This window comes from Echinops telfairi, unplaced genomic scaffold (genome assembly GCF_000313985.2).
Source record: "Echinops telfairi isolate 266 unplaced genomic scaffold, ASM31398v2 ScPeMD7_7468;HRSCAF=8506_0, whole genome shotgun sequence".
NCBI classification, from domain to species: domain Eukaryota; kingdom Metazoa; phylum Chordata; class Mammalia; order Afrosoricida; family Tenrecidae; genus Echinops; species Echinops telfairi.
In genome coordinates, this window is record NW_022111369.1 from 53,666,738 (window position 1) to 53,738,826 (window position 72,089).

A 72,089-nucleotide genomic window follows, 5' to 3' on the forward strand; every position below is an offset into this window, starting at 1 on the left:
GAGACCATCGGAAATATGAGTTTTCCGATGGTCTTAGGCGACCCCTGTGAAAGGGTCATTTGACCTCCAAAGGGGTCTTGACCCACAGGTTGAAAACCGCTGGTCTAGAGAATCCTTACACTTCTGATTGACCTTGACTGAGCTCAGATACATGAGTACTTTCATAAGTTGTGCGAAGACGAATGGCAACATTTTCTAGTTCAGTAAAGAAACCCAAATCCAAAGTGATGTAGCTGTAGACCAGGGCTGAATGCCTAGCTTGTTTCATTTGTCATCAACACGAACGCCCTCTTTCAAAAGGTGATATGTGGTGCATAAGCATCTATTTTAAAGTACAGTTTGCTTTGGTGAGATGATACACCAACTACATACGTTGGAGTATATAGTCTGGGTTGTGATCAAACAGAGTTGGGGAAACCAGGAGCCTAAAGTGCTTTGTTGGATTAAAACTGCCTTTGAGGCCTTCAAGCAAGCAACACCCACCCACTGCCATCCAGACGATTCTGACCCTTGGTGGCAGGTAGTTGATGACCACTTATTGATTGTACGTTGGTGTTGTGGAGGTTTTCAGAGACATCTAGAGATATCTCCACTTGGAAGGGCTGATTATCTAACAACCATGGGAAGAAGCCAATTTGGTAAGGCGTGCATGGGTGGCTTTGACGTGAGAGCTATCGGCGTTCTGGGAAGGGTGCCTTGGGGTGAATTAGAGCAGCCAGGAGGGCTTGCGTCTGGACGCACATGCGGTTCGAGTTAGCTGGAGAAGGAGGTGAGTGCCGACCGGGAGGGTGTGCCGGCAAAGGCAGAAGACAAGGCTGATGACAGGTAACTTGAAAGGCCACGCCCCTCGGAAGGACTGGTCTGAGAGGAGAGGGAATTTTGTTTTATTCCATGTCTGACAGTACGATTTGGGAAGCCAGTGTGTGGACAGTGACCTTGAGAGGCTGTCCCGTCAGTGGCTGCCCAGTCTTCTTAGACCATGAGACTCCTTTTCAGCTTTCACAGAATTCCATTTGAGGGGGAGTCTGGAGATCTTTGCACGTTCATCCTGGGGGCGCCTTGATGCATCTCCACATCGTGAGGTCGGTCCTTCACTAGCCCTCTTCCATTTCCTCTTACTTGTTGCCCTAGGGTTGCCCCAACTGTGTATGTCCCAGTAGAACTGACTCCAGAGGGCTTGCAGTGGCTGATTTTTTTTCTTCAGAAGTTAACTTCTAGCTCTTTGTTCCAAGATGCCTCTGGGTGAATGCAACCCCCCAATCTTTCATGTTAACCGTCTGCATTGGCCGGGTACCTCTGTCTTCCCCTAGCACATCCTTTATGCCGAGGACAGTTTGGATGACTTGGGATACTGGTCAAAGCTCTGTGGTGATGCACTACATTTTCAGGAGGCTTTTCAGTCACCTGGTAATTAAAGTAGCCTTCTTTTTCACCAGATGAATCGGTTGACAGTTGTCAAGCCAAGTCTCGATTTCTCAAAAACCAATTCAAAGGTTCCATGTAATATTTATTACTTCCTTCCTATGTTGGAAGGAGAGATTTTGAACATGCTGCTGATGCTTTTTCTCTGGTCTTTCCTCTAGGGCAGTGGTGCTCAACCTTCCTAATGCCATGAGCCTTTCATACAGCTCCTCAGGTTGTGGTGACCCCCGCAACCATAACATTATGCTACTTCATAACTATGATTTTGCTACTGTTATGAATCAGGCGACCCCTGGGAAAGGGTCGTTTGACCCCCAAAGGGGTTGTGACCCATAGATTGAGAACTGCTCCTCTAGGGAGTCTTTATTATAATTAATACGCTCTAGGAGTATTATTACAATACTAACCCTTTTCTGAACTATGAAATACCAGCACACATATACTGTCAACCGAGAAATATGGCAGATAGGAACCTGGATTGAGTCATAGTGCCTTGTGATGAATCCTGGTTTTATTGCTTCTGAACTGTGGGAATCTTGGACAAAGTTCCTTAACTTCTCACATCTTAGATAAAAAAAAGAAATCTAGAAAATAACTAATAATAACAGCAGTCATAATAACTGAAAAAAAACCAACCTCCGAGGTTAGGGATAAAATGAGAACTAAAAATAACTCAACGCTTTAGTCTAAAGGGCTGGAATAAAATTCACTCTTACGAGATGTAATATTTTTGATTCTTTAAAGAATTCGGCTGTAGACCTGAAAATGAAGGTGGCATCCTTCCTTCCTTGGGGACGTGTTATCTGGAAATGGACCTTTTTGTGGTCGTCTTCTTTTCACAGTGGGCTGACAGGTGGAGGCTGACCGTTAACATTTTTTTGAGCCCAGATTATGGGCTGGGCGCGGGAGCTGGCTGCTTCATAGTGATAATGCTTTGAAAAAGGGGAAACAAGATTAGAAACTGAGCTTTCAAGCCTTTTCATACCAGTTTCTCATGCTTATGAGAGAATGCTGAGTGGCTGCACCTGTGCTTGCTGATGCTCTCGGAATGCCTTGCTGGGAATAAAGAGGTGCTTGGAATTTAGGGGCAGAGAGACCGCTCTTCCTTCTTAGCGATGATTGAACTATCCCTCCTCCCCCTAACCCTACACCCTGTACTCCCACCCCAGTGCAGGACGGCTCATCTAAAAATCCATTTCCATTCAGGAATCATGACTCATTTCAACAGCAGGGACCTCAAATGTTTATTTGGGTGCTGGGTGCTTGGGCCAGGCGAAAGCCAAGACTGAAAGGCACCCTACTTCTCCATTCTACTCTGGATGAAAGCTTTTTTGGGATTAGGAAATCACCATTCGAAAAAAATGCAAATACTGCTGGCATGTTAATTACGCCAGGGCTTCTAATCATGCGTACAGATGAGTCCAATAGTACAATGGTTGCCCTTGCCTTCAAGTTGAGTCTGACTCACAGCAACCCATGGCTTCCAGAGAGGACTGTGCTCCAAAGGGTTTGCTTGGCTGTGACCTTTCGGGAAAAGACCATCAGGGTTTTTGTTTTGTGTTGTTTTTGAGGTGCCGCTGATTGGCTGTATTCCTCGAACCTTTTGGCAACAGAGCAGAAATGGGGTGTGTGTATCACCTGGGGACCTGTCCTTGTCGAGCCCCTCTGATATCATAAGGAAGGGACATCTGGGGCTTTGGGAATGGAAACTAGTTCAGGATGGGGACCAAAGGGGAAGCTCCCAGGGAGCGTGGCATTGCCGGGACAGAGAAGCAGTGCGAGCAAGGAGAGGGTGTTGTCACCTATGGAAGGAGGCCAGCAGGAGGTAGATGGATGTCCACACACATGGCCCTGCTTGTCTGTGTCACCTTGACTCTAGCAGCTGCTTAAATGCCCTGAGCAACTTCTTGGTGCCTGGCACGTGGCGGACGCTGCCATAAGGATCTCTGGAGCATGGCCGATAGGTCAGAGAAGGGTTTGATCATCTGCTTCTGGCCTGGAATGCTACTGTGAGATGCCATTGTGGGGGCCCAACTCAGAGCGAGTCCACGCACACCAGGGCCAAGCACGTCCTCACAATTGCTGTTACGTTTCAGCCCCGAGGCAGCCACCACGTCAACTCATCTCACCTACAGTCTCTCCCTCCCGCCCCTGCCCTTCTCCTTTACCAAGCACGCTGTCCTTCCCCAGGGATGGGTCTCTCCTGAGAACATGTTCACAAGAGGTGAGAAAACGCCTCCCCGCCCTTGCTTCTGAGGCACCTTCTGCTTAGACTTCTTCGAAGGTAGATTTGCTTGCTCTCTGGCAGTCCACGGCACTTCTAATGTTCTTCACCAGCACCGTAATTCACATGCCTCCAATTTTCTGGAACAGTGGTTCCTCACCCAGCTGGACATTGAAACCACTTGGGGAGCTTTTTAAAAATATGAATTCTCCTGTAGCCCTGGGGAGCAAGAGCGCACTCCTCCATTCCTCTTCCTCCTCCCCACCTCGCACCCCTCCCCACGGATTTGGAGACAGCAGGTCTACAGGTGATCCTTCATGGCGCATTCAGCTGGGACTCTCCTACTGGAATGCCAAGTTGAGGAAGTGCCACACTGAGACAAATCGGTCCTCTTTCTCATTCTGATTTATGCACTGAAACGGAAACTATTGTCTTTCTTTTCAATGTATCCCTTAGGATGAGTTCCGAGGCGTGTGAGTAGGCACATGGCTTTGCTAGCCAGCCGTCTTTACTTTTGGACAGGCAAAGGGAGGACTCTGGTCCTGCTGTCGCCAGGCGCCTTCCAGTTGGTTCCTCGCAATTGTTCCTTTGCTTGAGCTCTTGACTGCAGCCACTGTGCCAATCCATGTTGCCGAGGGCCTTCCTCTTTGTCGCTGCCCCTCCACTTGACCACGCGTGATGTCCTTCTCCTGACAACATGTCCAGAGCACGTGACTGCTCTCTCCTGAGAGCATCTCCAAAGGACAGGAGATGAAGGCTTGCCATCCTTGCCTCTAAGGAGCACGATGGCTGCCCGTCTTATAGGACAGAGAGATTTGTTTCTTACACAAGATAAACCCGGGGGAAGGGATGCGCATTCAAAGGAGAACATGCAGAATCACTTTCCTATTAAAAGAGGATGTCAGTGCTGCACTTTGGGAGGGTTCCAAACCTTTCTGAATGCTCACTGAATTCATAGAAGGTAAGTTAGACTCTATCTCCTAACTTCGTTTCATGGAAAACTGAAGTCAGCAATGGCCTCTTCCCCATTTCATAGAAAAGGAGACCCAGGCAGACAGTGGTGAAGTAATAGGCAGGTCTCATCAGTCATTTGCCTTGGGAACAATTTGTCGTCACCCATTCATGGTGGCGCTTGAATAAGTGAATGACTTAGTCCTTTGTGTATGTGACCTCACGGAAACTCGCTAGCAGAATGACTGCCTAAGGAGAATCTTGTCCAAATTGGGGCTGAGCAGGCAGAATTAATGGACCCAAATAGGAGCTAGATTTCCTACCCTCCCCTTCTTGCCCCTTACTATGTTCTACTCAAGGAGCTTTAAGATGCTAACTGAAAATCCAGCAGTTTGAACACAGCAATCACGCTGCAGGAGAACTATGAGCCTTTCTGCTCTCGTAAAGATCAAGAGCCTGGGAAACCCAAAGGGATGAGAGTTCTGCTCTGTCCTGTAAGATTGCTCTGAGTTGGAATTGTTCTAATCTGCTGGCCTAAAACATGGCGCTGCTCATGGCACCAAGGAGAGTCACTAAGTCTTCATTGGCTTCTATGAGAAAAGTAAGAGGTGCTATTGCGAAATATCAAGCGAGAGATGGGCCCTGGTATGCTGGACCCAGCCTGGATTTTTTTGCAAGAGCTGATTGTAGTCATTTCAGAAATGCTGCAAGTACATTGTTATATACAGCCTCTATTAAAAATTAAATGAGATCAACCTAAGTAAATTGCATTAAAATCAAAAGTAACAGCTATTTAAAACTCATCGCTTGCCAATGATTTACTGCATTTTACTATTTTCGATGATCTTAAAGTTATTTGCTTCTATGATTCTGAATGATGGAAATAGCATGTGTGCTGCTGAATATCTTTTTTCCAGTTCTGGGCTCAGTGATGTCACGATACTAGCTTGAAGGTGACCTTGGTGGGAGTATTTATACCATAGGAATTGGTAAACATTATAAACCAGGCCCTCTCCCTCTTTATTAAATTCAACATCAATCAGCACACCACTGTAGAACTGTGTGAAATGCAAATATGACAACTCAACAGTGTGCATTTAGAAAATAAAATTCTCAAAAGAACTCGAGTAGTGTGGTGGATTACAAGTTAGGCCACTAACCCCAAGGTGAGCAGTTTGGAGCCATCAGCTGCGCCTTGGGAGAAAGATGAGGCTCTCTGCTCCTGTAAAGATTCACAGTCTTGGAAATCCACAGGGATTGTTGTGCCCTGTTCTGTAGGGCTGCTGTGAGCCCCAGTAGACTGGCAGTGAATTTGTTTGTTTTTAAAAATGCTCGTGTACTCTGATCCATTCTTTCTATCTCTGGAAAATAATCGTAAATAAACAAGTCAAAGAAGAAAAAAAAGTGTATGAAAACTTTTATTGTGTTATCAACATCTATAACAGCCAAATCTGAAAATAACCTAAATAAAAAATAATAGGGGTTAGTGGCAGCATTAAGTACACGGAATGTTGTGTAACCACTAGTAGCATAATTATGACAGTCATGACACTAGTTGATATGAGAAGAAGTTAGAAAAGCAGGATTCAAAATTTCATTTGCATTCTGATTTTATGATGAATGAGGGTCAATTGTGAGCATAAGAAGTAGAATCACTCTGTTTGTTAAAACCAGAAAACCCAAACTATTGCCATAGGGTCAATGCAGACTGGCAGGGCATCTAGACTGGGTTTCTGAGACTGTCAATCTCTGTGGAGCGACCAGCCGCATCTTTCTCCCTCGGAGTGGGTGGTGGGCTTGAACTACTGACCTAACGCTTAACCCCAATAGTAGATCTTTGTGTTATTGCTGTGTGTATCATCAAAAGATCCAGAGACCATCTGTGAGTGATCTTGAGTAACGACAATGTTTAAAGGCAGAGTGATGAAGAGTGAGCGAGATGAATGTGAAAATAGTTCCACTTTGGTCCGAAAAACAGGAGGGCTGAAAAACAGAGGGGGAAATCATTCATCTAAAGCATGGGCTCTCAACGTTCAGTGTGTGTAAGACCACCTGGATGAATGGGGGATGTGTTAACAAATACAACATCCTGGCTTTCACCTCTGTGGATTCTGGTCCTCTTGGTCCAGAGGTTGGCAGGGATATGCATTTTGAAGAAGTCTTCCAACCCTGTAAAGATTCAGCTAAAAATAGTCTGCAGATCATTCTTTGAGGAACACTTATGATTAGAGTTACCAGTTGCAGCATGCCTGTGCATGGTGTACCCATTGGGTGGGAGGCTGTGTTGTTAGTGAAAGGCTCAGAAACTACGAGCTTATCATAGAAAAGAGGTCTGACCACAAAGACAGCCCCAGACACACTATTGGGTTGAAAGCGAGCTCGAAAGGCTGTACTTGAGATATTTCTTCACGGAAAACAACTGATCACACAAAATCCTTTTCCAGAGTTCAGTGATGTTTCTCAGACATTTGAACCAACTGAAAGTAGCTATAAATAAGGCAGTAGCCCAGAGAGAAGAGATCTTAGAGCTTAAGGAGAGGCTATACAGGTAGTCTTTCACATCTTGGTTGTCCATTGCCGTTGAGTTGTCTCCATTGAACAGCGGGAAGCATCGCCTAGTTCTGGCTCCATCTTCACCATCGCTGTTCAAGTGCTTTTCCACCCAGGGGCCTCATCTTCCAGACATAGAAGACTACTTGTCAGCTGGTGTTCTCTTGTGACCCATAGATCTTTCATTGGCTAGCCAGACTTGTTTTCATAGTCTGTCTTGTTGTGGAAGCTCAGCAGAAAGCTGTCCATCGTGAGTGACCCTGCTGGTATTTTACATAGATACCACTGGTATAGCTTCCAGCATGACAGCAACAGGCAGACAGACCGCCGCAGTGTGACACACTGGTGGCGTCAGGTCACTGGAGGAAGAATCAGCCTACACTGGAATGCAGGGTCATATGTTCGGAAAACATCTGGGACCTTAGGATAGACCAACACTCCATTAAAAGGAAATAATAGAATTTTATAAAAATACGAAATGTAGTACTTTATATTTGGCACTTTAGCTACTGAAATGACAGTTACAATTAGACATATACTACAAGCTCAGGCCCACGGCTGTCCCATTAATTTCAACTCATAGCGACCCTATAGGGCAGATCAGGGTTTCCGGGGCTATTGATCTTTATGGAAGCAGATGCCTCATCTTTCTGGTGAGAAGCAGCGGGCAGGCTCACCCACTGCCCTTCCAGTTACAGCTCAGTGCTTAAGCCGCGCCCGTGACTTCTTGACGTCTACCCCAACAACAATACATCACAAAATAAGCATATCGAAAGTGCACATGGCCGTGGCAGCAGCTGAGAATGATCGACTTCCCCTGACTTTCATCTAACCTTCACCGTTGTAATTAGCTCTGAAATGGCCTGTGATATTTGGGGGGCTTCTCTAACTGTACATGGAGCCCTTGGGAGCATAGTGATTGGTTACCGCATTGGGCTGCGACCCACCAGGTCGGCAGTTCAAAATCAGCAGATGCTCCTAGGGAGAAAGATGGAGCTTTCTCCTCCGGCAACGAGCGGCAGTCTTTGCTATCCCCCGGAGCGTTCTAGCCTGCCCTCTCGGGTCACCGCAGTCGGCAACGACTCCATGGAAGTGAGTTTGGTTTGGTTTGGGTTTTAGCTTCACAGGAGGAGTGTTGGCGGTGTCGTGGTCACCTGCTGGGCCGCTAACTGCAAAACCCAAAGTTCGAAACCCCTAGCTGCGCCACCGAGGGGGCTCTCTGTCCCCACACGGAGTTACAGTCTCAGAAACAATACGAGCAGTTCTCCCGTCCTGTGGGGTTGCGATGAGTCGGCATCGACTCAATGGCAGGGAGGGAGTGGTAGTAATTTTACATTGAAGGCGATTCTTTCGCTTTAATGATTTTTTCCACCGGGCCCCGTCTCGTGGTGCCTGGTCGATCAAGGTCTTACTCAACGGTTCTCAATGGTGAAGGCACAAGCAGTGCTTCCTGAGCGTACAAGAGGTGGACGCCTAACGGGTCAGTCTCCGGCAGGCACCCCTGCTGACTGCCCTCTCCCCGACTGAACAGGGTTTTCCAACCACTGGCTTGCTTACCCATGACTGCTTACTTTTCTGAGTCTTTTTTTTTTTTTTTTTTAAATCACAAACTCCTTTGAGAACTCGAGGAGGAGGAGACGCTCCCTCCTTGGGAAAAAGCCCGTGTGCAGGCCTGTGCTCATTTGCCGAAGAGCAGCCGGGGATTTGCGTTGTTGGTTTCCACTGAGTGAGTCGGCTCTCCACGGTTGTGATCTGCGGGGCTTTTATGAGCGGAATTTTCAGAAGCAGTTTGCCAGGCCTTTCTTCTTAGTCTCTCCATCAGTAAATTCAGCTGCACCGCAGCACACAAGCCTCCAGGGACCGGTGGAGGCTGAGCGCACAGGACGTGCGCCGGCTAGGAGTAGATCTGGGCATCTCCCGTGGACCCTCTAAAGCCCTCGCCTGGACCCCCAGAAGTTGAGAGGCCTTGTGTTACACACTCCTACCTCAGAGGCCGTCAGTCCATCAGAGGAGGCGCTTGCTGGTTATTGCTGTTGTCCGGTTTAGGACAGACATGCTGACCCTCCTGGTGCTGGCAGAAACGAAGGCGAGAGAAGATGAGCCTACCGGCCTGAGACCTGTCTTTTGCATTCTAATGCCTGTAGCCAGGATCAGTTCCCTTTTTGGAAAAGGCCCCTTTCCAGAGTTTACTTCCTGCTAAATCTACTGGTGTTTGATACCTTGGGCACCACAAGAAAGGCGCCCAGTTGTGCACACAGATTTTCCACTCTTGGGGTAGTGAAGGGGGAGTGGGACCCAACCCCCTTGGTGAGTATCCGAGACCCAGCCGCGCTGTGGTTAGCTGCTTGCAGCGCCCTGGCTTTTGAGCGCCGATGTTTGCTCTCTGAAGCTGCGCATCTGGGGGGCCCTGCTGACATTAGACATAGTTAGTTCTCTTCCGGAGTAGCCTTCTGACTGCTGAAATCCAGTTGACCCTCTGCCACTGTCTTGCAATTCAGGGAACTGGGTGTTTTCCTATGAAAGACCGTGCCTTTGTTAACCTCCTGCCCACTGGGCCCGTGGAAGGGTTAAGGAGAACCTACCCCAAGCCCATCTGCTGGGGTTAAACTACCCACCTCTGCTGAATGTGATAAGATGAGATCGTGTGATCATGTCGTGGTCATGAGAGAGCTGGGGGACCGCAGGATGGGGAGGGGAAACCCACCACATCGGTCACCCTCCAGCAAAAAATGGACGTGTGGTGTGCGGATGTGTGATTGGCTGATTAAATGGTGAGATGGTAGCCAGGGTTCTATCGGGCGGACAGTGTCCAAAGGCTACTTCTTGATTCTGAGGGCTGTGAAGAGGACTTTCTACAAACTGGGTGGTGACGCGAAACAACGGGACCATCTCTTTTAGACGTCTTCGGGAGCTCTAAGCCGGAACGAAAAATGTTAGCAGCTAGGGGCTGAGGGAGAATCGGTTCCACCTCTCTCTCCCAGCCTCTGCTCCTGCCACCACCAAGGCAGTCTGCTCTGTCTGTCCCTGTCTCGTCATCTACCTTTTGTTTCGCTTGCAATTCGGACGTAGGGTCCAGCCGAGTCCAGTGAGACCACATCTTAAAGCAATTACATCCGCTGAGGCCCTGCTTCCAAATAAGATCACATCCACGGGGTCTTAGGGAGGCTCCCTAGTGCTGCAGAGCTTCAGAGCTGAAGGTCGGCAGTTTGAACCCACCAGCCGCTTTGCCAGAGAAGGAGGTGGCAGTCTGCTCCAATAAAGATTTTTTTCAGCCTGGGAAACTCTGGGACAGTGCTGTGTCCCCTTACGGTCACTGTGAGTCAGAGTGGACTTGACAGCAATGAGTTGGGCATGGGGGTTAGGATGTGAACATGTACTTGTTCACGTTCAACACGCAAGACTGTCTTTGGGGTATGAAATGAAAATCTGTAACAATTTAGACAGGCGCCTCAACCTTTAGCACCATTCTCATCCATGACTAGGTCTCCCGCCAAAGTCACTACGTATTTTAGCACTCCGACAGCATCACATGACCCTCAGCTACCCGGCTCAAAGCAAGACTATGGACTCAACAGGCCAGCAGCAAATTCTCGAACTCTCTGGCCTTCCGGATCTCTCTCCCTGGTGTCGTCACACCACCAGTAAGTAACCCAGGAGGGGACGGACGCAAGGAAGTGACCAGAACTTGTCTCTGGTTGCTCTTCCTTTCTGGGGTTCCTGCCCTGGGCAAGAACCTTACTTTTCCTTTGTCTTTCTCCACTCCTGGTCCGCGATGGCTTCTCCAGCGTGGCTGACTACACGCCTGTCACCGTGTAGCTTTGCCTTCCTGCCTTGCTTGTTTTCCTCCATTGGGACAAGAACTGGTCTTTGCTCCACCTGAGAGCTGACAGCTACTCCGACCGTGGTAGATTCCTGTAAGAATCCCCGTAGCTCCTCTTTCTCACAAGGAAAGGGGAGCGGCCTGTGTTTGAATTCAAATTTTACATAATGTCCGTCCACACCAATCAACGACCAAATCCTTAGAGTTGACAAAAATTCCCTTGGATATACTTCCTTTTGATAACATCTGATTTCCCTCAAGTCTCTGGGTGAGAATTTACTGACCTGCCTATTGAGTCCCGCCTCTTCTCTCTCTAGTGGTGCTGGAAGGCCTGAAGGGGGTGTCTGGATTACATACAGGAAATAGGAGGGGAGAAGGCAGGAACAACTTTACATACTAACTGTACCACAGTTTCCTCCACCTGTCAAAATACTATTGTGTTTCTTGATTCCTATTTGTACAATATCTAGAACGATCAGAGAAAGATTTGTAGTAACGTTGGCTTTGAAAAATATAGGTGCAAAACAGTCTCCTTGTTGCATATGTGCCCTATGCCTTTCAACTTAAATATTTTTGTATGCATAAGTGAAATGACTGGCAATCATCTAATTAAGGTTTATGCAAGAAAGCACCATCATTTCCATGTCTTCCCTCCTATAGAAGAAGCTTGAAGTAGACATGACTTCCTACTGTGATAGGAATCTAGGGACAATGCTCAGGATTTAAAAAAAACTAACAAGGAGCAAATATGCCTATCTTTTCTGAGGCTTGGTGCTGTCTTTTCTTTTCCGTGATCCTCTACATCTTTAGGCAAACGGCTAAGACATAGATGGTAACATGGTTGTTGTGAGCTTCTAGAGCTACGAAGATCCATGGACCGCATTCAGACGGTAGAAGTGGGAGGGCTCTGTGCAAACCTTGGATCAAAAGTTCAAAACCCAAACCCCTCCTTTTAAGATTTCCCCCAGGGATTCCCGTGTGACTTGTCATCCAGGAAAGACCAATTGCGACGTATCTATGGAGGGGACACATGTGCTTCTCTTCCAACCGAGGCTAGACTTGTGGTTTTCAGTTTAAGAACTCGATTATGCAATTTTGTTCTCATGAGAGAAATCACCAGGGTATTCAGCTATGTTCACATTCACTTTTTTTTTACTTGTCACCAACCCATCTACAGAAGTTCCCTTAACTTACAGCTTCCTCTGACTTACTGCATGGTCGACGTGAGTTTCCCTCTATCCATTCGTACGCTTTGGAGTCTCAACCTTATGCTCCTTCTTTCACACATTTGGGCATGACTTATTACTTCTCAACAGGTATGTAGCTCATCATTTTATCAATTATATCAGAAATCTATTGACACGCATATGTATACGTATATGTACACGTACACGTACACGTATATGTATACATACATGTACACGTACGTGTGTATGTACATGTACATGTATATGCATATGTGCACATAAATGTATATGTATATGTACACGTATATGTATATGTATGTGCATATGTTTATGTACATGTACACGTATGTGTGTATTTTAAAGGAGCCTAGTGGCACAGTGGGCTTAGTGAGCTGCTAACCACAAAGCCAGCTGTTTGACCTGAGCAGCTGCTCTGAGGGGAAACGATGAGGCTGTCTACTCCCACAACGATTTAAAGTCCCAGAAACTCTAGTTCTGTTCTGTCCCCTAGGTGTCAAAGTCAGTGCCGCGGCAGCAGGACGTTGGTTTGGTTTAGCTTTTATACATTTCAAAATATACGTTTTCTTTGTCAATTTTGAAGGTGCATTACAACTCTTTTATGCTATTCATTAACAAACCAGTGTGTTCTACAACGTGAGATAAAGAACCAAATTCAGTTGCCTTTACACAGTCTTTTAAGGAGTCCTGGTGGTAGCGGTTTACGAGTTGGGCTGTGATCCTCATGGCCGGCAGTTCGAAACCACCAGCAGCTCCTCTGGAGAATGACTGGGCTTTCTATTCCAGTAAACAGTGACAGTCCCGGAAACCCACAGGGGGTCACTATGAGCAGTGTCAACTCAGTGGCAGTGAGATGCACCGTCTGCTAGGGTTTGAGTAGAAACTTTCATATTATTATCAAGAGTTTTCTTTTTCCATAAACGATAAGCCAAAGAAAAATTTACAAACCATATCACAAACCAGTGAGGGAGAAGAGTCCCACAGTTCCTTTCCCCTCTCCATTTAATATGCTTCATTCTAGATTGTTATTTTGAATTGCTTTATGTGGCTTTAAAAGGCTTCTTTATAGAATTCTAAACATTGCAAGCAGTTGGGTTGTATGACTGAATAACCTTAGATATTCATAGCTTTTGATTACTTTTAGGAATTATTCCTGAGAAAAATGTTAAGTAGTTTTATTATAAAAGCAAGGCTATTCAACCTATTTTTTTCTTCTTTTTAATTTGCAAGAGAAACCTAAACCACCTCAAATGCTTAATGAAAGCAATTGTTACAAAAATTATCATTCAGCTTATGAAATATTCATGAAAATATTGCTTTTGAAGAATGTGTACTGATAACTAAAAAGACATCAGAGTATAAAGCTATACAAGTTTGGCTTGAAAAGGCCTATGTATATATTCTTACATATGAATTCAAAATATAGAAGTAAATAAATCAGTATGTTAAACTTTATCCTCAAGTACATGGTGAGATTACATGGTGGTTGCACGGGAGCTCTAGTGGTCAGAACTCAATCCCAGATGCCCTTCACAGGAAGGGAGACTTCTCCCATGGAACCATCATGGTGCTCAGTTCTCTGAGCAGGTGTACCCAATGTCGTCACTTGCTACTTGTCTGATCAAGTGTCCGCAACAGCCTAAATTTTAGAGTGAGTAAGAGATTGCTCACAGTTGTTATATGCACTATGGGGCATCCAGGAAGCAGTGCATGCAAGATGACTAAATAACTAGTACATTTGACCATTAGATAAAATAAGAGGCAAGAAGTTATCGGAAATGCTGTTTCATTTGCAATGCTCATGCCCAAGGTTTTAGGGGCCCTGGTGGCACCCTGGGGTATGAGTTGGGCTGCTAGCTCAAGGTCAGCAGGTCAGAATGTGCTTTCTGCGCCTATACAAATGTACAGTCTTGGAAGCCCACAGTGGCCCTTTCACGTTTCACGATAGGGTTGCTCTGAGTTGGAATCCACTGGATGGTAGTTACTTTGTTGTTTTTTTTGCCTTTGAGTGCCCACTGTTTTGTTTTTCTTTTTCCTATGTGTTTTTCACGTTACTTTTTTTTTTACAATAATTTAATTTAATTTTTTAATTAGTTGGGATTTAATGCATCTATCATTCCATAGTTCCATCACAACAAGGAGAAGTGTGCAATCGCCACCACAATCAGTTTCCAACCATTCTTTTTGACATGGACTCTTTGACCTCGTCTCTCTTTACCAACCCCCTCACTGGACTTCCCCCCACCCCCAACACTTTATTCTACTGGCTGTCCCTCCAGGTTCATTAATGTTCTAACAGGGCTTTGCCCAGTGTTCTGAGGACCTGTCATAGGAACTAAAAAACCGCTCACTAGTGTCATCCTGCCTTTGGGGTCACTGATCCTCAGTGCTGGCGGGGATTGGAGGCACTCACTGAAGGGTGATGTAAAGTCCTGGGGTTAGCCTGTTATGCATAGCTGTGAACCAGGGCCCCAGTCCCAAAGGTGGGGATAATATTACCCACCATGTGGCATTGTCTCCAGGACAAAACCAGATCACAGGTGACAGCCTCTAGCACCTTGCAGACACTCAGTGAAAGGTGGCCTGACTTATCAACTTCCTCTGCTGGGGGAGGGCGGGGGATTCTTTCATCTTGCAGAGTTTGCCTCACACACTCTTTGGACGAGATGACGTCCCTTAGGTATATTTGTTTGCAGGGCACTCCTATCCTGGGTATTGGAATAAGAGGGATACCTGCATCTTATCGCATGTTGAGGTCACACGAAACCCTCTTATTTTAAGGATGGTGAAACCAAGGCCTAGAGAGGTTGGGAAACTCGCCCTTGAGGGATGGGATGATCACTACTTTTGCCATTTCCCTTTGGGTAAGTCATCTCTTGATTACCCCAGACCACAGGGAGGGCTGCGGGGATCTTATCAGTCCCCCGGTCCTGTTCAAAGTTGAGTTCTATGCAAGAGTAGCAGCAATGAGTCAAGCCTGTGAGGACACTGGACTTCAGCAAGGAGGAGACCATTGAAGGGGGAAATAAGTAGCAGACGTTCTTATGACAGAGAAAGAGAAGCCCTTTGCATTATTCTGAGCAGAAGGGTGCCAAAAGGAGAAGACTGCTTAACCCTCAGATACTTGGTTTTCTTTTTAGCTTTGTTTTTAAAAATCATTTTATTGGGGGCTCGTACAACTCTTATCACAATCCATCCATCCATCCATCCATCCATCCATCCATCCATCCATCCATCCATTGTGTCAAGCATATTTGCAGATAGTTGGTTTTAAGGAAGACCCCCAGACTCTGTTCCAGAAAAGTAGCAAGTGTAAGCTTCACACTTGTAGTTCTTGATGGTATTTCTCTATCTCCAACTCATTTTCTATCTAGGAGCCCTGGTGGCACTCTTGGGTAAGTGTTGGACTGCTAACCTCAAAGTTGGTGGTTCAAACCCACCAAGCCCTCCATAGGAGAAAGATGGGGTTATCAGCTCCCGTGAAGATTGACCGCTTTGGAAATCCCATACAGCCTCCCTATGGGTCAGAATCAACACAATGGTGGTGGGTTTGGTTTGGGTTTGATCTATTTATCTGTTGTCTTAGTCAGGTTAGTAAAAATTCATGGGAAATGGAATACTGAAGAGGTTAGTAAGAGGTTATCAAATTTAATCTACTTAGCTAATATTTATTAATACAAAACCCCCAACATAATCTACAATTCATAAGCTTGTGTTGATTTGCAAGTGACAGAACCTATAATAACAACAGATGTGAGGGTTTGGTTGCCAAAGAGTCATTCTGGTGTGAGAGAAGTGGTGGCAGACCTTCCATTTGGGACCCTAGACAATGGCACCTTGCCTTCCTTGTCTAGTTCAAAGGTGGCCCAGCTTATTTGGCCTACTGCCCATTCTTCAGGGGAAAAAAATCAGTGTCTATCTAGCAAAATCAAAAGCTTTTGTACTAAAGCCCATAATCCAAGGTAAAGGGTAAGTATCTGCTTTTGCAGTGCTCCCCACCCACCCCTGATCATTCCAGTTCCCCAAAGGGGTGATATCACCCACTCTGGGAAAGACTGCTGGAGTCCCTAGGCTGAGAGCTTATGTACACAGAGCGTGGGGTACTGTAAGGATTTCCGTGTGGTAATGCAAGTTCTTCAGTCTGTACAATCTCTTCTGGAGGGTTGGCCAGGGCCCGTGGTATGGGCAGCACGTTTAGGATGGTAAAGGGGAAGGAAGCTTTCTGATGGATGTCTGCATGGTCTGCGTGCATGTGCACACATAAGATACACAGTGTACAGTGTGTAGGTGATTAGAGGTGGGCGGAATGGGGTTGGGGATGATTTTTGAGTCCATTTCAGTTCCGTTTGAGATTATAGAATAAGAGGTTGTTGGTTAATGCTGGTGGCAAGGGTAGTCACTTTTGGAGTTTTACACTCACCTATGAGAGTAATTTTCGGCAGCCTTGAACTACTAAGACCAGACTAGGGAAGCCTAACCATGATGATGACTAGACAGCCATTTCCTGAGAGTCCGATTTAACTTGAGAATTCAGCTCTGAGTCAGCATGTACTGAATCTAAGTAGTTACTGTTCAGAGTTGGAATCGCCCCCTAAATGGGAGTTTAGACTGATTTGAAGGAACTAATAGATAAGTATGTGTGTGTGTATTATTGTATAATGTAACATATTATTGTATAATTTATAATGTTGTGTGTGTATTATTGTGTAATGTAACATATTATTGTATAATTTATAATGTTATCAACATATTGTTATAATATAATTACATAGAGAGAGTCATCAGTTTGGGAGAAAATGAGGCTTTCTGCTTCTGCAAATATTTCTAGTCTCAGAAACCCCAAGAGAGAGTTCTACTCTGCCCTTTAGGGTCCCCATCAGTCAGAACTGACTCAGTAAGGGGGTTATATGTGTCTCTCTATACATTTATATAATGAAGAGTTAGTCAGACATGGGGAGGTTCATTTCCCATAGAAAGCTAGACAGTCAGAGTCTGAGGCTCATTCTTTGGCAAGTCTCATCCATGCATTGTCAATGAAGAAGCATCTTGGCTAACTTTTCGGTGTTTTGGTCACCCGACAAGACCAACCTTGTACAGAAGAAGTATGTTTTAGGCTGAAGCCTATCTTAGTTATTCAACTAAATCCTGTCACTCCAATTAGATGACCTTTCCTATTTCCATCCACTTCCGATTTCCATTCCGGGAACCAACAACAAAGGGAAATTTCCCATGAATTCGAAACATGAGATCCAGGACTGTTATCTAGAAATCTTGTCATCTTCTTAGCATGCTGAGCAGGATGGTCTTGTCTTTACCCCAATCACTAGAATATTTCAAGATTAAAAGAAAAATTTCCCCCTCGTTGAATAGTATCTGAAAGTGCCCAAACAGGAGGGATTGCAGACCGAGAAGGAGAAGGGCCTTACAGACCCTGTGAGTCCATCTACTCATTTGATGGATGAGGTGACTCTGGTGGGGAGAGGGGTCTGGAGCTTATTCAAGGTCATGTCATTAGATCAGAGTTCCTAGGCCTGGGCCTCCAGGGCCACACTGCTTGGAAGTAACTCTCCAGGAACACTAACAGATGACACTCTTGTCCAGGAAGGAACTTTAGGGTATATTTATATTTTCTTTTACAGAAGGATCTTGAGATTTTGTTTTTATAACTCTACCTTGGTTATAAAAGTAACATATGTTATGAAGGACATTTGGGAAAGATGAATAAACATACAAAAATAAAAGATAAAAAAAGCAACTTATAGCCCTATTAGTAAGAATATTGTTTTTGTTTTTTGGGTCAGAGGCAGTTTATTTTAAATGTGATTTCATTTACATTTATAGGCAGCTTTTCTTGACCGGAATTTTGATCCACTAAGTTGCCTTCAGTTCTAAAACAATCCTGTCACATGTCAAGACATGACAATATAATCTAAAGCATAGTTCTCACAGACACAGTACAAACACTATACATGGTATAACACAATGTTCCCATCCTTAGTGGTGTAATACTGTCACAATGAATATGTAAATAGAAACTGGAATTTGTTTTATACTTGAAAGAAAGTTACCATGCATGATGACTTTTATGACTGTGTAGCTGTGGGACAATTGATCAGCCTGTAGTTTCTTGAACTAGGAGCCACGCTAAGTGATTATTGGCCTAAACATTTTGTTGTCTGTCAATTGTAGGTGGGTCTGAACTAGCCAAGCAGGGCCTCCTTTTGCACCAACTAGTTGCTTCTCACGTCTGACTTGAAGCACACAGGATAACATCATAATCAGAAGCGAGACCGCTCTCCAGAAAGAAAGCTGAGGGACCGTTTTAGAGGGCAGTGTCTGTAGAGCCTTCGAGCCTTTGTATCCCTCACGGTGAGAGTCATACAAGTTAGGAAGGTAGAAGCGTTCCCATCTGGCTAACAGAATGTTACAAAATGTCGACAGAATGGAGGTGGGACACCTTCCCAGCTGTGAGGCGTGAGTATGGAGGAAAGCTCTTTTACAAGTGATTCAGGGTTGCCTTTTCCCAGTTTGAGGGACAGCAGTTTACTGCCTCAAAGCCGTTTTTATCGCATAATCAGGCAATTGGTAAACTCTTATGTTTAAGGAATAGCACTTGGGAGAAAAGAACACTCAAGGCATGATGGTCCCGTCGGTGAGGAAAACTCAGGAAGGGTCCAGATGGTGACTGCACTAATGGGTCACACCAGTCGTTCTTTCTCTGACCACGTGCTGCAAGAAGCACTTTATGTCAATAAGGCTTGATTTCTTAGTTCAGCAAAGAATATTGTTAACATCATAGTGTAGTTCCTTTTATCCTCTCTCCCACTCTCCATGTTTTATTAAAAAATAAGGACCATATTGCTTACACTGCTTTGAGTTTGACTTTTAATGCACCGTGTTTTCATACACCATTCTCCATATTATTAAGTATTTTTTGTAATGGTAAGGAGTTGAATGACCACAGTGGTCATCCCCACCCCCACCCCCCCCTGCTCCATTTGAAAAGTTATCCTTTGGGGCAAGTTGTTGTATATCTTAAACATGGATATAAATGAGGCAAGAATGAAAAATCAATTCCATGGCCAGAGTGTATGTTTTCTGAAAGATTCCGCTGATAGAAACAGATTTAAGATCATGTCTTCTGATTTTATACATATTAATATTAGCTGCATGGAAACATGAGCCTTGGCAAACTAACTAGTTGCTGGGAATAATCCAACAGAGGGGCAGATTGTTACTAAGCACCCCTTCAGGGTAGGGGCTGGACTAGTTGCTCCTCACGTGAGAAGGGGCAACAGTTTTTGTTTGTCTTAAGGTGATGGAACACTTGGCCCAGAACTTGACTCTTTGGTATGGTTTTTAGAGGCAAATGTTGATGTGGCCAATGGTAGCCTTTTTGTCCAAGATTGTTATCAAGATGGCTTAGAGAATGAAGGAATTTCACGGAGCCCAAATAATGGTCCCTTTTGAGTCTCTCAGTCACTTTGAATGTCTACTGCTCTCTTGTTGAGGATCTGCAAATGGATAGTGATTTATCCAGAACCTTTAAGATCTCTCTAAGGTACTCTTTGTTTGTTTTTATTTGCAAGTTGCTTTTTGTCATAAATCAGACCAGCGAACTCTAAATTACATTGCAATATGTTCTCAGGAAAAGGTGTCCAAGCCCTATTCCTGTCTTTTCTAAATCAAAGATGGTTATTTCTGGATACAGAGTTGAATTTGGACCCTTGTTCTCAGCTCGGCCAATTTTCCCATGATGAAGGGTTGTTGGTTAAAGTTGGGCATGAAGAAGAAAGAACAGAACAGAGAAGGCAGGCAAGACACAAGAAGATGCCGGGGAGCCCAGAGGCCATGCATAGTTCCTTCACCCTCTTCTCTGTTAAAATCTGCTTTCAAGACAACACATGCTCTCCCTACTTTCATGCTGCTTTTGTTGTTCATTGCTGTTGAGTTGACCTTCAACACCTGGTGCTCCATGCCCAGTGGAACTACGTGCCGAGGCCCTGTTACATCCCCAGACCGGACTACTTGATTAATAGAATTTTCATTGGCTAATTTTCAGAAGCAGATCACTAGGCCTCTCTTCCTGGTCTATCTTTTCTGGAAGTTCAGCCTGAACCCTCTTCAGCATCATAGCAACACACAAGCTTCTACTGCAGACAAGTGATGGTTACCCATGAGGTGCATTGACCGGGCTTGTATTGAACCTGGGCTTCCTGTATGGATGGCAAGAATTCCACTCCTGAGCCATCACTGCTTCAATAGAAACCTGAACGATCAACAATGAAGGAACCCGTAGGGCCCATCTAGTTCAATCCCAAATTTTATGGATGAGAACACTGAAGTTCAGAGAAGTTTGGTGACCTTAGCAAAGGCTCACAGTGACAGAGCCAGGTTTTGAGCCTGCCTCTCTGTCTACTGCCAGTTGCCTCAAGACAATACAGAGTGAGAAGAAGAAAATAATCTACATCACTGCACTTGCTCTCTCAGCGATATTTACATTTTAAGATTTATCCATCACTGAGGGCGGGGGGTGGCTTAGTCCTCTGTTAGAAGAATTTAGAAACTATTAGGGAGTTAAAAGGGATAAGGCTCTCTGATGTACTGTTAACCCTTTCATTGACAAATTATTTTCTGCTTTGCATTTTTTGTTGATAGCCTGTGTTTTAAGTAATTAAAGGCATGATGAAATCAAAGGGCAATTTTCTTTTGAGGTGATATGGATTTTAATTAACCCTGGAGAAGGACATCATGGGTGGCAAAGTAGCGGGGCAGAGAAAAAGCGGAAGGCTTCTGACAAGATGGGTTGACACGGTGGCTGCAACAACGGGCTTAAGGATAGGGATAATTGTGGGGATGATGCAGGACCGGGCAGTGTCTCACTCTGTTGTGCTGTGGGTTGGAACCGACTCGACGGCACCAAGCAACAACAAAACCCTTCTGCTGGTGTAGTGGTTATGTGTTGAACTGCTAGCCTCAAGGTCAGTGGTTTGAAACCCCCAGCCACTCTGTGGGAGAAAGATAGGCCTTTCTACTCCCATAAAGAGGTACAGTCTCAGAAACTCGCAGGGGCAGTTCTACTGTGCTCTATAGGGTCACTATAAGTCAATATGTACCCAATGACAGTGAACTTCATTGATTGATTGATGTGGACCACTTATGTCCCAAGTGGAGTTGGATGGTAGGATTGGTGAGGTGAGGCCCATTTCTTCAGATTCTTGGACTGAGAGAGGTCTCCACCAGGTGGTACTACAACTGGGATACCAGTTTCCCAAGAAACCTGAGAAGCTGAACTGTTGCTGGGTCACCTAAGTCCCATCTGGTTCCCAAAAGGGTTAAGTGGAAAAAAGGAGTCTAGGGTGGCATGGGGCCATTTGTGCATAAACAAAGGGAGTGTGCATGTGCATGAATGACAATTACCCACATTTTTGCATGTTCATGCAAGTGTTCGTAATACACATGTCATCATGCAGGAGCCTTGGAAAAACACATGACAGCTTAGTACAGGCATGACTTTGGTTGACGTGCTCTTCAGCCTCAGAGGGCAGCCATGGAAGGAGGCATACTCTCACTTTTTTCCTCCTTAAATTTTAGTACAACGTGTAACTTTTACTATTTAAAAGAACTGAACGTGAAGACTCTTGAAGGTGACTTGTGAACTCAAAAAAAGGGAGAAAATAATACTTACGGAGAGTTTCTGGAGGAGGGGACATTTGCGCTGAGCTCCGGAACAGGCAGAGCTTTACCAGGGGGCGGGCGAGCAGCGGGCGCATGATGTCCTCACCGTTGGGTGCTTGCAGGCGAGGAGAGCGTGGAGTCAGGTCATGGGGCAGGGCGGGCAAGGAGCATCTGGAGAGCCAGCCACAGTTAGGCAAAGCAAGGACAAAGGACAAAGGGAAGGAAGACAGGACTACCCCGGGGGATGCAAATGGTTACCCTGCTCAGCTGCTAACCAAAGGGCTGGAGGTCTGAGTCCGCCTCGACATCGCTGGCAGAAGGGCCTGGCGACCTAATTCCAGAAAAACGGCCATTGAAAACCCCATGGAACACAGTTTGATAGCACGTGGAGTTGCTATGACTCCTTGACTCAATGACAGTTGGGTTTTTGTTGTTGTTTTTAATGAGAATGAAGGCCGGGGGTGGGGGTGGGGGTGGGGTGGGGGGGTACATTTGCCATACAACACCCATTTCCAATCGGCTCCAGTGCCCGTTTCCAAGGTCTTCTCAAGTCTACTCTTCTTCTGAGCCAGACCATTCCCACAGGCCCTGCTGTATCCGCCTATGGAAAGCCAACCCACTGCCATGGAGGGGTTCCGATTCAGAGGACCCTATCCAGGGTTTCCCAGGCTGTGGAGCTTTACCGAAGCAGATGCAGCCTCATTAGTCTCCTATGGAGAAGCTGATGAATGTGAACCCCGGACCTGTAGTCAGCAGTTCTATGCTTAATGCTGCCCCCCAGATCCAGGTTCTTTTCCTCCACCAAGATCCAGTTCAAATGTCACCTCTTTCCACCCCCCATCTCCATATCCCCCCCACAGCAGATTTCAGCCCTCTAGCCTCAGTTTTCTGGGCGGGTCACATCTGCGTTCGTGAGCGCATTTGCCCAGGTACAATGAAATCTTTTGTGGGATGACCCTGGGAGTGAGGTCATCTGTATGCACGATGTTGTTTTTCTTCTCATTGAAAAAGTTGTACTCTAAGATCCCCCCTGGGAGATGAGGCCTCACTCTGGCGCAGGGCAGCCACAGTGGGCTGTCTGTACAGGGCCCTGCCACTGCCTCTCCTCACGACATCATTTCCCCTCCAGAGGAAGGAAACAATGGGAGGCTCAGAGACATCATTGACTAAATTAGAAAAGGGCAAGAGCTAAGCCTCATGGCAGAGCCTAAACTAACTCAACATTGTCTTTGTTCTCTTCTGTCTCCATTGGGCTCTTTAAAGGGGATCTAGAGAAAAGCACAGATCCTGCCTTTTCTTCAGACCGCTGTGAAATTAATGTTCATGGAATGGTATCTATGCATAAGCCACGAATTAGGCAATTTAGACCGAGTTTTGCTCTGGAGACTCTTGGTGCTTTCGCGGTCATTTTGACTGTGTTTCTCCCGGTTTCTTGAAGTCCTTGATCAGAAGCCAGGTGTGTAGAGAAATGGTGCACCCAATTGCTGTGTGATATGTCTCCACAGTTTATTGTGTACATCTGTAAAGCACACGTGCCTGATCGCTTCCACAGAGCTTCTCCTCGAGGGGATGCAGACGTTTTGGTAATGGTGGCAATGGTTGTCTAGCAATCTGAATGTATGCATACCATTGAGCTATACATTTTAAACTGGTTAAAATGGCACATGTGAAACCATATTTTACCATAATTAAAAAGGGGGAAGACCCCACTAAATGACAAAAAAGAGACATACATTAATATTCCAATAGGGACTGTTCTAAATGTCTAAGAAAATATATTCAAATTTACTAGAGAGTTCTTAGATTACTCTAAGATGCTTAGGTTATTCTTAGATAATCCCCCTTTGTTCCACCTGTCCTTTAGACCACTTAGGAATTGGCTGCTGTCTTTCCGGTACTGTTTTATTTCTAGAAGGACATGGGCAAGGTGGGCTGAGAAGTCCCAGTAAGCCTAGCTTTTCCCACCATCACACAGAGACACCTTGTCTTCTGCCTGGGCTGCAGAGCCAGGGGAGACAGTTTCCACCCAGGGTGGTAGGATGAATACATTTATTTCTGTATCAGTGGGTGCCACCTTCAGCTACTCGTATAGCATTTGACATCCTTCTCGTCTGTTGTTCACTGCTGTTGAGTGGCCCCACTCATGACACCCCCATGCTTAACATGCACAATAGAACCAAATCCCGCCCAGCCCTGTGCTGTCTCCAGGATCTTTGTGATTTGGGGGGATGGTTGCCAGTCTTTGTGATTTGGGGAGATGGTTGCTAGTCTGTCTCAGACAGGACACTTCCCTGGAAATAAATGCTCAGCATTCTAGCTGCACACACACATGCCTCCATGGGCTTCAGGGGTGATGGCTGAACAGCCAGTGGGGTGGCTGGGAATTCCACAGGGAAGATGGGAGTTCTGCCACGGAACCTTCTGCCCTCACTGTTAGAAACGAGGCTGATAGTATGAAAGCACCCACCCTCACAAGAGCATTTCACCCCTACCCCTACCCCCGTACCCCCCTACCCCACTTTCCTCACCTTCTTCCTTCCTTTCAGGACTGCTTGCTTTCCTCGAGGGTAGGCAGTCTTTCCCCGTGCCAGGCAGGCTTTGCATGTGGAGCCCAATGAGAAGGCTCTGAGGCCAGACTGTCAGGCTTCAACCTCCAGCCCCGTCTCCTCGCCAGCTTGTCCTGCTTTATTTCTCTGTGCCTCAGTTTCTCCAGGTGTAAAATGGGGTAAAAATAACATCAAGCACATGGTATTGTTGAAATGATTAAATGCGTTAATTTAAAAAAAATTAAAAACTTGTCTGACTAATGGTAAGCACCGTGTATTTACTGCTACCACTAGCTACTAAGGGTTAGGCACTCCACTAGGCACAAAAAGAAAAAAACAAGTCCCACTGCCCTGAGTGGATGCGGCCCTATAGAACAGAGGAAAACTGCTCCATAGGGTTTCTGAGACTGCCGACAGCCTCATCTTTCTCTTGAGCAATAGCTAGTGGGTTTGAACTGCTGATTGTGTGGTTAGCAGCCCAATGCCTCACTCATTAGGGGCTCTCGGCATGAGAGGTGGAGATGCATTAATTGCTTTCACAGTGCTATCAATTGTGCATTGTTATCTACATTTTGCAGTTCTGGTTACGTGGCTGGTCTAGGTTCTGTTGCTTACCCATGGTGGAACGGCAGACTCTACAAACAGTCAGCAATCTTACACACAGAACCTCAAGTTCAGTCACCGCACTTCATCCATTCTCCGTACACTGCATTCCTCTCCTTCCCTAAAATAGGAACAGGTGGGGCCAAATACCCAGAGCGAAATACCTTCACTTCTGCTATTGTTTAAGCCATTTCCAAACTAAGGATTGATTTTCAAATCTTTTTTTAAGATCAATTTATTGGGGACGCTTATAGCTCACCACAATCCATACATCAGTTGTATCAAGCATATCTGTCCATGTGTTGCCATCACTGTTTTCTAAACATTTATTTTCTATTTGAGCCCTTGGTATCAGCTCCTCTTTATATCCTCCCTCCCTCCCTCCCTCCCAGCTGCTCACCCTCATGACCCCTTGATAAATTATAAATTATTATTATTATTTTTTATGTCTTACACAACCACTGTCTCCCCCATGGTAGGTGTCGATCATTGCAATTGGTAACCCCTTCCTCCCCTTCTCTCCCTAGTTGTTCCCCTGTCTATGGCGTTGTTTGCTCGCTGCTCCCTTCCCCTTCCTCCACCCCACTCCCCCAAGTCTCTCCGGAACCGTCAGTCCTGCTGCTATCTCCTCGAGCCTGCTTCCCATGCCTGTCTTATACAGGTAGGCAAACCAACAATGACAGGATCCTCAAGTCTTGAGGATGTTTGAAAGGTTAATGGTTGTCCCTTAAAGAGAAAATTTCTCTCCAAGGGAGCTAATGAGAATGGAAAAATATGTTTGGAAAAGGGTATTTTAAAATTAAAATTGGATGCACACGTTGGAATAAAAAGCCACCCATATACCAAAAGATATGGGACCAGATGGCGGAGTGGTTCTGCGCTGGGCTGCTTACTGGAAGGTCCGGAGTTTGAAACCAATAGCCGCTCCTCGCGAAAAGACTTGGCTTTCTACTCCCAGAGAGTGGCAGTCCAGGAAGTGCCCAGGGGCAGCGCAGTTCCCTCTGTCCTATAGGGTCGTTCTGAGTCAGGGTCAACTCAATGGCAGTGAGTTTTCATGCCATCAAAACTTTCTGGGAGTGGAAAAAAAAAAAAGGAAAACTGATTGCTATAGTATGGATGATGTGAACATCTGTTTCACTACGTGGACTTTGCACCTAAAATATGAAGGGAATGAAAGATGAGTTATAAAATGTCAACATAATATGTCTTTGAAAAAAGTCCTCTGTAGATTGAAAACGACTGCTGATTCAGCTTAGAAAGTTTCCAGTTTGAGCCGGCCCCCACTCCTTTGGCCCCACGCCTCCACCCTTTACGTAAACCACTTTTCCGTAGTCATTGGTTTCCTCTTGGGAGAAATGAGTGAGCGTAACTACGTGACCTTTCAGGCATCTAGTAGTGTTAAGGGTCGCAACCATCCCCCCACTCCCTCGACACACAGACATTTTACTTTGCATTCTGTCTAGGGGTGACTCACTGATGGGGGTGGTGCACATAGTCACAGAATATGTTTTTGAAGTGGGAATTTAGCCAAGAAAGGATTCATATCCTTAATTGCTTATGATCTTTTACAAATCTGAGCCAAAAGTACAGCGAGTACCCCTACATTCCCTCTCCCCTGTCCCACACCACCTCCTGTTGTGAAGTTTTTTGCTTTGCCTGCCTCCAAAGATACAGGGAAACCCTACACAGGGGTTGCTGGGAGTCGAATCAAGTGGCCGGCAGCGGGTGTTTTCTGTGCAGTGGTGCGGTACTTTCATCGTAATTGCTAAGTCAGTATGAACACATTCTTAGGAACGACAGCCCCTGGTTCATGTTAGCGTTCACTCGTGTTGTACAGCTCTGTGGGTTCTGATAAAGGCATGATATCATGTGTGCACTGTGATCAGATCACAGTCATTTCACCGCCTTAGACCTCTGTGCTTCCCCTCCTTGTCTCCCTCCGAACTGGTCGGCCTCTGATCTGTAAAATCCAGAAATATTTCTACATGTCCATCAGCAAGGAGAAGAAAACGAGACTCGCCTACCATCCCAGGGCCCAGACACAGTCCACTAAGCTGGTTGAGAGATGTTTTCCTTGTGAGTTGTCCCTGTCGATGGCGGAGAGGCTGGAAGACTGCTGAAGAGCCGACCAAGCTGTCCCAGGAAAAGTACAGCCAGAGTGGTCCTTGGAGGTGAGAACATCGGACATGTTCCAGGAGAGTCCAGTCCCCGGGAAAGGGGGAGTGGAGGTCAGCAGAACGGAGGGAGAGCCTCAAGGGGATGGCTTGGTACAGAGGCTGCAGCGATGGGCCCAAGCAGCGACTGGGAGGCTGGCACGGGCCTGGGTGGTTTTCCTTCTGTGGTACCCAGGGTCGCTATGTGTGGAACCGGCTCCGTGGCACCTAAGAACAACGACAACGCCAAAATAGAGTTGCCGTATACACTCGAGGATAAGCCGAGGTTTCCAGCACATTTTTAATGCAGTTTTTGTGGAAAAGTTAGGTGCCTCGGCTGATATTCGGGTCGGCTTATACTCGACTATACACAGGATACTGTGTACATATTATGTAGAAACCTACCCCCGTCCACCTAATTGAGTTTGCCTTTGTCCAGGGCAGTTAATATAGCTGTACAGTTATTTTACAGATGATCAATCATAGAGACACCAAAAACCAAACCCGCTGCCATTGAGCAGTTCTGACTCACAGAGACTCAGTGTGGGCTTTCTGAGACTGTGCATCTTTATTAGCAGCCTCATCTCTTTGCTGGGGAACCGTCGGTGGGTTTGAACTGCCAATCTTACACTATACTTAATGGAACATTTAATTATATACTGCATTTGCTGTCACCTTTTATTCCGTTTCTGTCCCTGTTTATCTCTTATGATGTGGCCTTTGGCCACCCTGAAATCTCTCTGGCTGCTCAGCACACCCTCCAGGCGGAAATGCCAAAATCTTCACCTCATCCCATAGACTTCTCTCTCCTCTGGTACTTCCTGTGTCCCCCAGTGGCTTCCCGGCAGACCCCACATCCTCTCATGTCTGAAGGACTATGCGTGAGCTCTCTCTCGCAGTGTCTGCTCGAAATTCCAGAGCTAGAATGGCGTCAACAGTCATTAACTTGGAATGGTGTAAACCAGGAATTCCAAATTCACTGAGAAGCCGTGGGTCATGTGAAAAGCAGTGATGGGCTGGGTCTGCCCACTTTTGCTTAGGAGCAGCCTCGTGTCCCTCACAATTAGATACACGCATGCCTGTTTCTGTTTCTCCCTTTCCTTGAACTACTTGGCTCAGGCTCCAAACATGTATGTATACCTGTCTCAGACAAATAAGGGGCACTCAGTAAATGAAACTCATATTCCTTAGAGAGACTTTAGGGCCAAGGTGGTTTCTGTCACGTGTCCCTTGAGGTTTGTTTGCATCCCAAGGCCAAGTGGCTTTCAGAGTGTTTCTTCCAACCACTTTTAGAGGAGTTGTGGCCAATACATTCTTCTAATGCCTGGGGATGGGAGAAAAATGGGTTTCCCCCTCCTGTCAACAGTTGCAGGCTCGGACACTTAAAGGGGCAGTTTCACCCTGACCTGCAGGGTCACAATGAGTCGGCATGACATGCTGACAGCGAGTTGGGGTAGCAGTCTCAGGGATGCTGCAAATGGTTCGTGTGCTTGGCTGTTGACCCAAAAGGTGGAGGCTGAGTCTACTCAGAGGTGCCTCAGAAGACAGACCTGGTGATCTACTTCTGAAAAAAAGAATCAGCCAATGGAAACCGTATGGAGCAGAGGTCCATTCTGACACACATGGAATTGCTGAAATGGACTCTCCGACAGCTGGTAAAAAGGTGGAGATGAGGTTCTACCCTCCCACCCACTGCCACCCAATTCTGATTTATAGCGACACTGTAGGATGGGGTCGCACTGTCCCTTTGGGTTTCTGAGACTGCAACGAGTTACAGAAGCAGAAAGCCTCATCTTTCTCCCACAGAGAGGCTGGTGGGTTCAAACGTCTGACTTTGTGGTTAACAGCCCAATGCATGACCCACTACACCACCAGGGCTCCTTTGGTTAGCAGCCAAGTGCTGATTGAGAGGCTACGCTCTGAATACATGAACTATGAATGAGAGACAGTTCCGACTGTATGGCACCGGGGAAAACATGCTGAGATGAGGCGCTCATGCCCCTGAAAGACTAGTGTTATTGGCAGTTGCCTGGCTTGTTTGCTTGGTGACGCTACTGAACTTGGACCAGAAAACAACGTGATTCTTGGACTCCTGTGTGTTGAGGAAGCAGTCTGGGGGGCTGGTTAGACTAGAAGAGAGGACATGAGCCTGCTTCCTGCTTAGCCTAGGACATCTAAGGGGCAGGGCTCTTGGCTCAGGGTGACTTGGAGACTTCAGACGGTAAGGCCTCAGGCCTTTAGAGGCTCCATGTTACTTCAACTAAATAAGCGTTAAGTTTAGGAAGGTAAATCTGCTTAGAACCTTGACTCTGGGGGATGTGTATTAACATTTGCAAACCAACAACTTGCCAACAAACTGACAGAACAAAATCAGCTTAGAAAGCAGAATATTAATTTGGCGTGGCACACATGCCGAATGTAATCGAAATCACTGAACTGTACATATGAAAGATATTGACTCAGCATTTTATTTATATATAATGCCGAGTCAATATGCCTATATGTACTGTGTTTTATATATACTTGTAATATATGTTTACTATATTATATATGTATCATTGCATTATAGACTGTATATTACATAGTGAAATAAATCATATTTAAAACATATAAATAAATATTTATTAAATATATGTTTACAACAAGGCTGCATTATATACTTATATAAAGAAAAATAAGTTGGAGTAATAAAATCCAGGGATGGCTAGATTTGTTTTTTCTATTAAGTCGCTTAAGATAGCTTGAACTGCTGCCCTTTCCCTCAAGGGAAAAAAGAAAGCCCCACTCCCCAAGCTCTTGCCAGTGGGGCCATCTCCCAGGTTTACCAGAGGGGAGATCTCCCAGGTTCACCTGAGAGCCAGGCCTGCCTTGCTGTGGTTGCTGCTGGCCTGTAGAGGCACCCTTTCTGGAAGGCACCACCTGAAAGAAGGTGCTAAGGAATGGGACAATTTCTTAATCACATGGATGGCCTAGAACAGCAGTTCTCAACCTGTGGGTCGAGACACCTTTGGAGGTCGAATGACCCTTTGACTGTGGTCGCCTAACACCACCATCGGAAAACACATATTTCCGATGGTCTTGGGATCTGAGACACGCTCCTCTCCGTCTCCAGGCGGGTCCACCCACATGCAGATACGCCCCCATATGAGTGCCCGGCATGAAGACTGTTACCCATGCTACACCATGCTTCAAGACAAAATTTCACTTATTTGTCATTAGAAATAAATATCTCACACTCTATAATTACATATTGTTTTTGTGATGAATCACTATGCTTTAATTATGTTCCATCTGTAACAATGAAAATACATTCTGCATATCAGATATTTACATGACGATTCATCACAGTAGCAAAATGACAGTGATGAAGTAGCTACGAAAATAATGCTATGGTTGGGGGTCACCACCACATGAGGAACTGTATGAAAGGTCATGGCATGAAGAAGGTTGAGAACCCGGTCCTCAAGTCAGGGCAATGTCGGCTTCCTTGGTGCATTAATCGGTCCTTTGACAAAGTCTCGTTGAAGCATCGTGCACGTAGCTATCATCGATCATCTCTGTCAGTGACTGGCTGGTGACCACCGTGGAGCCAGTCTTTCCAAAGGAAACTGAGCATATTGGAGTAAATCTTCTCAGGCAAAGAGCCAAGACTTCATCTATTGAATCCTTACCATGATTACATCAAGAAAAAGTGCTTGCTTTCTTTTCATTTATAAGGAAATCAAGACAGAGAGGCTATGGAATTTGGTCAAGGTTACCAGTTTATATGTATTATAAATTTTTAAAAATCCATAAGGAGTATGTGTAGTCATGATGAACTAATTTGATGAACTCATTTGCAAGGTGGCGTAGTGGATAGACTTTGGGCCGAGCAGTTCAAAACCACCAGTCACTCCTTGGGAGAAAGATAGGGCTTTCTACTCCCATGAAGGGTTATACTCTCAGAAACCCACAGGGGGAGTTCTATCCTGTCCTAAAGTGTCACCATGAATGGAATCGACCGGATGGATGCAGTGAGCTGTTTTTCTCTGTTGTTCCTTCTGATGTTCAGGAAAAGGTTGTGGTAGGAGGTATCTGAAGAAGGGGTAGTAGTTAGAATGGGCATTTGTCCAACTAACCTAAAACCTGTGATACTAGAACTTATTTAATCACAATCAAAACGTCACTGTAGCCTTATCTTATACCGCATCATTCTTAAGGAACTCTGACGCCTCAATGGTGAAAGGCTGGTCTGCTACCCATAAGGGTGACCCTTTGAATCTGCCAGTTGCGGTCTGCTCCTGTGAAAATCATCATCGTTGTTAGTAGGCACCGTCGACAGAGCCAGTTTCAACGTATAACAGCTCTGTGTACAGCAGAATGAAACTCTGCACAGTCCTGGGTCCTCCTCACAATTATTGGGATGTTGGAGTTCTTTGATGTGGTCACGCTGTCAGTCCATCTCACTGAAGGTCTTCCTCTTTTTCACTGCCCCTCTGCTTAATCAAGCATGGCTCCCTTTTCCAGCGACTGGGCTCTCCTGATAACCTGAACAAAATAGGTGAGACAAAGTCTCACCGGCCTCTCTTCTAAGGATCATTCTGGCTGTACTTCTTCCAAGATAGAATTGTTTGTTCTTTGGGAGTTCATGGTACTTCCAGGGTTCTTCACCAGAGCCATAATTCAAATGCATCCCGTTTTCCTGATTCACGGTCCAATTTCCATATGCATATTAGGTGACTGAAAACACCATGGCTTGGGAGTTAGGTGTATCTTAGTCCTCAGAGTGACATCCCTGCTCTTCAACACTTGAAAGAGGTCTTGTGCAGCAAAGTGATACGTTGTTTAATGTCTTGGCTGCTGCTTCTATGAGCAAGGTTATGACTCTGAAAAGGTCTTGGAGACCCAGTGGGGGCAGTTCTACTCTGTCCTGTAGGGTTGTTGTGAGTCAGAATCAAAAGCAGTGTGTTTGGTTTCAGTATCATTCTGAAGATGCTTTCTCACAAAGCAAACAAGAGAGCATTTCCCAAGGTACCAAGCACTGTAAAAGCACTCACAGGCAATCCCTGCATTACCTTTTCCGCCTGATCGTTACAAGCTCTCGGAGGAGAAGGTAGGGTGGATCTTACGTGAGTTTTACAGAAGGATGAACACAAGAACAGTGTAATTGTTTCAGCAGAGTCTACTTATTCCTGTGTTAGAGGTAACCAGTTGCCATCTCACGGTGACTAACACATGATGATCCCATGTGAGCCTAGTAGCACTGTGCTCCATGGGTGTGTGAGTCTGGGTAGACTAGAGAAACAAATCCATGGACACACATATGTGTAGTATAAGAAAGAGATTTATATACAAGAGCAATTAACATTGAGAAAACATCCCAGCCCAGTCCATAAGTCCGATATTAGCCCATATGTCCGATACCAATCTATAAAGCCCTCTTCAGAATCATGAAACACATGCAATGACGCTGAATGTAGAAGATCACAGGCCAGTGGGTAGAAAGCCCTTGGATCCAATGGCATTGGAAACATCTCAGTGCTGGCAGGGGTCTCTGTATTGGAAACATCTCAGCGCTGGCAGGGGTCTCTGCATCAGGGGGGTCCATGTGTCTTGTCAGCTGCTATGTCTCCTAGGGTGTGAGCTGAGAGTCTCCCACCTCCAAGGAGGAAAATACTGGATTTCCCAGAATTCTCAGGAGAAGGCCATGCCCACACAGAGGCCTTATTGTCTATGACCTGATTGACAGGCTAGATTCCACCCCTACATTCTTAATCTTCAAATTGACAAATGATTATATAATTACCACAATGGGGTTTTCAAAGGTAGATTTTTCAGAACAAGATCACCAGACCTTTCTTCTGAGGTGCCTTGGGTGGATCTGAATCTCCAACCTTTGGGTTAGCAGCTGAGGATGCTAACCTTTGCACCATCCCGGGACTCCCGTGGAGGAGGTATCATGGGAACAGAGGAGGTGTCATGGGAACGTGGGGAGGGGGCACCTGATTTAGGAAGGATTCATGGTTAAGGAAGACTTTCAAGAAGAGGTGGGAGTTGCAGGGTAGTTGGGTGGGGAGGGGCAGGGGGAACGGTGAGTGGAGAGCAGGTCTGTTCAGGCAAAGATTGCAGCAGGGAGCGTGTCTGAAGAAGGCTATTAGGATATGCATCTGCTGGCCCGAAGTCAGAGCTGAGGTGAAAGTCAAACATAATTTCCTCTGGACAGCACTTCGTTCTTCAGAAGTGAAGTGAATTGGGATTCCTTCTTTCCTAAAACCAAACTCACTGCCATCAAGTGGATGCCGCCTCATAGCGACCCCCTGGGTCTGGGTTTCTGACACCAACTCTATGGGTGTAGAAAGCCTGTGTTTCTCCATAGGAGTGGCTGGTGGTCTCCATCTGCCCTCTCCACAGCAAGCAGCCCAGCTCACTGCCACCACCCCACCCGGGCTCCTCTGTCGACCAGGAGCCTTCCCTTGTATCCGCTTTTCCCTTGGTTGTAACAGACAGGGGCCCAACACCTTCGCTCGGTCAAGTTGTAGCCTCCCCACTGTGGGTGACTGATAGAGGCTAGATTTGAAGGCGTCCAATCTGTGAAAAGGGTGCCGATAGAGGACCAAGGAAGAATAATCAGGTTATTGAGAGGCTCTGGGACCGAAGGCTCGTTAACTGCTGTCTGATTTAAGCCCAGAGGGGATCAAGTGTAACAGGGCCCAGGGGGTGGCCTCACTCATGCAACTACCATGATGCTACACTACTAAGAGGCTCCTCATTGGCCGGCCCCGCATAGTAAGGTGTGTGGTTATGAGTTGGACTACAATCCAGAGGGTCATCGGTTTGGAACCACCAGAATCTCCTAGGGAGAAAGACGGCCTTCTACTCCCGTAATGGTTCAAACTCACAGGGCAGGCTTCCTGTCCTTTTGGGTCGCAATAAGCCGGCATCGGCTCCACGGCAGTGGGTTTGCTGGTTTTGTTTGGGCTGTGAGTTTGCCATTTAGCCACTCGTGAGATAACCCTGAAAACCTGCTTTTCCTTTTCACCTTTTGGGGGTGAATTTCTCCCTGAAGAAACATCCCGCCGAAAACGGTTTTTTTGAAAAAAGAAAGAGAGCTATCCCACTGAACGCAAGTCAGTCGGTCTCACCCACTGCCCACGTGACCCGCCCTGGCTCCCGTCCGTCGTGGGCAAAGGTGACGCCCTTCTGAAGATTGCCTATTGTGGCTGTATAGGGTCTTGCTCTAACCTGGACTGGCATCCCTCCTTCCCCGAGGCCGCTCCTAGCTCCGTATTTGGCAGTGTGCTGAGCGTGGTGCATTTCCTCAAGGCTCAGCATCCATCTTCATTGCTACAGAATGAGGCTGTGGTTTGCGTTCTTGCATTCGCTGCAGCCAGAGATATAACAGAGGTTCCGCTTCGGACGTGCGTTTTAAGGGAACCACAGAGAAAGCTAAACTTGTCCAGCGGTAGACTTGCTTTTGTATTTTGGGACACCAGGGTCCTGAGAACGGACTTGAGGTGCCTCTTCCTGTCAGCGCTGGACAGGGCAAAAGGTCACTGGGCGAACAGAGCTTACTCTGCAGTCTGGCTCTTTGTTCCCCTCACTGGCAGAGCAGAGACGAGAATTTCTGGGCTTGCACCAGTGTCTATGCTACAAGATGAACCCCCGTATCTGCCATTTTCAGGTTAAACAGACACAAACCCACAGAGACAGCTGAGGGATTTCAAAAAGTTCATGGAAAATGGAATTTAAAGATAAAACTCGGAAATAGGAAGTTTATTTCTCAACATAAGAGAGATTTTGTAAGCTATCACCCCAGCCATTTAATCCACCTATAAAGAAGTGGCGGGGTGGGGTGGGGTGGGGGGGGTTGTCATGGGAATTTAGCCATACTTCACTGAAGAAAGATGGGTGCCATTTAAGGATTTATTTTTCTAAGATGAAGAGATGAAAAGAAGTCAGAAGGAGCCAAATGAGGATTGTCAAGTGATGCCTACTAATTTCTCATCAAAACTCGAAGCACCGGCCCTGTTGGACGCACGGCCTGAGCAGAAGCGGTGTGGGGGTGGACAAGGCCTCACGGGTGACGCTTCAGGAGAGTTTTCTGCGCACGCTTTGAGGAACGTTCTCAAAACATTTCAGAATGTCAACAAGCCAAAGGCCTTGCACGTCTCCGGAACTGTTGCCGTGACCTTAGCTTTTGCTGAATCTGCTTCTGCCCCCACGGGACCACTTCTGCATCTTGGTCGTGGCTGGTTCCTGTGTTTTGTCTTTAGCATCACACCGGTCACGCCATGTTTCACCTTCTGTTACAATTCTTCAGCTGAAAATACCTCAGGCTCTTGATCTCACTGATTAAAAATTTCCCTGAAAACTCAGCTCTTGTCTGCAGCTGCTCTGGGCACAATGGCCTTGACCCCCATCGGGCAGAAAGTTGGCTCAACTTTAAATTTTCAGTCACCAAGGTGCAAGCAAAACAAATTGAGATGTCTATGGCATTGAGTATTGTTTTTGCTCTTAATAATTTGTCCTCTTCAATTAGGGCACAGACAGGATTAAATTTTTCTTTGAAAATTGACGTGGTTGGTTTGATCCTAGCAGCTTTATCTTCAGCAGTGTCCCTTCTTCAAATGAACTGCTTGTTTCTTTGAAGCACTGTTCCCATAGCTTTTTGTAAGACAGCGATGATTTCACAATTCTTCCACGCCATCAATTTGAGGTTTTCCCTTGTTTCAATGTTAACAGAATTCCCATTGCTCTGATAGGAATCAGCTTTTTAAAGGGATGGCTTATCTTTCTGTGCCTCAAACTAGAACCTGTTCGGACATAATAGAAAAGGTCAGTCCTAGTTTATTTTGGTGAAAAAGTTGAAATCCATGGATATAGTTTCTCATAATATGTATTTTCCATATTTTTGGTTAATGGAATTTATGTGTTCCTGGCTACATATCTTTAGTGCTACCACAAATTCTCTACTTATAATTAGTATTTGTTATTTCCTTTAATAATTGTTATTTAACAATGCTATGAATAATAAAAGCTCTTTATTGCATGTTTACTATGTGCAAGGGGCTCAGCTACTGATTGAAAAGTTGACAGTTCTATTCCGCAGGCCTCCCCATGAAGGAAAGGTGTGACGGTTTACTTCCAGATAGACTATGGACCAGCCATTGGGTAGACGCTGGCTCATAATGACTTTATAAAGGGTTTGGAGACTAATTCTCTATGGGACTAGACAGGTTCCTCTTTCTCTCAAGAAGCAGTTGGTAGGTTTGAACCACCAACCTTGTGGTTAGCAGGTTGCCCACACCTAGCCCACAACACCGGGTCAGGGCTCTTTGACAGAGCCCCTAAGGAGAACTTGTTTCCTCAAAGATCTGGTGGCAAATGGATGTTCAGGACCATTGTGACCGAGAATGACACTCCGGTGTTTTCAGATGAGGATTTGCTCTGGATGGCCAATATATGGTATTTTAAGTAAATTAAACAGATTCCTCAGACAGGCTAAGTAACTTGACCAATGTAACCCAGTGTACCTGTGTGTTAAAAAAATGAATCATGTCAATTATTTATTTCATTAACTCATTTGTAAGGCTACTGTGCAGTTCAAAGGTAGAATTCTTGCCTTCCCAGTGGGACCCCACCACTACTGTGGAGTCAATTCCGCCTCATAGAAACCATATAAAGGACTTCCAGGGTGTAAATCTCTATAGAAACAGACAGCCTCCTCTTTCTCCTGCAAAGCGGCTGGTGAGTTTGAACTACTGATGTTGCTTTGAGCAGCCGGTTACCTGACAATGCCACCAGGGCGCCTTCTAGGCAGGACATCTGAGTTCAGTTCTTGGCCAATGTGTTCCTCACCTGCCTGTCACTGGAGGCAACGAGGTTGGACAAGCTTCAGTGGATCCTGCAGACTAAGATGGAGTAGGAAGAAAGACCTAGCAACCTACTTCCCAAAACTCAACCAATGAGAAGTCTATGGACCGCAATAGTCCAATACACAATTAATTAGGAGGGGGTGACATAGGGTTGGACAGTGTTTCGTACCTGGTACGTGGGGGTCACCATAACTCATGGGTCAACGCAAAGGCAACTAACAACAACAACAACAACATGGTGTAAGTTAGACAAGGGGTTCAGGGTGTTGACAAGGCCAAGTATGTCTTACATGGAGTGTCAGGATTGATTTCTTCTTGTTTGAAATGAATATGTATGTCACTCAAGACTCCAACTCTGTTCTGTTTTACATTTCCTCCTTGATTAGCCATTTAGACCAATAGGTAGAGCTAAGAGGTAAGTAATCTGGAGGGTTTTAATTTTATTATTCTTATTTTCCTCATAAACAATGCATTTTTTTTTGCTGTTGCTTCCCCCACCATCCCTCCCCTCATGGTGCTGTTCTTGCCCCTGTCTCTGTCCACCTCCTTGTCATCAGAGTTGAGTCTACAGGTGTACAAACCACATTCTTCTTTGTGTTTCCTTATAACAATAATGACGATAAATATTTATCTTTGTAAGATTGTCTAAGTTTGCTAAGTATGATGTCCTCTAGTTTTGTCCATGACTTGTAGTGTTCAAGAGAGTTATCGTTGTTTTTTATTGACGCGTAAAATCCCAGAGGATGAATGTTCCAGACCTCGTTGATCCATTCCTCCACACTTGGGTTGTTTCTATGGTTTTGCTATTGTAGAAATTGCTACAATAACATAGATGTGCATATAGGATGGATTTTTTTAAAACCGTATTTTGAAGTCAATTGGTAGGTCTGCTTCACATTGTTTAATAAGTGGTTTGTTAGGGCAGGGGAGGTGACAAGCTATTAAAATTAAATAACTCCGAAGCCTGGACATCTGGGTGTCTTATCATTAAGTACAGTCTTCAAACCAATCTCATTAACCTCTCAAGAATGCCCTTCTTGTTTCCCAAAGATCTTGATCACTTTGAAGTGACAGATGGTATAAACCCTTAGCCTTAAAGTTTCTTTCCTGCCAGACCTGTATCTCAAGGATTTTGTGTATTCTAAGTGACTTTGTCTTCTGAACTACTCTCTGACCTTCAAAGAATCAACTGTACCTCCTTTTTTTAATCACAAGATTGTCGATGTTAATCTAAGCAAAAAATAAATAAACCCAAACAAACAAACAAAAAACCCACCCCTGGCTTTGTAATAGTGGAAGCACGTTCTCTAAAACTCCTGTTTGCAAATCTTTCTGTCTCACTCTTAATACATAATCTATCTCTTTAATTGTCAAAGCCTTATTGTTTTAACAAAGCCCAAGTTGCATTGAAATCTTTACTCTGGAGTTTGACTGGAAAGACGTTTCCTCTGTCTGAAGCTGGACTGGCCTGACTTCCCCAAGTTGAGCTTATTGTCTGGAGCTCTCACAGCCTTGGAGGAGAATTTACTTGATCCTTTCATGAAATCTGGGTCTTATCAGATTGATTCAACATTGTATCCTGCTTGTCAGGTGCATTTCTTCAACACTGTATCCTGCTGATGTGACAGGGCTAAACGTGGTCGTTTTCAAACCTAATACTTTATTTCTCGAGGGGTCTAGCACCGGTGGCCATTCCAAACACCAAAGGATAGAAAGTGATTAAGCCTTACAACCACTCTGAAGAGTGGTCCCTAAATGTACCACCATTTTTCAGATGTGTAAATCAAAGCTCAGAGATTGAGTGAACTGCTCAAGGCTCATAAGTCACGGGGCCTGGTTTCAGAGGCAGAAAAGATCTCTAGCCAGCTGCCCGAACCCAACCAAATTCACCATCATTGGGTCCAGTCTAATTCATAGTGACCCTATGAAGGGTTTCCAAGACTGCAAATCCTTATGGGAGTGGAAAGCCTCCTCTGCTGGGTTTGAACCATCGACTTTGCAGTTAGCAGTCCAGTACTTAACCCACACTGCCACCAGAGGGCCTGTCAACTGGCCACCAAAACCAAAACTGAAAACTCACTACCATGGAGTTGATGCTGACTCATAGTGACCCCACAGGAGAGGCTAGAACTGCCCCTGCACATTTCCGAGACTGTCATTTCTTAGCCTCATCTTTCCCCCACAGAGCAGGCGGTGGTTTCAAACTGCTGACCTTACGGTTATCAGCCCAAGATGACTAACGATGCCACCAGTTCTCCTTCGTCAATGGGCCAGTTTCCTGGAAGTAGTGATCTTTTAGAGTTTGAGGAAATCATCACAAACTTTCACAGGTGTGGTGATTTCTCCTTATTCCACCGGCATTACCACCGAAACCGGAGACCGGGTGGTTAGTGGATGGAGGGCCATGTGGTCGTGTGTGTGGCTCACCCTGCTCTTCTTCCATGCAGTTCCCACGGTGGTTGCAATCCAGCAGAGACCGAAGAGGCAGTGAGCTCTCTCAGCTGCTTTCTCCACCCGTCGGAGGAGAAGCCGCCCCTGAACGGACCGAGGAAACATCTGAATCACACACCAGGTGGCTATTGAGGTCTTCTTCGTGTTGGCATCAGAAGAGTTGCTTGAGCGTGTGTGCTTTTTTTCAACCACTGGGCTGATGTTAGAGATAATGTTAACTTCTGTTTCTTGATGGAGGGGCCGAGGCGGAGGGCAGGGTAGCGCGTTGGGGGTACATGTGCTTGAGGAGAGTAGGTCCAAGCTTGCTTTGCCGATGGGAAGGGGACCTGTCCTTTGGCTGAGCTCTGGGGGAGTGGGGTTGGTGGCTATATGACCTGGGGCCACATTTGATCACTTTGCCCATGAGGAAGCTCCTTGGTCTAAAAAAAACAAAAAGGACTAAAAAAATTAAAGAGGATCTAATCGCCCCCCTTTCTCTTTCTGTCTCAGCTGAAGATGAAGCTTTGGATGTTTCTGAAGTAGCCCATGCTTTCCCCTTAGCTGGACGGAGACCAGTAAAAGTTGACAAGGGGCAGTCAGGGATTCTGAGAACACAACCCCCATCTGGTTTTACGACCCTTGGCTGAATGGTGTTTTCTACCACAGCCCCCCGAGGGCCCTATTGTGGAGAGGGATTCTGAATTTACAAGGAAACCAGCCTGGGAAGATGCTGAGTTCTATCAAGTGCGTGCTGGTTGGAGACTCTGCTGTGGGGAAAACCTCTCTGTTGGTGCGCTTCACCTCAGAAACCTTCCCGGAGGCCTACAAGCCCACAGTGTATGAGAACACGGGCGTGGACGTGTTCATGGACGGCATCCAGATCAGCCTGGGCCTGTGGGACACAGCCGGCAACGATGCGTTCAGAAGCATCCGCCCCCTGTCCTACCAGCAGGCGGACGTGGTGCTCATGTGCTACTCCGTGGCCAACCATAGCTCTTTCCAGAACTTGAAGAATAAGTGGATTGGTGAAATCAGGAGCAACTTGCCCTGTACCCCGGTGCTGGTGGTGGCCACCCAGACCGACCAGCGGGAGATGGGGCCACACCGGTCCTCCTGTATCAGTGCCATAGATGGGAAGCGACTGGCCCAAGATGTGAGAGCCAAAGGCTATCTGGAGTGTTCGGCCCTCAGTAACCGGGGCGTGCAGCAAGTATTCGAGTGTGCCGTCCGGACTGCTGTCAACCAAGCCAGGAGGCGCAACCGAAGGAAACTCTTCTCCATCAATGAATGCAAGATCTTCTAAAGCCCAGAGAGAGCCAACATGCCCTTGCTCGTCCCCCAACGAATGGGTGGAGGGACGGTAGGCGAGCCGAGAGGATACATCCTGAGCAGTGTTTCCTTTCCGCTGCAGCGGTTGACGAGACTCGGTCAGAATGAGCCTGACAAAGGAGCTCTTGGACTAGGCCGATAGAAAACTCCTTGGGGCGCAGTCTTGATGGTTTCACCTTTGATTTTAAAAAAAGTTAAACCAGTAAAATTGTCTCCATGATTGTGGATAATGAAGTAAGTTTTCCCAAGAATTCCACAATTTAAGACACATTTTATGTTTCTTGTGCAAGGGAGCTTCAAAAAAAGTTTGTGGGAAGATTCCATTATCTTTCACTTCCAATTTCCCATGAACGTTTTTTTTTTTTTGAAGCCCCACCCCCCTTGTATATAATTAAGGTTTCCTATTTGGGAAGCCTTTTCCGACTGAAGTGTAAACATCCTAAATGAGTGCAAGGACCTTATGGGGCTCGGCCACCTGTTTGTAGCATTATTATTTTCTCCTGAATTGGTAAGCATTTGTGTTGAATTGCTTGTCTGGATGTTACTAGGTAATCAGAAATTTAAAAGACAATAAACTGATCCGTGTGGTTCATTCCTCTCACCCATCCAAAGCCATACATCGAAATATAGTTAAATGACCTATTTCAATACTACCTAATGACTTAAAAGTAATCACCTATATTTCTTTATTATAAAAAAGTCTTTTTAAAAATTACCATGTTACCTGTCAGCCAAAGAGCTTCAAGTATGCACTAAATGGACTTACCTCGTTCACTAAGAAAGATGAAAAGATAACCTTTCAGGTGCAGAATCTGATTGCTCCAAGTAATGGCAGCAGATCCTGGGACCGAACCAAGGAAGCTCACAAGTCCATGTCAGGAGCGACTGCGTTTTGCTCACTTCCTCTGCTGCAGTGGGTCCTATCTGCTTGCAGGTCTTGTGAAAGGGAGCAGACTCAGCTGAACATAATTTATTAATCTTAGTATCTAAACAGTTAATAATAAAATAATTAAGAAGGTCTAACATATGTGTAAGTGGAGGCAGGGAAGGTTGAATTTTATAGTTTTTACTATTTCATGAACATGGAGCACCTGAATGAAAAAAAAAAAGTCACAGAACAGTGAGATAGAATGAAAACCCAAGGAGCTGAAAAGCTACACAACCATTGCTCAGATCTTTGATAAAATGTTGTCACTGAATAGATAGGGGTACACACGAGACACCAAACCCTGTTCTGTCCAGCTGCTTAAGCAATGGTCTTACTAATCTGTTAAAGTTGGAACAGAGAACTGTGTAATTTGAAGAAGATACTGTAAAGGCTGGCACACATGTGTATCACGTACTACCCTAATCAAATAAAGCTGTTAACCATTCTGAACCACAGAGATTGTCTGTTATGATGCATGGCGATTGCACACAATGGTGCAGATGTTAGTACTATGGTTAAAATGTTGTTGACATTACCAAACTGGATTATCTGTTTCTCTGCATAGTTCCTTTTTTTATAGTAAGTGATGATCATAAAACATCAGCAGTGTGCTCCTCCCTTGCACTTTCTGGTCCTTCTCCTTGCTTGCATCCACATCCAAAAAAAGTCTGGGACTTGCAGCTCTGCCTCCACGACTGGTGTTCCTCTAGGGTCCTGGGACTATTTTTGCCTCCACCTTGACATTACCCAACCTTCGGTCCTTGGCTGGTCCTTGATGCTTTGTCATCCGTGCTGCTTTCCTTGACAGCATCAAGATCCCGCTCTCTGAACAGGTGCCTTGAGCACGGAAGGGCTTGAAGGTTGGCTAGTCCAGGGGGGGATGGCAGCGCATATCTCTGACATCTCTGCTGATGGTTCAGTCACTTGCTCTGCCAGCACAAAATCCCTCTAACTACTACGGAGTTTCTCTCCGGGGCCAACTTTGTGGAGAGTGGGAGGGATTATTTGGTATGTTAGTAAGAACGGATGTCTGTCCACTAAAATCATCTGTTCTCAAAGCTTTTCTTTCATTTTTGTTGAAGGTAGATGGTAGGAGGGATTGTCTGAAGGTGAGAAAGGACCAGAGACCAGATTCTAATTGGGAGAGAAAGTGGAGTTTTCATGGTGGAAGAAGATGAGCTGCAGGGAGGACCAGAGAGGATAATGTCAAACATCACACCCCCCCATGGCTTTGTCTTTACCTGGGAAAGATAAACGACATGGAACTTCTGCCTATTGGCAGGACCCACGCTTAAAGGCTCTCGCACCAGAGAGCAGGAGATGTACGTGCAAGTCCTTCCCAGTGACAGGACCTGGACCAGCAGTTCTCAACCTTCCTCATGCCCAGACCCTTTCATACAGTTCCTCATGTGGTGGTGACCCCCAACCATAAATTTATTTTCGTTGCTACTTCATAATTGTCATTTTGCTACTGTGATGAATTGGGTGACCCTTGTGAAAGGGTCATTCGACCCCCAAAGGGGTCACGACCCACAGGTTGAGAACTGCTGACCTGGCTAGTAAGGCTAACCAGCACCTGTCTTTCCTACTAGACTAACAACAAACCCGAAAACCAGTAATCAGTTGCCATCGAGTCAACGGTGTCTCGTGGAGACTACCAGTCGGAGTCCAACTGACGTCTTCTTAGGTTTTCGGTGAATGCCTTTTCCAGAGCCCTTGGGCGGACTCAAACCTCCGGTCTCTGGTTAGCAGCGTACGTGCTGACCGGGACTTCCCCTGAGGGCATTCAGCTTAGTGCCTCCAGGTCAGGTATTGGGGAGGAATAGGACCGAAACCAAAGTTTGTTGAACTAAATTGAAGAGAAAAAGATCGAAATTGGATGGTTGTGCCACCCACGTTTTATGGGAAAGAAGTAAACTCTAACCAGCCTCACAGATTTTGGTAGAATCCGTGTAATCACTGTGGCTTATAAGGATGTCCTACATGCGTGTATTTTTATTTTTGCCTGCCCAGACCAAGGCACAGTGTTGTCCTTCAAAAGCTGTGATACCGTTTTGGAGACTGTGTTTATTATGTAGCCATTCTTGAACGGCACCAAGCACTGACATGGCATGTGCTCTTGTCTACATTAAAGGCACAGCAGCGATTTCATTGTCTGAGTGTTTCATCCAATCTGGCTTACTTTATAGTGACTGTTCAAACGGGGCAGCAGAATTTAATGGGATCTGTATAAGCTGAGTGACAAGGACGCTGAAAACCCTCACATCTGGAAGATGACAATTCCTCATGCACATAGGATGTTAAGCAAGCGATAACCTTTTGTTGTTATTGTGATCCATAATATTAAAAACCCCTTTACATGTATGTCATGTTGCTGCTGAGACTACACACAGCTAAGCACACACCAGGTTCCCACAGTTCCCACGTGGGCACGCCCGTGGTCGTGAAGCCCACCCCTGAGTTGTGCAGCCTTCCTCCCTCTCTTCTCGGAGCTGTTCCTCCCCCAGGGACACACACTCACTGCCCGCTGAGGGCCTCGTCATCTTTGCAGACGCTCTCGTTCCCTTAATCCCAAAGAGAAGAGGCTTCAAAGACTAGACTGCCCGAGACAGGCATTTTTAACTAGTTAAGCTGAACTCTAGTTTGGTTTTAGGAAGACTTCAGGGAACATTTTTGGTTGAAGGCTTAAAGATTTTCTCTGGGCAATAGTTTTAGGGGGTTGATCACTATCTTTGTGGCTCCACAAAGTCTAGAGGCCATGAGGTTTTGAAATTTTGTTTTACACCACCCCGTCTCCGCCGATCAGAGTTCTTCTCAAGAATCTTTGACCAGAATGTTGAGAAATGGGAGCCAGACACCCTGCAATACTTCGGGTGTCACAACAAAGGAGGCCGTTGTTCCTGGAGGCAATTGGCTGCACATTCCATTTCTTCCTTCCTTTCTTGACTCTCCTCCTTCCTCTGTTGCTCTAGGTGAGTAGAGGCCAAGTGTTGTGCCAAGAGATAAAACTGATGGTTAAAATTCATCGGGAGTTTCAGAATTGCGTTCTGTGCTAACCATTTGTGTGTGTGTGTGTGTGTGTGTGTCCATCAGCTTACCACATGGCACGCAAATGAGCCCACTGTGAGTTCCCATCCTATACCATGAACCTGAGGCTGGCACAGAGACAGGAAGAGTCCAAGGCCGTGCAGCTAGTGAGTGGAGGCACCAGGAGTCTCGAGACACTCTGCTCAAAGCCACCTCACCCCACTTCCTCCCAGAGCAGCCAGCTGCATGGCTTTGCCACATCCGATCTCATGGGGCTTGTAGACCTCAACCCTAGCAAGCAAATGGCCAGTATTTAAATACATATATTTAAAATAGAGCGTTCTGAGTCTGGCCTTTCCCTTTCATTTTGCTTCTGGCAATGACAACAGGCTCTGGCTAAGTCCCAGAGCACCAGCATTTGCAAACGTCCTTTTCTGCTCTTGACTGAACCGTGTCTCCAAAGCCCTACACCCTGGTGCCTGTGAAGGTGACCTTGTTTGAACAATCTCTTTGAAGACTTTCTCGGTTAGATTTAGGTAAGGTGGGTCCTCATCCTATGTGAGTGGTGTCCCTGTAAAAGGGAAGATATGAGGGGAGCTTCAAGAAGTTCATGGAAAAATGGAAGGAAAGATAATAGAATTTTCCATCAACTCTTGGAAGCTCCCTTACATGCAAATCCACAGGAACAGAGGTGCGATGCTGTGCTGTGGGGTGCTGCGGCTGTAAGTAAAGAAATGCCAGAAACTACCAGAAGCCAGCAGAGAGGCACGGAATACCTTCTCTCTCAGAGCCCGAAGAGATCAACCCACCTCTGATCTGTGAGACCATAGATTGTGGTTCTTAAAATCCATCCAGTTTGTGGTTATTTTATGACTGCAGTCCTAGGAAACCAGTACAACACCCCGAGTGTGACTTTTAAATATCATTTCATACGCCGATGGCATGTGAATTTCCAGAGATGAAAGACATTGTGACTTGACACTTCTTTTAAAACTTGGAAAGATGCTCTTTTTCACATCTCACTTTTCTACCCTCAGGTTTCAGGTATTTATTTTGGATGAGAGACTCAGGGATGTGAACAGGGCCTGGATCTTTCCTTCGTAGGATGCGGTAGCACATCGAGCTGAGTCAGTTCTGCGCAAGTCAATGATAGGGACACCTTTCTTGAGGTTGCGTCTGTGCTGATAAAGGGGGACATAATCACTGATCAAGATCTGGGGAGAGAGAGAGAAAAAGAAGATCTGAAGCATTTTTTTAATGTTAAAAGCAATTAAAAAATCATTTTATTGGGGAGCTTTTTACAAATCTTGTAACACTCCATCATTCAATTGTATTAAGCACACTTGTACATATGCTGCCATCGACGTTTCAAAAACATGTTCTTTCTATTTGAGCCCTTGATATCAGCTCCTCTTTTACCTCTCCCTCCCTGGCCCTCCCACCCTCATGAATCCTTGTTCAATGTATGTATGATTGTTGTTATTTCGTGACTTACACTGTCCAATGTCTCCCTTTATCCACATTTCTGTTATTCATTCCCCTGGAGGAAAAGCAATGTTTTTACAAGCTAAATAAACCCTGGAAATTATTTTGATGAATATTCATAAAGAGTGCTTGAATAAATGTTAATTTGGGGGGTAGATTCTAAAGTATATTCTGACATGCTGACGTGTTTTTGTTGTTGTTCGGTGCCATTGAATAGGTTCCAAGTCATAGTGCCTCTTCCAACATCAGAATGAAACTCTCAAGTATTGTTATGCTTGAGCCCAATGGTGCAGCCACTGTGTCAAGCCATCTTGTCAAGCATCTTCCTCTTTTTTGAGGATGGTGTTAAGCCAGGTTGACTACAGAAACAAATCTAGTGAAACTCTCAGAAACGTGTAAGAAAGCGTTTTATATCAAGAAGTAATTATATCTCAGTTTCTCTGCCATCCTGAGTGTGGTGTTGCCCCGACTTCACCATGTCGTCTCATAAGACTTTCAGGATCAAGAGATTCCTGGCCAAGAAACAGAAGCAGAATCGGTCCATTCCCCAATGGATTCGAATGAAAACTGGTAATAAGATCAGGTACAACTCCAAGAGAAGACATTGGAGAAGAACCAAGCTGGGTCTGTAAGGAGCCCCCTGAGGGAGGGCACGCATGGCCGCATTTTCCCAGGCTCAAATCATGTTGTGTTGCATTAAGACTTTTGTCCCCATCTGATCAATTGAACTTCTATTGGCAAATAATCTGGTTTATTCCTTGGTTTTTTGCTTCCTCATCAAGTCTAACAATAAATAATGTAAGGCTGTTGGTAAAAAAAAAAAAAGAAGTAATTATATAGCAAAAACATCCCAGCCCAGTCCAGATAAAGTCTATTAGTCCAATACTAGTCTATCAGCCCTTCTTTAGACTCACCTAGCCACATGCAATGTTGCAGAGTTCAGGAAGATCACAGGCTGGTGGGTGAAAAGTCTTGTGGATCCAATGGCAGTGACCACATCACAGACCTTGCAGCAACCAGGGTCCCCCAACAGGAAGGTGAAGGCAGAGAGAAAGAGAGGGGGAAGTTCCCAGGACCCTCCTTATGAGAAGGCCATTCCTACAAGGAGTCACCATCAGGCTGTGCCCTGATTGACAAGCTAGACTCTACCTCTACTCTTTTATATATCTTTAAGTCAACATGAAATTAGGACCTTCTACTTTACCAAGCAGTGTCCTTTTCAGGGACTGGCCTCTCCTGAGGAGCCCTGGTCGTATAGTGGTTACGCATTGGACTGAAAACAACAAGGTCAGTAGTTTGAAACCACCAGTGGCTCTGAGGGAGTAAGACAGGACTTTCTACTCCCATAAAAAGTTACAGTCTCAGAAACTCACAGGGGCAGTTCCAGCCTGTCCCATAGCATCGCTGAGTTGGCATTGACTCCATGGCAGTGAATTGGTTTTTGTTTTTCTTCCTTTCAGCTTTGGGTCTCTCCTGAAATATGCCCAAAGTACATGACAAGAAGTCTAGCCAGCCTCCTTCCAAGGAGAAATCGGGTTGTACTTTTTCCAAGACCAATTTGTTTGATTTTCGGAAAGTCCAGAATTGAAAATCCTTTCAGTATTCTGTGTCAACACTTCAATTCAAATGCATCAATTTGTCGTCTTCCTTATTTATTGTCCAGTGTCCACAGGCACCTCACGTGATAATGCCCGTGCTCGCATCAGGCTCGCCGCAGTTCTCCAACTGACATCCTTGCTCTCAAACACCTCAAAGAGGTTTCTTTTGTGCAGCAAATTTCCCCAGTGCAATACGCCATTTGATCTCTTGACTGCTGCTTCGAAGAGCATTGTTTATAAATCCAAGTGAAATGAAATCCTTGACAGATTCATTGTTTCTCCATGTACATGATATTTATTGATCCAACTGTGATGACTTCGGTTTCCTTTCGTTATGAGTCGGAAACCACTCGATGGCAATGAGTTTGATTTTTTTTTTTTACATTGACTTATCATCCATACTGGAGGCTGTGGTCTTTGATTTTCATCAGTAAGTGCTTCCCGTCCTCTTCACCTTCAAGGAAGCAAGACTCGTGCCACTGCGTAGCACAGCTTGTCAAGACCCTTCCTCAGATCCGAAGGCTGAGTTCTTCTCCATCGAGTCTGGCTTCTCTGATTATTTGCTCAACATGAAATGAAGTAAGTATGGCAAAAGGATAAACTCCTGATTTCAAAATGAATTTGAACGATTATATTTAATGTTTCTTGTACTAACTAAATTCAGCCAAGGTGGAGACAAGGAGCCCTGTTACGGACTGAGGGCAACAGCAGATGCTAGGGCTCAGCAGCCTTCCTGGATGAGCGTCCCTTGGTTCTTCTTCTTGGGGAGAAACAGCTCAGCTGGTGCATATCCCACTGGACTGGTTGGGCTCTGCTTGCTGCTCTCAGCCTTTATCCCCATTATCCACACTGTTTCAGTGTGGTTACTCGCTAACCACCCTCTTCTCTTGCCTGAAGTCACAAGCTAGTGGCGTGTTTTAATTGTTGCTCCTAAGGAAACCAAAAGAAGCCCTATTAAAATCATGAAATAAAATAGATTTCAATTTATTTTTTAAATCTTCATAATGCCTAACCCATTCATCTGTTTTAGTATGTGCCAGTAGCCTAACCTTCGTACATTGTCTCTTCCTTCAAGCCTCTTCATTGGACCCACTGGAAATAAATTTGGCATCTGTCTGCTGTCTGCTCTTCTGCTCTCGTGCAGATTTAATCTTGGAAACCCAAAGGGGCAATTCAGCTCTGGCCTGTGGGGTTGCTCTGAGTTAACATTGACTGGATGGCGTGTGGGACTTTAAGGGAGATGCTTACAAAATAGAAACAGTCATGTATCTATTCTGGCACTTAGTGATTCTTCAAGTTCTCACTGTGGGGCACAGAGCCCCAGTAACTCTCTGTCCTAAACCTCAAAATCCAGGAACTATCACTCTTGAAGACAGAGGGGAAATCTATTCATTAATCCCAACCAGAATAAGCAATAAGAATCGTTCGGGGAATAGTGACGGTTGGTTCCAGAATTGCTGGCCTTCCAGTGAGACAGTGATCGGTAAGAAGCTCCACTACCCACAGTATAGAAGGGATTCCCATGAATAAACAAGACACACAGCCCAATTTAAAATAGACATGCTCTAGAAGAGAAATAAGCACTAACAGTAGGCAAAAAACCCCACAAGTGTTTCATCTCAGAACAACCAGACTCCCTGCCACCGAGTCGATGTCACCTCACTGCAACCCCAGAGGAGAGGGTAGAACTGCCCCGGGAGTCTCCAAGACTGTAACTCCCTAAGGGAGTTAAACTCCCCAACTTTCCCCTGCATCTCAAAAGGAACCAGGTAAAAGAAGGAAAAAAACCAGCAAAAACAAAAAACAAGCAAACAACAATAGGAAAAACAAATGCACGCTGGTATATCACTCTGGCAAAAAAAAAGAGAGAAATTATATTATCACAGGTTGACAAGAAGATGAAACAATAGTAACTGATATGTCCATGCAAATGTAAATTGATGGAACTTATTGGTATTCCTTAGTAGCACCGAATATCTACGAAGAGGCTGCAAAACATTCATAGAGAAATGAAATGAAAAGAAAAGCTCATAGAATTTTCCCTCAAGCTTTCAGAAGCCCCCTTGACCCAGAACTTTCATCACCAGAGGAATCCTGGGAGACTTCATGAGAATGTTCTTAGCAGCATTGTAGGTTATACAAAATAGTAGCAAGAAACCAGTCATCAACGGAGAATGGCTAACTGAACTTTGGTGAATTCATACCTAGAATACTATCCATGGATGACCAGGTAGATTGGCTTAGCCCCACATATCAATATTAATAGGTGGTACAATGCTTAAATGTTTGACTTCTAACTAAAAGGCTAAAAGTTTGAACCCACGCAGTTGCTCCTTGAGAGAAAGACCTAGAAACCTACTCTCATAGAGATTACCACTCCCAAGGAGATCATGCCCGACGGACATGAGTCTCCAGGAGTCAAAAATGGACCCCACAGCTCCTCAGGAGACCATAGTGGGGATGGAGGGAGGGTCGGTCGTGAGATGATATTTACTGTATGATTCCATTTACACGAACTCAAATGCAAAAAAAAACGTAACCAGTGTGCTATTTCAGCTCAAAGTGGTCTTGTTGTTATTATTTTAAGTCACAGAACGAATAGCATGGCAGAGTGGCTGCCTCCTCCATGGAGAAGAGTGAACAAATCTGCCTTGGAAGAAATACAGCCAGAATGCTTCTTAGAAGCAAGGACACGGCAAGACTTCATCTCACATCTCACGCACTTCGCACGCTTATTAGAAGAGACGGTTCTTGGAAAAGGACCTCATAGGGAGCCGATGAAAAGAGGCAGACCCTCCGTGAGGTAGATTGATGAAGAGGCTGCACCAATGGGCTCAAGCCTAACATGGGGTGAGGATGGCCGGGTTTGATTCTGCAGCACCGCACCGGGGGCGCTGTGAGGTGGGGCTGACTAACAATCACAACTTCCATGGAGGAAGGAGCGTATCACTGACCGCTGTCACCCAGCGATCTTAAAGTCTGAGCCGTGGATACGTGAGTGCTCTTTTAATTTTGGGTGCAGGTCATTATTTAGTCTTTAAAATGTTCACATATGTTTATATACTCTTTTATGTGTGTGATGCAATGAATATTTTTTATATAAAAAAAAAACGAGGGATTTAGGTTCTGCAGCCCAATTCCCTGGACTCGAACCCCAGCTCTGCCTCTCCCTAGCTCTGTGGCCTTGTGAAGATCCCTGCCCTCTCTGTCATTCCATTTTCTCCTCTGAATCAGTTGCCATGCTGATTCCGACTCCCGACGATCCCATACTCCACGGTAGAAGGGACTCAACGTCTTTTCTGGCCTGTAGTCATTGCAGAAGCAGCCTGCCTGCTCTGCTCCTTTGAAGCAGCTGCGTGGGTTCCAATCCCCAGCTTCTCAGTGAGCAATGTTTTCCTTGCTGGCCGCAGAGAGGGCACACATGGCCTTTTCATCATGCCCACTGTTCTGTACTGCCCAGACCCCTCTGGAGATGACTGATTGCCTTGGGGGGGGGCACCTTTGGGGGCTGAGTGATTAGGGTTATTTCAAAGGGGCCGGATTAGCAAGCCGATCAGGAGAAAAGCACGGGATTCTCAGAAGCAGTGTGGTGCCTGGGGATTCCTCAGCAAGTGGTTTCTAACGAGTTCTGGACAGAAGGAAGGAAATGACTAGAATGGTTTGAAAACCAAAAAAACTTCACTACCATCTAGTCGATTGCGACTTACAGTGGCCCTACAGGGAAGAGTGGAAGTGCTGTGGGTTTGTTTCTGAGACGGTAAGTCTTTATGGTCGTAGAGAGCCTCGTCTTTCTCCCACGGAGTGGCTGGGGGTTTCACACTGCTGACCTAGCAGTTTGTGGGCCATTGTGTAACCCATGACCGCACCGGGGTTGCCATCGATTTGGTGCCAGCTCATAGCGACCCACATACAACAGAATGCGCCCAGCTTAGCCTGGCACCATCTTTCCAGTCATGGCTATGCTTGGGTCCATTGTCGCAGCCATTGTGGTAATCCCACTGGTGGAGGGGCTTCCTCTTTGTGGCTGTTGGCTGCTTTACCAAGCCAGTAGGATGTCCTTGACCAGGGATTGGTCTTTCCGGAGAGCGCCTTGGACATCCAAGGGAGCAGTTCTACTCTGTCCTAGAGGGTCACTGCGAGTTGGGTTTGATTTCCAGCCTCGGGGTCTTATTGTCCAAAGTTATATGGAACAAAAGAGTCGTGGTGGCATATTGGGTTAAGTGTTGGGCTGCTAGCTGCAAAGTCAGCAGTTTGAAGCGGCCAGCTGCCCTTCAGAACAAAGATGAGGCTTTCTACCCTTATAAAGAATTATAGCCTGAGAACCCCATTGGGGAAGTTCTGCTCTGTTCTTTTGGGTCACGATGAGTCAGAATTGATTCGAGGACAGTGAGTTTTTTCTTGCTCTTAATTGATATGGTCTTTAATGTTCTCTCGTGATCCCGTGGGCGGTCACTGACTAGTTTTCAGAAGCAGGTCACTAGGACCTTCCTCCTGCTCTGTCTTATTCTGGAAGCTCCTCTGAGATCTGTCCACGACGGTGACCCTGCTGGTGTTTGAAATCCTGATGGCACAGCTTCCAGCATCACAGGGCACACATGTCCCCACAGCAGGACAAACTGACAGGACTTCGTCCTCTAAATCCCAACTGTCGCTGCATTTGGACACATTGCCCTTCACGGTCCTGTTGTTTAAATAGAACACAGTGAAGCATCCCGGTCTGTGAATCAACGTGAACTGAAGCAGACGGGGCTATCATTTGCAAGTGACTCACCAGTGTTAATCCAAGAGCGTTTTTCACTTCGTAATGTTGGGATTGTTGGGAATCAGGGTTTTGACTACAGACATTGTAGTCAAAATAATGGATTGTGTCCTCCCAAAGAGAATGCCCACCAGGAACCTCAGAACGTGACCTGATGTGGCATAGGAGTTTTGGCAAATGCAATCGGACAATGGTTTTGGGCTGACAGCATGCTGGATTTAACTCGCTGTCATCAAGCTGGTTCTGATTCATATCAACCCTTCGGGACAAAGTACAACTGCCCATGTGGGATTCTGAGACAAAATCTTGACAGGAATAGAAAGCCTCATCTTTCTCCAGCAGATCAGCTCCTGGTTTCAAACTGCTGGCCTTGAGGTTAACATCCTAACTCATAACCCACGGCTCCACCAGAGTTCCCCTTGGTGGATTGGGGAAGGGGACGATTTAAACCCAATGATAAGTCCTTCTAAGAGGAGAAGAGGGGGAGTAGAGAGGCACAGGAAAACAGCCACGTGAAGAGAGAGGCAGCGAGTGAAGTGATGCTGCCAGAGGAGCCGCCAGGAGCTGGGAATGACAAGGAACCCTCCTGCAGACCCTGCCGAGGGAGTGTGGACCTGCAGACTCGTTGATTTCAGACTGCAGAATGGTAAGGGTCCCAATTTCTATGGCTTCGAGCCACCAAGTTTATGGTCATTTGTTATGGGAACCCTAGGACATGAATACCAATACTTCACAGAAGTTTTCAGGACACCGTGTTTGGTAAAGTGGAGGGGCAGTGAAAACGAGGAAAGCCCTTGCTGAGATGGATGGACACAGTGGCTGCAGCCACGAGCTCAGGCAGAGGAACAGTGGGAGGAGGGGGCACGGCCGGGCACTCTTTTGTCCTGTTGTGCAGAGGGTCACTACGGGTCAGAACTGACTGGACAGGACATACCAACAACAACAACTCGGTGCTCTACATACATCCTTGAATGCATGTGCTTGTCCAATTCTTTGGCGTCTCCTTCGGCTCTTCCTCACCATCACTGCTATCTGCAGTCTGGTATCTGTCTGACCTAGCTGGGGCTCCTCCAGCCTCGTGCCCACAGGAGGCGCCGGACCACAGTGCTTGAGTGAACCAGTCCTGGTCACGCATCATCATCCTCACTCATTAATTGATGCTTTCTTGAATTGAATTCTTGATTAATTTATCATTTCTTGAATTGATAAATTACTTGAAATTTTCCCAACATGCTTTTTCATAGAATAAATGATGGCATTTGCTTAGGATTCCACAGGTTGGAGAGTGCTTGCGTGTACATTGCCCCATGTGCCCTCCCAGCCATGCTGCGGAGTATTCTTCTTGGGCGCATTGTGTATGCATAGAAGCGAAGGCTGAGGAAAGCTAAAGACTAGACTACATGTAGGTCACTTGCACACTTGGCAGACTTACACTGCATCCTCCAATCTCTTGGCTCCAAACTCTCTTTTCTTTTCTCCACCATGATCTCCTCGGAGCCTTGGGTGACCTTGTGACGAGGAAGTGGGAGAGGTGACTGAGGCCAACTCCGTTATTTTTCTGATGAAGAACGTGACCTTCAGAAGTGCCCAAGGACACACACAAAACTTTCCCAGGACACACACAGAGCTACTGACCAGGAGGAGGACTCTGACTTCAAGCCTGGCCACTCTCATCTTTATCATCAGAATGTCGGGTGTGTGTGTGTGTGTGTGTTAGTTGGACCCACCACCGCATCATTATTGGCTAAGTATAGATAAGGTGAGCTAAATAGATAGAAAATTATCTCCTAAGGCGCCCTCCGCGGCCTAGTGGTTATGTGTTGAGCTGCTAACCTCAAGTCAGCAGTTCAAAACCACCAACCAACTCCAAGGGAGAAAGATGAACAAATGATCTTCATAACCAAGCCCCCAACCATGTTTGTCTATGTTCTGGATGCTGTTTGCAATCCCACACTCATTTGTCTCTCTCCAGCCATTGTGAAAATCAACATGGCCAGACAAATGTCCTCTGCTTCTTTACTACTTACTTCGAGCTCAACGGTTGGAGGTAGAAGGGACCTCAGAGGTGACTAAGGCCAACCCCTCATTTTTCTGATGAAGAAACTGACCTTCAGAAGTGCCCAAGGACACACAGCTGGCTCTCAGCATACCCAGACCTTGAGCAACAAGTTTCAGTTCCCAGGCCTCAGATCTTCCAGCCTGAGCCCTTGAATCGGGGCCTTTCTGTTTCAGGATCCGCTGATGACAGCTAAGGTTTGACCCTTCGCTTATGTGTCACGAGCATTGCCAGATGATTAAATAAAAGGAAAAAGGATGAAACTGTCAGCGACAGGGGCCTGCACTGGGCCAGTGGCAATGGAGGAGCAGGAAGACACACGATGTGGTAGCCAGGTGCAACGTGACCTTACCTGCCAAGATCCAGCCCAACATCTGGGAGCAATGAGCCCTGGGTACCTCGGGCCGGGGCCTCTTGAGCTCAGGGTTGAGGCCCCCTCTACCCAAATGTTCTGAAGTTGAACCTGCAGCTCCACCTGGCTGGAACAAGTCAAAGGACTCCTAGAGGGAAGTGAGTCTTTACACAGATATGCTTCTCTAAGCCAGTTCTAAGAAATGATACACACATCACCTGCTTCTCGTTGAAAAGATTAGAACATACCGCCAAGCCCAAGGAGAACAGTGATGCTCACTCTGCTAACCACCGTGGCTTTGTGTGTCTATCTTTCCAGACACTCTCTTGTACCTTGACTGTGTTTTCACAAAAACAGGGTTGTATGGCACAATCTAATCGGCACCCTGGTTTTCTCCTCTTAGGTTATTGTGAACAGCTTTCGATGCCAGCATGCCAATAGAAGGTATGTGCCCCTGCATCAATGTGTATGATCACTGCGTGGTAGTGATCTCAGATTTTTCTAAGGATCCTGTGACCACCTGTTCTGCTAATTGTATCCATGAGCTACTATTGAACATCGTCCTGCAAAGTGTGTGTGTGTGTATCCTTGTGTGTTAGTCTTGGTAGACTACAGAAACAAATTCATAGACACTCATGGGTATAAGAAAGAACTTTATATACAAGAGCAACTGTACATTAAGAAAACATCCCAGCCCAGTCCAGATCAAGTCCATAAGTCCGATATTAGCCCATATTCTGATACCAATCTATAAAGTCCTCTTCAGACTCACAAAACACATGCAATGATGCTATGCAGGAAGATCACAGGCTAGTGGGTAGGATGTCTTGTGGATACAGTGGTGGTGTAAGCATCTTGGCACTGGCAGGGGTCTCCAGAGGGCTCCTCCGGCTCCAAGGGTCTGGCTCCATCAGCCTCTCTCCATGTGTCTAATCCACAGGGATGTCTTGTAGGGAATGAGTAGAGAGAGTGTGTCTCCTGCCTCCAAGGAGGAAAACAGAAGTTCCCAGAATCCTCAGGAAAAGTCCATATCCACACAGAGGCCTCATTGGCTCTATCTTGAATGACAGGCTAGACTCCACCCCTACACTCTTAATCCTCAAATGGACACCAGATTATGTAACTACCACACCTTGCTTAGGGCCACAGTACTAAGTCAGCACTATGTGCTCTACAAGAATCCCTGGTGGTGCAGGGAGTAAGCACTCAGCTGTTAACTGAAAGGTCAGCAGTTCAAATCCAGCAGTGGGAGAAAGATCTGACCATCTGCTTCCATAAAGACTTACAGCCTTGGAAACCCTTTGGGCCAGTTCTCCTCTGTCTCATAGGGCCATTTGACTCAATGGCAAGGAGCTGTGTGGTTAACAGGCTTAGCTGCTAATTGAAAGGTGGGAGCCTACCCAGCATGGTCTTAGAAGAATGACCTGCCTTAGCAGACAGAAGAGAGAAACCAGCAATTGAAAACCCAACAGAGCACAGTCCTCCCCTGAGACACACATGGGGTCCCCGTGAGTTGGAATTGACTTTAACACAAGTGGATTTGGCTTTATGTGCTTACATATACTAATCCATGTACTTTCACAAGCACTCAAGATAAAGGTACTATCACCATCCTATTGTACAGATGCCGAAACTTACCCAAGGGCGACCCCTTGCCTGTGCTGGAGTTAGACTCAGTCCCAGGAAATGTGGCTCCAGCCTTGGATCCTAGTCACTACACTTCCCATAACCCAATACCACCAATTTGGTTGTACACTCCAGTTCCATGGTTACATAAGCAGCGAGGACCTGCAGGCACTGTGCTATACCCGAAAAAAGATCTATGTAGGATGCATGGGAACCCAGAGACTAAGTTACTTTCCTATCAGGTCATCTGTAAGGCCACTACTGAGTCTGATGACCTTTTGTCTAGTGCTCTTGCTGCCCTTTGTGCCCCTTGCCACACCTTCCCCCCAACTCCTTTTACTTTCTCCACCCTTCGTACAGGTTGGGCTCCATACAGAGGTGCTATGTCCGGTTCCTTTTGTCTCTGGAGGAACTTGAAACCCTTCCAATTATCCAGAGTGAGACTGGACGCAAGCACGCCTTTGCCTTGTGTTGACACTGCTGCTGTCCGCGCACCGCTATGCTCTCAGAGCCACCGTTCTCCATCTTACCAAAGACTTCCTCCCAGGAAGGGCTGGGGTGGGGGTTGTGGGGAGGAAGGAAAGGAAGGGGGGAGAAAACCCCCATCCTGCCACAACACAGAGCCTCAGATTTCACCTGTCTTTGATGCTAACGTCTCTGAGTCTCTCCTTGTTCCTACTGAAGTTTAGGGGTGCGATGGGGAGGAGAAGGGAGGGCTGCAGAGCCATCAAATATCTCAAGGCGCCAAGATACAGTGTTGGTGAGGCAGCTTCGGACTCCATGACCGTTGGTACATCAGAATGAAGTACTGCCCAGTTCGGCACAACTCTTCCTGGTTTTGAGCCACTGTGTCCATCCATCTATCTCAGTAAGGGTCTTCCTCTTTCTAGCCTACCTTCTACAACAAGCATTCCCCCAAACCAAAACCCTCACTATTGAGTCCATTCCATTCCTATGCATAAGGACCCTAGAGGACCAAAAAACCCAAACCAAACTCACTGCCGTTGAGTTGATGTTGACTCTTAGTGACCAGATAGGATGGGGCAGGACTGCCCCAGCAAGTTTCCGAGACTGTAAGTAACTCTTTAGAAAGCCCCATCTTTCTCCCACAGAGCGACTGGTGGTTTTGAACAGCTGATCTTGCAGATCACAGCCCAACAAGCAACCACTACCCTACCAGGGCTCCTCACTACAGTACATGGCGAGGAAAACTGCTCCAGAGGGTTTCCAACACTAGACATCTTTATAGGAGTTGACGGCCTCATCTTTCTCCCTCAGAGCAGCTGGTGGGTTGATCTGCCAACCTTGCTGTTAGCAGCCCAACATATAACAACAGCTTGACCAGGGTTCCTTAAAAAAAACCTTAGAAGGACCCTAATGGATAGGATATACTATTTCCCTCCCCTCCAAATTACACTAGTCATTTTCAGTAGAACTGCGGTTTGGAGTCCTGGTGGTTGCAAGTTGGGTTGTTCACTGCAAGGACAGTAGTTCAAAACCACTGACTGCTTCACGGGAGAAAGATGAAGCTTTCTACTCCCTTAAGAATTGAGCTTCTCGTGTGATAAAGAAATCTGCCCTTTTCAATTAGTCGGAGACTTATTGGTAAACTGGAGTCTTGGTGTTGCTTTCAGGTAAATGTTGGACTGCTAACCACAGGGCTGGGGGTTGAAATCCCCCAGTTCCTTCCAGGGAGAAAGTTGAGGCTGTTGCTCCTGTAAAGATTCACAGCTCCCAGTAAAAGGAAACAGAGGAATAATCTGGGAAGCAAAGCTTTAAAGAACACCATACTTTTCTAGGATAAAAGAAAATAATTAATAGAGAAACGTATTAGGTTATTATTAGATTCAGTACCCACTGTCCAATTGCCACAAAACTACCAGCAGACTTCCTATCAATTTCTCCACTTCACACTGTTGGGGCCAGTTTGCCCACTGGCCCTGGTCTCCCAGGAGAACGTTCATCACCGTTGACCTCGTGTGCTCATTTCTTCTTTGCTTGCAAATCCTCCGTCATTTGCTTCTTCATTCACTCAGTCCATCTCATTGAGGCCGGGCTGCCTCTTCTTAAGTGGCCCTCTACTTTACCGAGCAAGACGTCCACCTCCAGGACTTGGCCCTCCCGAATCATGAACTAGCACTGCATCATGAAATGGAAATGGTCCTCAAATGCAAGGGAATAAAAAGGGAGCTCCACTAGTGTTCTAATCCAAGGGTCCTCAAACTTTTTAAACAGGGGCCAGTTCACTGTCCCTCAGACCCACTGGAGGGCCAGACTATAGTTTCAAAAAAAAAACTATGGATAAATTCCTATGCACACGGCACATATCTTATTTTGAAGTAAAAAAACAAAACGGGGCAAAAACACCCAGCGGGCCAGATAAATGTCCTCGGCGGACCATATGTGGCCCTCGGGCCGTAGTTTGAGGACCCCTGCCCTAATCCATCCATGCCTAGGTTTATTCCCAACAAAATGCATTTCAACCTGCCTCTACAGTCAGTGAAGAGCTGCAGAGAATTTTTGCTTGTCTGTGTCTCATTTGGGTGCCATAATTCTTTTTTTTTAAAAGATCTGATCCAAACAGTGGTTTCCGACGGGTATCTCCCGGGCCAGTTCAATTCAAAGCAGAAGAGTCAGCTGGGAAGGTTCTGGTGCTTGTGCTTGGAGATCCCGAAGGGATAATCTCGACAGACTTGCCTCAAGGACACAGGGTCATCTTGATAGATGTGCTTGAGGACACAGGATGATCCCAGGGGCTCATTAGGATGACGCTTTTAGAAAATTAAAAATCGCATTGGTGTGAACCAGGATGGCCAGGGAAGGAAAATGCACAGTGGATTTTTTTTCCTTCCCTCTATCACGATAATGCACCTCCTGCCCATTCTCGGAGGGTAGCCGAAACTCCACAGCCCTGGCCTTGCCCCTTCAGGCTTCTCTTTTGTTTCTAAAACTCAGAGAACACTGCAAAGGCACACAGGCCGAGTCCCTCGGTGTTGACAAACTGTCATGTTGATGAAGAGCCAGAATTCTTCCGGCGAGGGTTAGCAAGATGGAGACACTCCCCGCAGGGATGTGTAGACCTAGGGGAGGAACATGAGCTTCATGCGTGTGAGTGAGTATGAGTGAGTGTGCATGTGTAAAATATAACAGACACAGGGAAAGCATGCAAGACCCAGCTGCACAGCGCCACTCGTCAGCACAGGGACGTATCCCAGTAGCCGCTTTCTTCTTTCGCTTTCCTCCCTGCCCTCCCTCCTGAGCCCCCTCCCTCTCTGGCTGGCTTATCATGGCCTTCCACGTCTGCTTCCATTGATGGGAAAGCCATTTTTGTTAGTCCACCTGCCCCCCCCCACCATTTTTTCCTTTTATAACAGTGATGTCTCTCAGTATCTGTCTTCATAAGATGGACTGACTGCTGAGCACAATGTCTTGCAAATTCATCCATGCCTTGAAGGGTTTGCCAATTTCACTAATGTTTTTAGAGATGCATCCTAGCCCACAACGGGTCCCTGGGGGTGTGGCGAGAACGGGTTGTGTTATGGTGTTCCCAGTTCAAAACCACCAGTAGCTCTGAGGGAGAAAGACTGGACTTTCTACTCCCATAAACAATTACAGCCTCAGACACCACAAGAGGTGGCCAAGAGGAATAGTTGACTGGATGCGGTGAGAGACTCCCCCGTCCTAGGCATGTATCAGTTTATTTAGCTGTTCCTGCACAGATGGGATCTTGGGTCTTAGCTTTTGTAAAGAGGGCTGTTAACCTGATGGACCAGTTCCCCCTGTCCTGTAGGGTTGCTTTGAGTTGGAATTGACCCAACAGCAATGGCTTTGGTCTCTTTTAAATCAAAAGTTCCATCCTAACAGGTCACCGGGGGCAGTCAGGGGTAGAATGCCGGAGACCCTGGTTCGATTCCTGGCCAATGTACCTCACACATAGCCCCCACTACCTAGCAACATGACGTGTTGCTGAACAGGTGTCCGTAGAGCTTCCAGACTAAGACTGGGAAGAAAAGCCTGGTGATACCGTTCTGAAAACGAGGCAAGGAAAACAAACAAACAAACAAACAAACCTTTATGGATTACATCGATCCAATTGACAACTGCTCCTGGGTGGGTGCAAGGGATGCCAGTGACTTGTTCCCCTGTGCCCAGGGCCAACCGGATGGCAACAGTAAGTTTGTACAAGCTCCTTGCCTGGGCAGCCGACAGTGTCAGAGGTGAGGCAGCACCACGGGGCTCAGGGAGCAGAGGCCCGGGTCCTCAGTGGACGAGGGGCTGTGGGCAGAGAGTAAGTCAGCTGGACATGCGTACGGGGTAGACATTCTCCTTTCTCACACTTGCCAATGGACCCCTCAGGGAGGAGGAGGAGGAAACAAAGCCAGAATGAGCTCAGCGAATTATCTGGTGGCAGGACATAGGCTGAGGCTTGCCCCTGGCAAGCCCCCCTCCCCTAGACCACAGCAGATGGGTGAGCTGGAGCCCGGCCAGGCCCAAAGAGCTGGGCAGGAAGACCACCCCCTGCGGTTTTCATTCTGGGCTGTTATTGGGGTACTGCCTGTGGACGGTCCCTTGGACAACTTTTCTCACTTGGGTGGAGGGCAGGGGAGGCCGCTGCCTTCTGTAAGTGCATTTTTCTTTTTTCCTGTCAGAAGTAGGAGAAGCACGCTTGTTGAGGACTCATTCTTCCCCTTACACCTCAGCTTACTTCCTCTGCAAAGGTGACGCCCCATGGGAGAGGCTGGGGGGGAAGGGAGCAAAGCGGAGTGGAGGGGGAGGGCTGGCTTCCCAGCCCCTGCTCAATGGTGGGGTCCTCCAGACAGATGCCCCACCCTCTCCATGGAGACCCGGGCAGGGGAGGAGCCAGAGTGGAGCAGAAGGGCGCCCCGCACCTTGGTGAGAGTTAGGAAATGGCACCCATGCTGGCTGCCGACTGCCCACTGAGCTTGGCAAGTGGCGCACTGCCTGGCTTTCACTCTACATTGACCTTGTTCAGGGGACAATCCTCCCAACTGTAGCTAGCTGTACTGATTGGGGGGGACCCTGGTCACAAATGCTGTGGAATAGGAGGGCCCACAGGAAGCAAGGAAGGGGGGGTGTCTTTGATGATAAGAACCATGTCTGATGGATATGAAGGCACAGTCCATTTTTGAGAAAGACAGTCTTCCTATGAGGCAATCACTCTTCGTAAATCTCATTCTTCCAATTCCCCATAGAGGCATGCGACCCATTTCTCATCCTCCTTGGCACCAAACTTGGCCATGCCCTTGGCCCTTCTCTGTGTGGGTCCTTTTGTTTCCATCAGAAGGGACCCTTTGGACTTCCGAGTGAAATTGCTACCCCGAACCTTTCTTTTGCTGGTATTTACTCTCTGTTCTAGGAAAGCTGTGATGCCTTACTTGTGCTAAAAGATTCTTTTTTTCTTTCCCCTACCCTCCTCTTGTCAAATGACACCTTGTGGTAGTTATCTAATCTTATGTCAATTTGAGGATTAAGAGTGTAGGGGTGGAGTCTAGCCTGTCAATCTGGAGATAGCCAATGAGACCTCTGTATGAGCATGGCCTTCTCCTGAGAATTCTGGGAATGCCTGTACTTCCTCCTTGGAGGCGGGCTAGAGTCGCTCTCTGCTCACTTCCTGCAAGACATCCCTGAGGAGAAGACACATGGACCTACCCTGATGCAGCCCTGGGTGCTGGAGAAGTCACGTGGAGACTCTTGGCAGTGCTGCGATGCTTACAACGCCACTGGATCCAAAGACTTTCTACCCACTGGCCTGTGATAGTCCTGCAATCAGCGTCATTGTATGTGTTTTGTGAGTCTGAAGAGGACTCTGTAGATTGGTATCAGACATATGGACTAATAGCAGTTTTATGTTATTAGACTGGGCTTAGATTGGACTGGGTTGGGATGCTTTCTTAATGTACAATTACCCTTTATATAAAACTCTCTCTTAATGCACATATGAATTTTTATGGATTTGTTTCTCTAGTCTACCCAGACTAACACACAACTCTTTAAGAAAGAACGATGGCCAACAACCAGATGAAGAAATGTCCCAGTTCATAAATTAAAACAACCAGATTCTACCTCACACTGACACTGTAAGCAGCATTAAAAGCAAATAAGCAGAAAACAATGAATACTGGAGAGGATGTGGAGAGATGGTCATTGCCTTCTCATTACTGGTAGGATTGTAGGCTTGTACAACCACTATGGAAATCAGTTTGGCACTTCCTTAAACAAATGCAAATACAATGTACCTTATGATTTTGCAATCCCTCTTCTGGGTGTGTGCCCTAAAGAAATAAAGACTACAACATCAATAGACACACACACACTTCAGTTTACTGTAGCAGTTTGCATAATAGCAAAGAGATGGAAACAATCAAGCTCGCTGACTATGGAAGAAGGGATACAGGGAGCCTGGTCCAGTCATCAAATGGAGTACCATGCATCATTACAAAATAATGATGACTCTCTTAAGCACCAAAACTCATGGATCAAACTGGCGATCATTATGCCTAGGATAACCAGTCCATCTTATCAAGATAAAGGTTTACTGACACCACTCCTATAAGGAAAAATAAAGAAAAAGAAAAGTGGTTTTCACACCAAAAGACGAGACTTTGGAGACTTTGAGAGGCCAGAGCTGGGGCAGGGAGAAAAGAGGGATAGGGAATTACAGGGGGAGGGAGGGAGGGAGAATGGGAAGGGAAAGAAGAGAAGCACCTTGAGAGGGGGCTGAAGCGATGTTAGTCCTGATTTCATTTGCTGAGATAGGCTGTGCAGCTGCATAGAATATGCTATTTCAAAAACGAAAATTAATTCGTGAATTAGAAAATTATTAAACAAACAAGCAACAACAACAACAAAACTGAGGTGAAGGGCTCACAGGTTTAAAAACCATACAGACCCCTTACCCCCTCCGATCTAAATAATGATCTGACATAGGAAGGAAAGTCAAACTGGAGCGGGCTTAGTCTTCAGTGACAGACAAGTTTATTTCAAACCCACATATCAAAGGAGAGAAGGATGGTACGAGGGCAGAGAGCACGTAAGGTAACAAACCGTGCACAACCACACACAATTCTTTGCTTTAATCTATCATCTCCGCCCCCCTCACCCCGCCTTGGAGAGAATGTCTGAAGCTTCCATCAGATTTTCCACAGGGTCCATGACCCCAAATTTTCAAGAGCTACTGCTATAAAATGGTTAGTGAAATCCAAAAACAAAGAGGGCACAGGAAGTTCAGGGAGCATTTATTGGATGATTCAGTCCCATTGTCTGCTTTTTGTTGGGTTATCTAATTTCTTCCAGGCCCGAAGCCTGAACATCATTGCTATTTTCCTGCCTCGCTTGTACACCGCTAGAATCACATTCTTGTAATTGCAGCTAGCAAGCATCCCATTCTTCAGACCTGCGCCTTCCAGGCTCCCCTCTTTGTCGTGGCCAGTTATACTCAGAAAGCATTCTTGTATCCTATCCTCACACACTTCAGACTCCAAGTGATTCTTTCATTGGGATTCAACTCCTCCATTTGCCCCAATGTGGATGAACCTTTCAAACATACTGAGCAAATAAGTCAGCGACAAAGAGCGACTATAGTCTCACTTCCATGAAATAAGAAAATAGGTAGAAACTTAAAAATACTACTGGTTGTCAGGAATGGGAAGAAGGGGGAAAGGAGGAATTTTGGAAAAGGATAGCAATTATGGTTGCACAACATGAAAAAAATCTAACATAATACACTGATTTTTTTCAGATATTAAAGTATTTATTCCAAACCAATTTTCCACATTATCACATTATATTGTAAATTTAAACAACATGAATGACAAAACAGCTCTAACAGTTTTATAAGGATGAATGTAAAAGAGAGTATATCTTTTAAATTAGTTTGTTTTATCTTTTTAATTAATCATTTTATGGGGGGACTCTTACAAATCTTATAATAGTCCATAATTCAGTTGTATCAAGCACACTTGTACATATGTTGCCATCATCTTTTGCAAAACATTTTCTTTCTACTTGAGACCTTGGTATCAGCTCCTTTGCCCCCCTTTCCCCTCTCTCCCTCCCTCCCTCGTGAATCCTTGATCACTTATATATTATTGTTATTTCATATCTTACACTGCCCGTTGTCTCCCTTCTCCCACATTTCTATTATTCGTCCACCTTGGGGGTGGGGGGTAATGTGTTAGTCCAGATAGACTAGAGAAACAAATTCATAGAGACCCTCATATGTGTATAAGAAAAAGCTTTATATACAAGAGCAATTGAATATTGAGAAAACATCCCAGCCCAGTCCAGATCAAGTCCATAAGTCCGATATTAGCCCATATGTCCGATACCAATCTATAAAGTCCTCTTCAGACCCATGAAACACATGCAATGACACCAAATGCAGGAAGATCACAGGCCAGTGGGTGGGAAGTCTTGTGGATCCATTGGCATTGTAAGCATCTCAGCACTGGCAGGGGTCTCTAGGTGGCTCCTCCAGTTCCCAAGGACGGGGTCGATCAGCATAGTGTCATGTGTCTTGTCAGTATAGTATCTCTCAGGGAGTGAGCAGAAAGAGAAAGTGTCTCCTACCTCCAAGGAGGAAATACTGGAGTTCCCAGAATCCTCAGGAGAAGGGCATGCCCACAAAGAAGCCTCATTGGCTATGACCCGATTGACAAACTAGACTCCACCCCTTCACTCATAATCCCCTCAAGTCCCAAATGGTCACCAGATTACATAACTACATATGTAATATATCCAACCTTTACACTGAATTTTACATGTAGAAATTTTTTAGTTGACTAATGTTTTGCAGTCTGTGTACATATCAAACTCACTGTGATTGCGTTGATTCTGACTCATAGAAACTAGCAACCCTACAGGACAGAGTAGAACTGCTCCCTTTGGCTATCTGAGGCTGTAAATCCTTAGGGGGAACAGATAGCCTCATCTTTCTCCCATACAGCAGCTGGCAGACTCAAACTGCTGACCTTGAGGTTCATAGTCCAATGCAGTAACCCACTCTACCACCAGAACTCCTTTCTGAGTTTGTTTGATAGTTGCAGTTCTTATATAATTTGGTCCTTTTTTTAATAAATCATTTTGGGGGTCTTGTACAACTCTTATCACAATCCATATATATGTCCATTGTGTCAAGCACATTTGTACATTTGTTGCCATCATCATTGTCAAAACATTTTCTTTCTACTTGTGCCCTTGGTATCAGCTCCTCGTGCTTTAAAATTATTTTTAAAATAAATAAATAATAATAATAAGACACCACCATTTTTAAAGTGGGCAAAGGCTTTGAGTAGACATTTCTTCAAGATGATCTTTAAAGTACCAACGAATCCATTAAAAGATGCTCCACATCATCACCCTTGATGTGAATCACAGCCACAGCGAAACACCATTTCATTCTCACTAGAATGCTAGTCAAAAAGTCAGTTAATACACAGCAGATGGATGGGTGGATTGTTATAAGAGCTGCAAGAGCCCCCAATAGAAAGAATAAAAAAATAACACTCAAAATGCCATCATGATTTTTAATTTTTAAAAAATCATTTTATCGGGTGCTCCTACAACTCTTATCACAATCCATCCATCCATCCATTGTGTCAAGCACATTTGTACATTTGTTGCCATCATCATTCTCAAAACATTTGCTTTCTACTTGAGCCTTTAGTATCAGCTCCTCATTTTTTCCCTCCCCTGCCCTCCCTCCCTCATGAACTCTTGATAATTTATAAATTATTATTTTGTTATGCTTACACTGTCCAACATCTCTCTCCATCCACTTTTCTCTTGTCTGTCTCCCAGGCAAGGGGTTATATGTAGATCATTGTGATCAGTTCCCCTTTCCTCCCCCCACATGTCCCTTCCTCTCCTGGTATCTCTACTCTCATTATTGGTCCTGAGGGGTTTATCTGTCCTGGATCCCCTGTGTTTCCAGTTCCTATCTGTCTCAGTGTACATTCTCTGGTGTAGCCAGATTTGTAAGGTAGAATTAGGATCATGATAGTGGGGGGTTAGGAAGCATTAAAGAACTAGAGGACAGTTGTATGTTTTATCAGTGCTATACTGCACTCTGGCAGACTCATCTCCTCCCTGATGGAAGGTTTAAAAATTCTCCCAGGACAATAGCTTTAGGGGTTGATCCAGCCTCCATGGCTCTAGGAAACCTGGAGTTGATAGGATCGGCAATCCCAGTCTACATTCTCCATGGACATTCTCAAGGCCCCTCTATAGAGTCTCCATCAAAGCGTCCAGGAACAGCAGCCAGGTGTCATCCAGTCCTTCCATCTCTTGGCACAGGAGGTAGTTGTTCACGGAGCCAATCCAGCCACACCTTCCAGTTCTCCTTCCCTTCCTGACTCTCCTTCCTCTGCTACTCCCACCTCAGTCATTGCTAGCTCCATTTGACATTAAAGCAAACTGACAGAGGAAGGGGCCTTGCAGTTTGTGGGGGAAATGCCGAAAAGAAAATGTCATTTTCCATGAAATCTTTGAAGCCCTCTTGGACTTAGCGAGGTTGATAAGCCACCCAGGACCACTCAGCACTTTGAACTCAGGCCATCCCTCCTTCAGCTATTGCCTACTTATCAAAGAAGGATGGGTCTGGAGCCTCTCATTGGGCGGGATTGACTTGTCAACAGTGAGGCGAGATGGATCGTGTTGAGTCACGGAGACTCTTACACATAATACTGGAAAATGGTCACAGATGCCTTTGTGAATGGAAAATACGAACTGCCCCGAAGCCTGCTACAGCCGCCTTATGGAAACACAGGCTACGACTGACTCATACATGCAAACACCGAACAGGGACTGCAGCTTCCTTTTCTGATGTGACTTCCCTCTCAAGCTTATCTTGCTAAACTGCTAGAGAAAAAGAAGGTTCCTTCCATTGATCGGATTCCTCCTTGTCTTGATGATCATCTGCAAGGAGGGGAAGAAAAACAAAGGAGGGAAAAAGAAAAGTAAGTGGGTGAGCTTGCTAGCTAGCTGTGGGTGGGAAGGAATCGGCTTCACCAACCTGAAACGCTTGACAATCTTGTCAGTTTTATTTGACAGACACCACATGAGGAACTGTATGAAAGGGTCACGGTACAGGAAGGTCGAGAGCCACTGCTCTCGTGGGTGCTCTGTAAGTACCTTTGTGAACAACGAGTTCATGAAGTTCCGAGACTCGGAAGGTGATCTAAAGAGTCCTTTGAAATCAAACCCATTTTGTCCTGTGAGATATGTGCTTAAGAAAGCAGCCCCCTCCCTAAAGAAACAAATAAACAACAACAACCCAAACAACCTCACAGTCATTGAGGCACTGCAGTTTGAGGGCAGAAGCTAGTGTAGGGACCAAGATAATGATACCTGGAAGAGAAGACACAAGCCACCCCATGCCATCGAGTCCTTTGCTTTTCGTGGTGGTCCCTCGTAAGACAAAGTGGGACTGCTCCCAGTGGGGTTCTCGACTGTAATCTTTCCTAAAACAACCCCCCCCCCCCACCCGCCCAAGCCTTTCTTCGGAGGCACCATCCTAGGGGCCAGAGCCGCCACTGTTTCTCACTGCCATCCCGTCATTTCTGAGACTATAAATCGTAATGGGAATAAATCTTTCTTCCACGGAGTGCATGGTGGTTTTGAATGGCTGACCTTGAGATGCGCAGTTCAATTCACAGCCCACTAGTAGTCTTGGCCTCCCATGGAGACCTCATGATGTCTAGAGAGGCTCCTAAAAAGAAAAGTCCATGTCTGGATCTCCTGGGGAGCTTTGTGACGAGATAGGAGGTGATTCGCCGCTTTACAATGCCAGAGTTTATTTGGGTTGAGACCCTGGAGAAGAACATCATGCTTAGTCAAGTATGGGTCAGGAAAAACTAAGAAAAAGAGGAAGGACCTCCCCCAGACTGAGTGGTAGAGTGGTGCAACCATGGGCTCAGACACGGCAACAGTTGTTTGGATGGTGCATGATGGGGCCCATACGTTCATAGGGACCCATACGTTCATAGGGTCCCCAAGGCCCTGTACACACAGCTATACTTAGATGCTATTGAGTTGGTTCTGACTCATACTTGGCTCCTGGCCTCACCTTGGCTCAGTACCCTCTACACTTCCTATCGGACCTGTCGAGTTGCTGTTACCAACGTGATCATATTTGCAAGAGCACAACGCTCAAGAAAGGCAGCCTTTACAAACAAAGCTGAACTATTGTTTAGCTTAATGAAGACTTCAGAGCTATTTTTGATTGAAGATGAAAGGCATTTTAAGGAAATATGCCCGCGCTTCATCCAGCCCCTGTAGGTCCAGAAAAGTCTGTACTGTGGTGAATGTAAATTCCTGAATCTCTGGTCTACAGGGTCAGTAAAGGTAGTCGGGCATCATTCAGTTCTTCCAATCTCATGGCCAAGGAGACAGCTGTTCACAGTCAGTCACAGGGCTGCAAACCCTGCTCTATTCATGGAGTTCTTGGAAACTTTAACAAATTCACCGCCTCGCTGCATGTCTCCATCCCTCCTTTCACTACACTGGCTCAACCACATCCACAGCCTTTGGTTGTCATCACACTCTCCATCGTGCTGGCCTGCTTGTTTTCCCAGAGCTCAGCATTCGGGAGCTTGAAGGTCTGCAGGTGTAAGCCCTGACCAAGCTATGAACTTCCCACTACACTCCAGACAGTCTTACCCCCTGCTACAGAGAGCGTGTCCCCTTGTTTGAAGGCAACTGTAGAACTGGTGGGAAATTGCATTGTCAGCCTTTCCAGAGATCCATGTAGTAGCAAGGAAATGAATGGTAACAGAATAAAATAACAAGGCCGATAGAAAGTCTTTCTTAAAACCCAACCTAGACCTAGGCAGAAAATTCTCTATTGAACACACACAGCTCAAGCATTTGACACCATTGTTCTGCTAAACCTGCTCTTGACAAGGTCACTACTATGTTGATAAATCCAGTGAACCATCATTAATAGCATTCAATACAGTTGAGCTCGGGATCCCAAACCCTAACTAAACCCACTGTCATCAAGTTGATTCTGACCTCCCTAGGGTTTTTGAGACTGGAAATCTTTGCAGGAACACAAGGTCTTATCTTGTTCCCGAAGAGTGGCTGATGGGTTTGAAGTGTGACCTGGAAGTTAGCAGACCAACACTTACCCCAAAGTACCTCCCGGAACCCTTGAATACAAGGCCAGTTCCTACCCAATGATAATGAATGAGGTCACTTGACATGGGGGATCATCAAGACCCCAGTAATAAAAGTTTGGTAGTTAACAAAGCATAAAAACAAACTGGCACTTACTTGTGACTGTAAAAAAAATATTTATATTAATGTTAACTGTTAACTCTGCACTTTACAACAACATTAACTGTGCCTAGGTCTTTCTATGGAATAGATGACATTTTCACGAGTAAGCTTTTTTATTGTCTTTGTTGTAAAGGGCCACTGAGGGGTTCTGACCCACATCAATGCTATGCACACAGAGTGGACCACTGGCCGGTCCTGCGCCATTCCCACAATCATTGCTATGCTTCATTCCATTGTGCAGCCTGTGTCAATCAATCAAAGAACGCAGGTCTTCCTCTTTTCACTTACCTGCTACTTTCCCAAGCATTGTATCCTCTGAGGATCGGACCTTTGTGATATGCCCAAGATAGGTGAGACGTCTTGCCACCCTAGCTTCTAAGGAACATTCCACCGTGCTTCTGACAAGACTGACGTGTTTGTTCTTCTGGTAGTCTGCGGTACTCTCAATATTTTTGATCAACATTATAATTCAGATGCATCAATTATTCTTCAGTCTTCCTCATTCATTGCTCAACTTTCACATGCACACAAAATACGATTGCTTAGGTCAAGCACAATTTCGTTCTCAGCGTGACCTCCGTGTTCTGCAACACTGTAAAGAGGTCTTGTGCAGCAGATTTGCCCAATGCAATACTTCATTTCATTTTTTGATGATGCTTCCAATGGTATTGATTGTATAGCCAAGTGAAATGAAATCCTTGGCAACTTCAGTCTTTCCTCTGCTTATCATGGTGTTGTCGATCAGACCACTTGGGAGGCCTTCTGGCCTGTGCTCTGGATCTTCATCAGTGCTTCAGTCCGCCTTACTTTCAGCATCGGGGGTGTAGGCTTTCATCATACCTATTCCTTCTGTATGCTGAGCAAATAGTCTGAGAAGCTGGACTATATGACGAATATTCGGGCATTGGTATTAGAGGAAGGTTATTGACAACCTGCACTATGTAGAGGACACAATATTGCTTGCTGTTCAGCTCTTTTACTTCATTTCTTTCACTCACTTTAGCTACTACTGTAAGTTCTAGGGCAAAATTTCAGACCCTTTTTTTGCCATCCACTGTGGTCTCTTCTTTCTTTCTTTTTCATGGCCTTTTGCTTCCTTTGGGTATGATATTCTTGATGCCATCTGTGTTAGGCCGGGTTGACTAGAGACACAAATCCAGGGACACTCATATATGTATAAGAAAGAGCTTTATATCAAGGAGTAATTGGATACCAAGAAAACATCCAGCCCAGTCCAGATCAAGTCCATAGTCTTATATTAGCCCATAAACCCGATACTAGTCCATAAATTCCTCTTCAGACTCACACAACACATACAATGATGCTGAATGCAGGAAGATCACAGACCGGTGGATGAAAAGTCTTGTGGATCCAATGCGAGTAGAAGCATGTCAGCACTGGTGCAGGTCTCCATGTGGCCCTTCCACCTCTCCAAGTGACTCACCAGCAGGAAGGTGAAGCAAGGAGAGAGGGTGGCCCACCTGTAGGTCGAAAGAGAGGAAGCTCCCAGATGCTGCATGAGAAGGCCACACCCACCAGGAGGCATCATCAGGCTGTGACCTGGTTGACAGCCTTGACTCCACCCCTAGACTTAGTTATCAAGTTGGCATGAAATTATGTAACTACTACACCATCCCACAGCGCATCTGGTCTTCAATCATCAACGTTTATATCTCACGTCTGTTCTTTAGATGGCCTCAAACATGGACAATCTGTCCTATAGTTGGCCCCTGGCATTATTTTGGCTGATGATATTGAGCTTATCTCTTCCCACAGATGTAGTCAGTCTGATTCCTGTGTATTTATCTGGCGAGGCCCATATGTACATTTGCCATTATGGTGCTGAAAAAGAGTACAGTAGAACCCTAGTACTTGACCACATCAGTTGCTCCAGGGGAGAAAGACAAGGCTTTCTACTCCCATCAAGAGTTACAGTCCCCGAAACGCATAAGGCCAGTTCTACCCTGTCAGTTAGGGTCACTGTGAGTCTCAATCGACCAGATGACAATGGGTTTGAATTTTGAGTCTCAAAGTGTGGTTTCAGGAGTCCCTGGGAATTCTTACACGTCTTTTGAGGGGTAAATGAGATCAAAACTATTTTCATGCTAGTAACTAAGACCTTACTTGTTTATTTCACATTCACTCTCCATGAGTATAGAATTCAGTACTCTTGCTGATAAGGTTACAGATTCTA

The 72,089-nt window shown here is 45.9% G+C and overlaps 1 protein-coding gene across 1 annotated transcript; it reads left to right on the forward strand.

The window, feature by feature from the left end:
- The first annotated feature begins 40,163 nt into the window (after nucleotides 1-40,163).
- Nucleotides 40,164-40,739, forward strand: RHOH (ras homolog family member H). Its single transcript, XM_004703155.1, has one exon. The coding sequence runs from the start codon at nucleotides 40,164-40,166 to the stop codon at nucleotides 40,737-40,739; it is 576 nt and encodes a 191-aa protein (XP_004703212.1).
- The last annotated feature ends 31,350 nt before the right edge of the window (nucleotides 40,740-72,089 follow it).

Coding starts and splice junctions, on each gene's coding strand:
- RHOH (XM_004703155.1), top strand. CDS start 40,164: ATGCTGAGTTCTATCAAGTGCGTGCTGGTTGGAGACTCTGCTGTGGGG.